The sequence below is a fragment of the Ursus americanus genome, chromosome 13, assembly GCF_024610735.1.
Source record: "Ursus americanus isolate L20-20 chromosome 13, mUrsAme1.1.p, whole genome shotgun sequence".
Taxonomy (NCBI): Eukaryota; Metazoa; Chordata; class Mammalia; order Carnivora; family Ursidae; genus Ursus; species Ursus americanus.
This window is the reverse complement of record NC_142139.1, coordinates 2816925-2889013: the sequence shown is the minus strand read 5'-3', so window position 1 is coordinate 2889013 and position 72089 is coordinate 2816925. Positions and strand designations below refer to the sequence as shown.

The 72089-nt window shown below is 36.8% G+C and overlaps 1 long non-coding RNA gene across 1 annotated transcript; it reads right to left on the bottom strand.

The window, feature by feature from the left end:
* Positions 1 to 36997: 36997 nt before the first annotated feature.
* On the bottom strand, positions 36998 to 71887 carry LOC123793129 (uncharacterized). The gene is made up of 4 exons (XR_006779856.2): positions 71716 to 71887; positions 69740 to 70055; positions 65331 to 65440; positions 36998 to 37298 (listed from the first exon to the last, which is right to left on the bottom strand). It is a non-coding gene; the product is annotated as an uncharacterized LOC123793129 (long non-coding RNA).
* Between the last annotated feature and the right edge of the window lie 202 nt (positions 71888 to 72089).

Sequence of the window (72089 nt, the reverse complement as noted above, 5' to 3'; positions counted from 1 at the left end):
CATGGGTTATTTCTCTTTTTATCTATTCATTCAACGACTACCTGTAGATTATCTCATGCAGTTGGTTCTATGCTAAGCACTGGTCTTTTAGGGGACACAGGCTTTATTCTAGGAGACATACAGACTACTCTAAGGGACACACAGTTATTCTTACAAAATGTGACTAGTATAATGCTAATACTTTAGTCTATTGGATTTATTTATGGAGTTTCTGCTATACAGATGTTGAATTCATCATTCTTTTCCATTTACGATTTTATATTTTGTATATTTAAAAAAGATTGCAAAATCATTCATCCATTAGTATAGGTTCTTATAAGACTTTTTTCTTGAAAACTATATAAAGCCCCAATGGCACATTATTAATAAATGACATAATGGTTTTACCATCTACTGTTTGCCTAGCATAGTATCTCTCATATCTGTAAACACAAGAAGGTGATGATATTCCCATTTTATAGATAATGAAATTGAGGCTCAGACAAATTAAACTACTTTTGCTATTACTTTAAGTATCTTCTCATTTCTGTGTTTCTCTAAACATCATTCCCTGGTACTCCATTCAAGGAAGTTCTATTTTTACATCTGTTTCTACTATCTTTACCACATCTATTACAACTTCCTTACTGTCTTTAATACTCGTTCTCATATTCACTTAATCTTAACTCGCTTTGTAGAACGAATCTGAGGAATAGCCTTTGCTTGGTGGTTGGATTATATATACACTATTAAGCATGGATGGATCCACAGTGCATGCAACAATGCTCACGCTTGTTTGATACTAGCACTTCTTAAAAAGGAATCTGTATTGGTTGTAAAAATTGATGTTTATTAGTAGAGACAGTTAAATTTCAAGAGCTGTCACAATCTAATGCTTTGTGGTTGTTTTGGAGTGCAGTATAAGCACATTGCACAATGAAAAACCCAGCTGCTTGTCTTTCCTGTGCAATGAAGTATAATTTTTTGGGAAGCCGGATATCTGGTTATTAGTAGATATCCACGCTCCGGTTCCACTCTCTCAAACAAAATCTTTGTCTGACAGATGTTGTGCAATCTTCTCCAGACCATAACCACATCTGGCACACAAAGAAGGTCATTGTCAATGTTCCAATAGAGCCATTATGTTTGCCCCAAATATTCTCTCCTATACTCACAATCCTACTTGAAACAAAAGTTGAGACATTTCTTAGTCCAGAAAATATTTCCAGGGTACTATTTTTCTGGTGAAAAGAGAAAAGCATCACTGGAATTTCTAGTAGTCATACCCGTTGCTTACTTGAGTAAATAAATATCAGTGACTTTGAGCAAGGTACTCAACCTTGCTGTGCCTTAGTTTCCCTATCGATAAGATGAGGATAGAAATGGTACCCACATTTGGTTGGAGTTAAGATGGTGGAGGAGTAGGGGACCCCTTTTTCAGCCGGTCCCCTGAGTCGAGCTGCATAGGTACCAGACCAGCCTGAACATCCACAGAATCAGCCTGAGATGCAGGAAGATACATCTGGATCTCTACAAATGAACATCTCCAGCGCTGAGTATTGAGGTACGGAGCGGGGAGCCGTGAAAACTCGCACAGATATCGGAAGATAAACGGAAGGGGGAGGGAGCCGCTACATTCGGGCACTGGGAAGCAGTAGCCAGCTGCATGGGGGAGCAGACAGACTCACGGACCGGCACCCGGGAGAGAGCAGACTGAGACCGTGAGTCGGGAACGCACGCCACCAGACTTCTCACGGAACTCCAGAACTCCGGTGTGCTCACTGGAACCAGACTGAGACCGGGAGCTCCGGGAGCGCACGGGGGTGGCTGGTGGCTGGCGGTGTTAGAAACACAAAGGACAGAGACCCGCTGGCCCTGGAAGTGAGGGCTGGGATGCCAGGTGTGGGGTGCACATCCCGGGACGCTGCAGGGTTGAGCAGCACCAACAGTAACAGAGTTAAAGTGGCCAGAACATCAGTGGAGAATGGTCCGCGATCCCTCTCTTCTGAGGCAGAGGCTGAGATTCGGCCACTGCTGCTCTGACTCTCAGAAGAGGCACAGCAAACTGCCAGGGAAAGCCGCCAGAGAACAAAAGCCTGGAAATACTGGCTCGCAGTGTGCCCATCCTGATCCCCCTTGCAGGGGACATGGAGACTCTACCCAAACAGGGTTGCCTGAGTATCGGTGGGCAGGCCCCTCCCCCAGAAGGCAGGCTGAAAAATCAAGAAGCCCAGATCCCTAAGATCCCTATAAAACAAGGGCGCACAGCCAGGGTCCTGGTCGATAATTTGGGCTCTGGACAACCCCGCAAACTCTCCTCATCGGAATGACGAGAAGGAGAAGTCCCCCCCCCAGCAAAGAAAAGACAATGAGTCTGTGGCCTCTGCCACAGAACTAATGGATATGGATATAAGCAAATTATCAGAAATGGAATTCAGAGTAACAATAGTCAAGATGATGTGTAGACTTGAAAAAAGTATTAACGAAAATGTTAATGAGAACATAGAATCTCTAAGGGCGGAAATGAGAGCGAATCTGGCAGAAATTAAAAATTCTATGAGCCAAATGCAGTCAAAACTAGAGGTTCTGACGGCCAGGGTGAATGAGGCAGAAGAACGTATCAGCGATTTGGAGGATGGGTTAGTAGAAGAGAAAGATAAAATAGAATCTGGACTCAAAAAAATCCAGTTTAAGAACGTAGGTTACGGGAGATTACTGACTCAATGAAAAGATCCAATGTCAGAATCATCGGCATCCCCGAGGGGGTGGAGAAAAAAAGAGGTTTAGAAGAGATATTTGAACAAATTGTAGCTGAAAACTTCCCTAATCTAGCAAGGGAAACAAGCATTCGTGTCCAAGAGGCAGAGAGGACCACTCCCAAGCTCAACCACGACAAACCTACGCCGCGTCACGTCATAGTGCATTTTGCAAATATTAGATCCAAGGATACAGTATTGAAAGCGGCCAGGGCAAAGAAATTTCTCACGTACCAAGGCAAAGGTATCAGAATTACGTCAGACCTGTCTACACAGACCTGGAATGAGAGAAAGGGTTGGGGGGCATTTTTAAAGCTCTTTCAGAGAAAACCATGCAGCCAAGGATCCTTTATCCAGCAAGGCTGTCATTCAGAATTGATGGAGAAATACAGACCTTCCAGAATCACCAGTCATTGACCAATTTCATAACCATGAAACCAGCTCTACAGGAGATATTAAAGGGGGTTCTATAAAAGTAAAAAGGCCCCAAGACTGATACAGAACAGAAAGTCACAATCTATAGAAACAAAGACTTTACTGGCAACATGGCATCATTAAAATCATATCTCTCAATAATCAGTCTCAATGTAAATGGCCTAAATGCTCCCATAAATGACACAGGGTTGCAGATTGGATAAAAAGACGTGACCCATCCATTGGCTGTCTACAAGAGACTCATTCTGAACCTAAAGATACATTCAGACTGAAAGTAAAGGAATGGAATACCATCTTTCATGCTAATGGGCCTCAAAAGAAAGCTGGGGTAGCAATTCTCATATCAGACAGATTGGATTTTAAAATAAAGACTATAGTTAGAGACACAGAAGGGCACTATATTATCCTTAAAGGATGTATCCAACAAGTGGATATGACAATTGTAAATATCTATGCCCCCAACAGGGGAGCAGCAAGATACACAAGCCAACTCTTAACCACAATAAAGAGACATATAGATAAAAATATGTTAATAGTAGGGGACCTCAACACTCCACTATCAGCAATAGACAGAGCACCCATGCAGAAAATCGACAAAGAAACAAGGGCTTTGAATGCCGTACTCGACGTGTTGGACCTCATAGATATATATAGAACACTACACCCCAGAACCAAAGAATACTCATTCTATTCTAGTGCCCATGGAACATTCTCAAGAATAGACCATGTTCTGGGTCACAAAACAGGTCTCAACTGATACCAAAAGACTGAAATTATTCCCTGCATATCCTCAGACCACAGACTTTGAAATTGGAACTCAACCACAACGAAAAATTTGGAAGAAACTCAAACACTTGGAGACTAAGAACCATCCTGCTCAGGAATGACTCGATAAACCAGGAAATCAAAAATCAATTTAAACAATTTATGGAGACCAACGAGAATGAAAACACAACGGTCCAAAACCTATGGGATACTGCAAAGGCAGTCCTAAGGGGGAAATACATAGCTATCCAAGCCTCACTCAAAAAAATAGAAAAATCTAAAATGCAGTTTTTATGTTCTCACCTCAAGAAGCTGGAACGGCAACAGAGGGACAGGCCTAATCCACTCACGAGGAAGCAGTTGGCCAACATTAGAGCAGAAATCAATGAATTTAAACCAGTAGTACAGTAGAGCAGATCAACAGAACTAGAAGCTGGTTCTTTGAGAGAATTAATAAAATTGACAGACCACTGACAAGACTTATCCAAAAGAATAAAGGACCCAAATTAATAAAATTATGAATGAAAAAGGAGAGGTCACCACCAACACCAATGAAATTGGAAGGATTATTAGAAACTTTTATCAACAGCTTTATGCCATTAAATTAAGCAATCTGGAAGAGATGGAGGCCTTCCTGGAAACCTATAAACTACCAAGACTGAAATAGGAAGAAATTGATTTTTTAAACAGGCCAATTAATTATGAAGAGATTGAAACAGTGATAAACAACCTTCCAAAAAACAAAACTCCAGGCCCGGATGGTTTTCCTGGGGAATTCTACCAAACATTCGATGAAGAAATAATACCTATTCTCCTAAAGCTATTTCAAAAAATAGAAACAGAAGGAAAGCTACCAAACTCATTCTATGAGGCCAATATTACCTTGATCCCCAAACCAGGCAAAGACCCCATCAAAAAGGAGAATTACAGACCGATTTCCCTAATGAATATGGACACCAATATTCTCAACAAGATCCTGGCTAATAGAATCCAACAGTACATTAAAAGCATTGTCCATCATGACCAAGTGGGATTCATCCCTGGGATGCAAGCGTGGTTCAACATTCGCAAATCGATCAGTGTCTTAGATTTTATCCAGAAGGAAAAAGCCAAAAATCATGTGATTCTCTCAATAGATGCAGAAAAAGCATTTGACAAAATACAGCATCCTTTCCTGATTAAAACCCTTCAGAGTGTAGGGATAGAGGGTACATTCCTCAATCTCATAAAAACCATCTATGAAAAGCCTACAGCAAATATCATTCTCAATGGGGAAAAGCTGGAAGCCTTTCCCTTAAGATCAGGAACATGACAAGGATGCCCACTCTCGCCATTATTATTCAACATAGTACTAGAAGTCCTTGCAACAGCAATCAGACGACAAAAAGGGATAGAAGATATCCAAATCAGCAAAGAAGAAGTCAAAATGTCTCTCTTCGCAGATGACATGATACTCTATATGGAAAACCCAAAAGAATCCACTCCCAAACTATTAGAAGTTATAGAGCAATTCAGTAATGTGGCAGGATACAAAATCAATGCTCAGAAATCAGTTGCATTTCTATACACAAATAGCGAGACTGAAGAAAGAGAAATTAGGGAATCCATCCCATTTACAATAGCACCAAAAACCATACGTTACCTTGGAATTAACTTAATTAGAGATGTAAAGGATCTATATTCTAGAAACTATAAAGACATTGAGGAAGACACAAAAAGATGGAAAAATATTCCATGGTCATGGATCGGAAGATTTAATATAGTTAAAATGTCCATGCTACCCAGATCAATCTACACATTCAATGCTATCCTGATCAAAATACCAATGACATTTTTCAAAGAACTGGAACAAATAGTCCTTAAATTTGTATGGAACCAGAAAAGGCCCCGAATCACCAAGGAACTGTTGAAAAGGAAAAACAAAGCTGGGGGCATCACAATGCCAGATTTCGAGCTGTACTACAAAGCTGTGATCACAAAGACAGCATGGTACTGGCACAAAAACAGACACATAGACCAATGGAACAGAAGAGAGAACCCAGAAATGGACCCTCGGCTCTTTGGGCAACTAATCTCTGATAAAGCAGGAAAAAACATCCAGTGGTAAAAAGACAGTCTCTTCAATAAATGGTGCTGGGAAAATTGGACAGCTACATGCAAAAGAATGAAACTTGACCACTCTCTCACACCATACACAAAGATTAACTCCAAATGGATGAAAGACCTCGATGTGAGACAGGAATCCATGAAAATCCTAGAGGAGAGCATAAGCAGCAACCTGTACGACATTGGCCAAAGCAAACTCTTTCATGACACATCTCCAAAGGCAAGAGAAACAAAAGATAAAATGAACTTGTGGGACTTCATCAAGATAAAAAGTTTCTGCACAGCCAAGGAAACAGTCAAAAAAAACTAAGCGGCAGCCCCCGGAATGGGAGAATATATTTGCAAATGATGCTACAGATAAAAGACTGGTATCCAAGATCTACAAAGAACTTCTCAAACTCAATACGTGAGAAACAAATAAACAAATCATAAAATGGGCAGAAGATATGAACAGACACTTTTCCAATGATGACATACAAATAGCTAACAGACACATGAAAAAATGTTCAAAATCATTAGCCATCAGGGAAATTCAAATCAAAACCACAGTAAGATACCACCTTACGCCAGTTAGAATGGCCACAATTGACAAGGCAAGAAACAACAATTGCTGGAGAGGACGTGGAGAAAGGGGATCCCTTCTACATTGTTGGTGGGAATGCAAGTTGGTACAGCCACTTTGGAAAACAGTGTGGAGGTTCCTTTAAAAAGTTAAAGATTGAGCTACCCTATGACCCCGCCATAGCACTACTGGGTATTTACCCCAAAGATACAGACATAGTGAAGAGAAGGGCCATATGCACCCCAAATTCATAGCAGCATTGTCCACAATAGCTAAATCATGGAAGGAGCCGAGATGCCCTTCAACAGATGACTGGATTAAGAAGTTGTGGTCCATATATACAATGGAATATTACTCAGCTATCAGAAAGAACGAGTTCTCAACATTTGCTGCAACATGGATGGCACTGGAGGAGATAGTGCTAAGTGAAATAAGTCAAGCAGAGAAAGACAATTATCATATGATTTCTCTCATCTATGGAACATAAGAACTAGGAAGATCGGTAGGGGAAGAAAGGGATAAAGAAAGGAGGGATAATCAGAAGGGGGAATGAAGCATGAGAGACTATGGACTCTGAGAAACAAACTGAGGGCTTCAGAATGGAGGGGGTGGGGGAATGGGATAGACTGGTGATGGGTGGTAGGGAGGGCACGTATTGCATGGTGCACTGGGTGTTATACGCAACTAATGAATCATCAAACTTTACATCAGAAACCAGGGATGTACTGTATGTTGACTAACATAATATAATTAAAAAACATAAAAAAATGGTACCCACATCATATGGTTGTTAGAAATATTAAGTAAGTTGTTATGACCATTAATGTATGTAGAGCATAGACCAGTGACTGAATCTGTGACATCTCCATTTTATTCTGTTTGTTGAGATCTATTGTTATGAAAAAAACTTTGCAGTAAATATATCATCTATTGTTTTCCAGAATTAGAAAGAAATGTTAAGCACTATAGAACATTTGTATTGCACCATCTGGGTGTGTTTTTACAATGTGAAGAAACAACTTGAACTTGTACAGGATGTACCTTTGTTTCCATTTTGGTTTGCTGACCTCTGGGCATGTTGGATTTGAGGGTGGTAAAATTAAAAAAATGGTCCCTGGGGTTTACAATTTACCAGGGAAAACAAGGAAGTTTTACATGAAGAGTTGGGAAAAAAATTTTGATAGTGAAAATTTTTTATTTTGTGAATTAAGACCAGTAGTTAAAATAATTGCATTCTGGATGCCTCTAGGAATTTTTTCCCATTTGATTTTTTTTCTAATTTTGCCTAGATTTGTATCCTCTAGACTTATAGAACCTTAAGTTAAGTACATAAATATGGCTATAAATGATGTTGTGTGACCAAAAACAAGATAATTTTTTAAATGTGGTTATTGGTGGTGATGAAACTATTCTGTATGATACTGTCATGGTGAATACATGGCATAATGCATTTGTGAGAACCAGCAGAACTTCAGCACAAAAAGTGAACTTAATGTATACAAATGAAAAATAAACAAATTAAGAAGTCACAGAATCCCAGGAAGGAGTGACAACTGTGAAAAGAGAATCTAATTGTATTCCAAATATATGGGGAAAAAGGAACTCATTGAAAGAGTTGGGGATTTGTACCTAAGTAACTTTGGAAATGCATGGTATCTGTAAAACTTTAGACAAAATGAATTGAACATAAGCACTATTCCCTAGTTACTAAATTGTTTTCCAAGGGATATCGGTTATCAAGTCTGATACTATTATACACATGAACTGGAAATCAAACATTGGATTGATGTTTGTGGATGATGGATGGTAGCCAGGTTTCTCACTGTTGGGAGTAGGAAATTACATATAAGCAAAGTGGAGAGTTTTGAATGATACATGTGCAATGTATTGGAATTGGAGACATCAATAGGACCTCATGTTTAGCATAATATATATGCAGATGGTTACATATAGAAATATTTATAAGTATGTATATGTAGAGGGGCTAGGATATACACATATATTTCTTTGCTTTTAGGTTCTCAGAGGGCCTAAAAGAAATGTTTCCAGGACAAAAAGCATGCATAGAATCCAAATCTTGGTTTCTAATACCATCCTTCAATAAAAGGAAGCAGGGCTCCTAGGTTAAATAGCTTATTCTAGGATTGGGACAGGAAATATACAAGATAAACCTAGAATATCTCATGGTGCCGCAGACTAAGAATGGGCTTTAAATAAGAAAAAGAAAAACTCACATTGATGGGGGTATGTTAAAGAGGAACAGGAGCCAAATAAAAGAGATCCCAGTGGCCAAAGCTGGAAGAATTTGAGCAACGCAAAGAAGTGTTGGATAACCACCCAAAATATACAATAAACATTCATAACTCATACGTACATTAATAAATGGTTGAATAAATGAGGATATGAGGGATAAGAAAAATTCACTCAAACAAAAAATTCTTAAAAATTTATGTAGATACTCCATTCTCAAGAGGGGAGTTCTAACTCCCCACTCCTTAAGTATGGGTTGTACCTAGTGACCTCCTTTCAGTGAGTATGGTATGAAAAGGGGAAGAAAATATAGGGACTTTACAGTGGAGAAACAGCCCCACACTACTTCAGCCCACTGATAAAGGTAAACATCAACAGTGATAAATCATGTTGATAGCACACACCCTTAATATGATGTAAAGAGACTAGCGTTTTACCTGTTTAGTGTTCTTCCTCAATACTCATAACTACTGTCTACTCATGAGAATAAACATCAGGCAGATTCTAACAGAGGGGCATCCTACAAGGTACTTTATTAGCCACTATGCATTAATAATTAATTAATGAATTAACAATTAATACAATGATAAACATATTAATACCATGATAAACATGATATTAAATCATAATAGTGTAAGGGAATTCTTACTGCTTTCCATCAACCTGGTTCTCTAATCTAGGTTAGACTACGAGTCTCACTGAGTCCTTCTAGTGGTTTAAAAGCTATTTTTAGAGAATGTTTCCCTTGTTTTATAGGAACAAAGGAAGAATGTTTATCCTTTAATCCATTCCAGGGCACATCATCCTGTCTTGCTAATTATAAGACAGAAAGTGGAAAGGCTGCTTTCATTAAAATCCTTCCCATTCTTCAAGTCTCACTTCATTGAGCGCTTACTCTGTGTCAGATACTGTACTAGATACTGGGAGCACAGAGCTGACCAAGGCAGCCCTGACTTCAATATCTCGTAATCTGGGGGGTGAGACAGACATGGTAGTCAACTACTACGTTAAAATGAAACAACGTAGAAACACAGTGGGACAGAGTACTCTGATGGAACAGGAAAATAACATCACTTACCTGATTGGCAGTGGCCACAGGAAGGCTTTTGGAGTTGGTGAGCCCTGAAAAGAATAAAGGAATTTTGAGTAAAATCATACGACAAACAATCTGGTGTTGCTAAGCATAAATTTTTGTGTAATGGTTGTTAAGAGTTGAGGCTGGAGAGTTAGACAAAAATAAGATTATAAAGAAACAACACAGAATGTGAAGGAATGGGACTTTATTCTGCAGATGTTAAGTCACCGTACAATTCCAAAAAGGGAAATACATAACTCTTCCTGCATTTTATTTCTTTTTTTCTTGCATTTTAACTAGATCCATCTGATGGCTGCCTGTCACATGGATCAAGAATCAAAGATATGAGGCAAGAAGTTCAATGAGAAGATTGCTGTATCCAACACAGCATTGGTAGTAAGATTAGTGAGAAGAGATTCAAGAAATGTTAGAAGATAAATCAGTTGGTTGGATGCAGGCATAAGAAGACTGAATGTCAACGATAATTTCCACATTTTCAGCTCAAGGAAATGAGTACAAGATTATGCCACCAAAAAATATTGAAGAAGGAAATAGTTTTAAATGGGAGGTTGTGGATTTAACATTGATTTGTTTTGTTTTGTTTTGTTTTTAGTTTAAAATGCTTCCGGGACATTCACATAAATTGTTGTCAGCAGTCAGATGGTGCTAAAGCTCAGCAGTATGGTTCTAAGTCTTCCCTGATTACCATAATCTGATGAAAATTCTCCACACAGCGATTTCTCATAACACGAATAAGAGATGCTAGTATATCTCGCTCAACGCAAATCTAATTCTGCCTTATTATAATTCAGTTATTTCATGCTTTTGCTATATGTGCCTATAATGGTAGCTCCCTTGATGGTAGAAATTTGTCTCATATATGTACTAAAAGGGCCAAGCAAGTATCCTATACTTAGAAGATGTAAAATGCCAGGCAAAAAATGGGTGCTCACTGTTTACTGAATAAGTAAATAAATGAGTAAAACATTTACTGAGTTGATGTTAATTATAGATAATAAATATCCAGGTTGCACAAGTTTTGCTAATTACATTTATATCTGAAAATGTACACTATTTGATATGATTATCTGACTCTTTTACTGTTAGCACATCCTAACAATGGTAATAATAGCTGACATTTTCCTTCTTTTTCCTTAAGTTCTTGTTAGCTTAGCCAGAAGGCTCGCAAGAAGAGAAAGTACAGATGATTGATAAAAAAATCTTTAATATTTCTACAGAGTATTTGCTTCTCCATGAGTTTGTATACTCCTGTCTCTTGGCACTATTGAAGGCATATCTATATCTTTGATACAATGATAACATCCCTACAGTTCATTCTCTGGGGACCATTATCTTAGGAACTAAAATAAAAAGGTCCTGACATCAAAAGCCATATAAAAAAAAGTTTAAGCCACTTTGTACATGCTATTTTCTATATACCTAGAATGGAGCTTAAAGAATGATAAAAATAAGTAAAATAAGGGGGCATTTAATCATTATTATCAAATAACCAAATGTTGTTTAATTTAAATGATTGCTGAAGTCTCTAGGAAAAAAATGTCTGTCCTGCAAGTTGGACTTTACAGACCACCCCTTAAAAGAGAAATAAACAAATATGATGGAGATTTAATTTGAGGATCTAGTTTAATTGAACACAGATGTAGGTAAACTACTAATTGGAGTCATGAGCATGATGCCATTTTAATAATTTGCTGGTTCAGCTAGTGGTTTTCTGGCCTTTTGAGCTTTTTGGTTCATTATTTAATGCCTACTACTGAACCCATGGTTTCAATGAAGTTCAATTTATTTTTAAAGGACAATCCATTTCCATGTGTGCTTCTAATAAAGATCAATTTAAGTGACCCATAATACATTTTTTTTTTTTAAGACAAGAAGAATGAAAGAACAAGTTTCAGTCAAATGCTTGTTTTGGGGCTGGGTAAAAATGGGGCAGCTTTGACTTAGCTGGTACTACTGCAGCTCCTTTCCCTTAAAATATTCCCACCAGATTTAGACCAATTGATATTGAGTCACTACATTGCCAGAAAACAATGCCCTATAAATATTTCATATTTTTGCCTATAAAGGGCTTTCTGAACAATATTACCCTACCAGCAGCCCGGATTAAAAACGAGTGAATGGCAGACAAACCTTGAGTGAGAGACCTCCAGTGAGATATAGTGACCTCTCCCTTGGAGACATTTGTTTACATTTCAGGGGTTGTAAACCTAAAGAACATCCCATCTGCTTCCTAGAGAGGATTTGTTTACAATCTAGAGCAAAGGTCTCTATCTCTGAAAGGCAGGTCAACTGTGCCAGCTGCCCTATATAAGCTTCTAGGTTTATACCATCAAGGACTTTCTTCCATTGTACAAATGCCCCTGTGGGCTCAGGTGATACCTGAAAGCATCCTTATCTCCTCATGGGGCATTGCTGCAGGAGGAACTGATGATGCAGAATTTTCCACGAGTAATTTAAAGTCTATCTCTGGTCCTGAGGTCTCGTGATTCTGTGTGTGTGTGTGTGTGTGTGTGTGTGTGTGTGTGTACACATGCACATGCGTGTAGATATAGAGATATACAAAGCTGTGCAATGTAGACCCTTCAGAGTTTCAGACTCAACATAGTAAGTCACTTTCTCCAGTCCAATATTTCCAACTGTTCCTGCTTTGAATCCTTGAAGATTTTGACACTACAATGTATAGTAAAGACAGATGTAGAAGAAGGGCTATTATAAAAGTAGAGGTGAAAAAGTAATATCTAAAACTCTACTATAGGCAGATCAATTTTAACAAGTGACAGTATACCCTTTGGAAAGTCTGTGCATTTAGCAATTTGCATACCACAGGACATTTAAACTAGAGCTAGTGAAAAAAAATCGAATTACAGAGAAATAATTGAAGATGATCCTATTTATGCAAAGTAAAAATTACAAATTAAATTCTATATTTTCAGAGTTGCATATGTCTGTGGTTAAACAAGAGAAGTAAGGAAATGATAAACAAAAATTCAGGGCAGTACCTACCTTTTGAAGAAAAAAGGGGATATAGTTATGGAAGGCTAAACAGGAGACTTCAAAGCTATTGGTAATGTTTTATTTTCTAAATATTTATTTTGTTACTTTCTGTAAACTATACAGACATTATTTTATATTCTTCTGTGTATGAAATATTTTATTATAATTTTTAACTTATCAAAAATTTAGAGTTAACTGTCGACATCACAGCTGAGTGATGATTGAGAGGATCTTAGCAATAACATGAGTGCCCATGTTACAATAGGCCCAGCAAATATGGATATTTCACTTATTCTTTCATTCATCCATACACATTTATTGAGCACTTATCATGTACCATTGTTGTAAGTGCTTGTGAAACTATTACTAAAATGAGATGGAACGAAGAACAGCTAAAAGACTCTTGCAATAATTCGGGTGGGAGATGATGGTGGCTTTGACAGGGTGGTAGCAGAGGAGGTAAGTCATCTGATACTAGTTTTATTTTAATAGAACCAACAGGATTTCCTGATAGTTTACAGGTAGCATGTAAAAAAAATAAATAGTAGAACTCCAAAGTTTTGACATGAGGAACCATAAAGATGCAATTTAAATACACTGAAGGAGGTTAGAACGTGGGCGAAGCAGTCTTGATGGAAAAGAAAATTTGATGTCTCCACCAGATACCCAAGTGACACTGGATGTAAGGTCTGGAGTTCAAGAGAGAACTATTTAAACACGAGATGTGAGGCTTCCCAGGTCTATCAACTAAAAACATCTTATTTTTTGTTTTGAAATTTTCATTTGAGTTCTTTTCTTATTAAGATAACTTAGTTAACAATATCTGAAGGTGTCTTCTGACTCAGAACTATATTTAAAGAAAGATTGTTTTTAATGGTTAGGTATATAGCTTTTAACTTCAGCACAAATATTCAAGTGTGTATGTGTGTGTGGATACATGTATGTGTTTAATAAACTACCATGCTAATATGGTTTTGGCACTGATTTTCAAACTTCCCCACTGGGAAATTTTGAAACATTATCCAGTGATAGCTAAGGAAAATGTCTCTGTCACCTTCTAGCTCCCCAGTGTCTTTTCACAAACCTCTGCTGTGAACTATAGCATTCTGAGCCAAAATAGACATTTCTATCTTTCATGATTTTTTAAAACTGATTTCAAAGCTATTTTTGTCTTTCTGTTTGTATGTGCTCAAGTGTTAGGCTTTAAATAGAGATCCTGAGTTGCCTGGATGGCTCAGTTGGTTAAGCATCCAATTCTTGATTTCAGCTCAGGTCGTGATCTTGGGGTCCTGGGATGTAGCCCCACATTGAGATTCTCTCCCTCTCCTCCTGCCCTTCCTCCCACTTTCTCTCACTAAAATAAATAATACATCTTAAATAAATAAATATCCTAATAATTTATCTGGTGTTAATTATCTCTGTTTTTAACTACAGGTCCTTTGGTTAATTGTCTCCACCACACCAAACATTCTGTACAAGCGCAGTCACGACGTGGGCTCTCACCTTTGAATGCTCTCTCATATTCTGTCTAGGTATCTGAACCCTGTCTCTGAATTGTGCACCAACAATGGGACACATTTTATAGGTATTCTAGCTGCTGTTTGTAATTAAAACAAGGTAGCTTCCACATGGCTCAAATACTAACTGGAAAAAGTCTTCCTCTTTGTGGAAAAGCCATGATCTCTATGTTATTTCATTTTTTACATTAGAAAATATGCCCTGGCTCTAGAACTTGGAATTTCACTACCTGATTACATTGTGTCCTGTTTTGTAAAGACTAAAAGAATAGTTTTCTGAGGTTACCTCAAGTATAGGGTGTGATTTTCAACTTTGCACATTCAGAAATTTGATTATCAGTTGACCCATTTTATCAGGATAGGCAAATTTAGAATACTAATGAATTGTTTTACACATAATATATGAATTTCAAAAATGTACAGCCATAGTGTCCGCTAGACTCTTTTTTTTCTCCAGTTGGTAGAAAATTTACATAGATAGCCAAATTTCTACCAGAATATTGCTTAGTAGGTAGAATAACATTATCCTCAGTAGGTAACTGATTGTCTTTAATACCTAAGGTTATCAGATTACATATATAAGAAATAAATTAGAATTAGGGAAACTTTCCCCTGCTGACAAATTATTAATCTTTGACACTCCCTTTTCTAGGACTCATTGAGACCCTAACTAATCTTGGTATACATTATTTCCTCAGATGTATAACAGTACTCTTTCTTTATTTCAATTATATTGAAGTAATATCCATTCATTCAACACATTTGTTAATATCTACTCTGTATCCTATACTATCTTAAGCACAGACATAAAAATTTTTAAAAATGAGCCCTGGCTAAAAAGTGTATATAATCTAATATAGAATGGAAATTTATTCAGTAAATAGTTTTATTTCGTTGTGGTACATGTGTTTCAAATTATTAATTAAATTATTAATGAAACTAGTAATAGGCCATTCTAAGCATGCTCTAAAAGAAATCTTAAAAATAAACCTTAAAGAGTTGTAGTTAATCTGCAAGTAAATTTATTTACAACTTAATATGCCAGAACGAAATCCAGACATTCAACAATGTAACATTCCCTATGTCCCAAACTCAATGAAAAAATAATATATGCCAATAAGCATGCCAGGAGAAAAATCAGAAAATAAAAACATTCTCACAAATGATGGAAAAAATGATAGAATTAGCTGTAAAGGACCTTGAAAGAGCCATTATAAATATGTTCCATGTGCTTAAAAATTTGAAGTAAAACGTGGACAGAAGAGACATGGGATATGGAAAATAAGAGGAACTTCTAGAGATGAAAAATAAAACATATGAAGTAAAAAATTTACTGGATGGCACTAATAAGAGCTTAAACTTTGAAGAAGAAATGATTAGTGACCTTGGGCCATAGCAACAGAAACTGTCCAACTGAATAACAAATAACAAAGAGGGAAAAAAAACTGAAAACAAAATAAAAAGATTCTCAGGGCCTTGGGACAATGACAACAGGCCTAAAATATGTGTAATTGGAGCTGCAAAATGTATACATGTGAGGGGATGCAGGACAAAAAACTATTTGAAGAATAATGCTGAAAATGCTGAAAAAATAATGCTGAAGATATAAAATTCATAGTGGGTGAATTTTATAATTTCACAAAATCAAGACACTAAATGAAACCAGTGCAGGATAAACACAAAGAAAACTATGCTAAGACATGTCATAATCAAATTATGGTGAACCAGCAATAAAGAGAAAAAAGAAAAAAATGCTAAAGAAAATAAACATCTTACCTGCATGTGATGGTTAATTTATCTGTCAACTTGACAGAGCTAAGGGATGCACTGATACCTGGTAAAAAATTATATCTGAGTGTGTCTGTAAGGGTGTTTTCAGATGAAATTTGAATTGGTAGACTGAGTAAAGATCCCCCTCACCAATGTGGGTGGACATCATACAATTGATCGAGGGTCTGAATGGAACAAGGTGGAGAGAGGAAGAATTTGTCCTTTGCTTGAGTTGGAATATCCATCCTTTCCTGCCATCAGATATAGGTGTTCTTGGTTCTTAGATCCTTGGACTCAAACTGGGACTTAAATCATTGGCTCCCCTGGTTCTCAGGCCTTTAGATATACACTGAAACTACACCAACTGCTTTCTTGGCCCTCCGGTTTGCAGACAACAAATTGTGGGACTTCTTGGCCTCCATAATCATGTGAGCCAAATCCTATAATAAATATCTTTTTCTATCTATCTAATTATCAATCTATCTTATAGGTTCTGTTTCTCTGGTGAACCTGGAATAATATGCTACAAAAAAGAGAAGAATGATCATAGATTTCTCATCACAAAATATTTAGTCCAAATGAAAATGAAATAATATCTCTGAAGTACTGAAACAGTTTTTATATACAGGAAAAAATCCTTAAAAATAAAAGCAAAAGGCAAACCAAAAAAACTCCCTTTTATGGTAAATAAAAACAAAGAATTTGTCACCTGCAATTCTGTACTATAAGAGAGATGCTACAGAAAACTTTTTAGGCAGAAGTAATGCTCTCTACAAAAGAAGGAATGGAATTTTAGCACTCTACAAAAGAAGGAATAATGCTGAAAATACTAAAACTATAAAATGTATTATAGTGTTTATGACACATACAGCATAAATACAAAAATAAATGATCTCAGAACAAATGAAAATGGAAGAAACAACATATCAAATCTTGTAGGATGCAGCAAAAGCAATTCTGAAAGGAAAGTTTATAGCAATAAATGCACATATTAAGAAATTAGAAAGATCTCAAAGAAACAATGTACTTTACCCTTCAAGGAAATAGAAAAAGAAAAACAAATTAAGTCCAAATTAGCAGAAAAAAGGAAATTAATAAAAATCAGAACAGAAACAAATGAAATAGAGACCAGAAAAACAAATAGAAAGGATCAATGAAACTAGGAGCTGATTCTTGAAAACAAACAAAACTGAAAAACACTTAGCTAGACTAAGAAAAAGAAAAAAGAAAAGACTCAAATAAATAAAATTAGAAATGAAAGAGGAGACATTACAACTGATACTATAGAAACACAGAGAATTACACCAGACAACTACAAACAATTACATGGCAACAAATTACATACCCTAGAAAAAATAGATATGTTTCCAGAACACACAACCTACCAAGACTGAATCAAGGAGAAACAGAAAATCTGAATAGAATAATAACAATAAAGAGATTGTATAAATGATTAAAAACCTCCAACACAGAAAACTTCAGGGCCAAATGGCTTCACTGGTGAATGAGAGATTAACACCCATCCTCCTCAAACTATTCCAAAATATTGAGGAGGAGGGAACAGCTTCAAACTAATTCTATGAGGTCATCATTACCTTGATACCAAAACCACATAAGGATACCACAAGAAAAGAAAACCATAGACCAACATCCCTGATGAACGTAGAGGCGAAAATTCTCAACAAAATATTAGCAAACCAAATTCAAGAATGCATTAAAAGGTATATACACTATTACCAAGTGGGATTTACCACTGGGAGGCAAAGACAGTTCAATATACACAAATCAATAAATGTAATACATCATATCAATAAAATGAAAACACAATCATCTTAAGGGGCAGAAAAACCATTTGATGAAAGAAACAACATCCTTTCTTGATAAAAACCCTTAACAGATTGGGCAGGGAAGGAATATACTTCATTCAACATAATAAAGGCCATATATAACAAACCCACAGCTAACATTATACTCAATGATGAAAAATTAAAAGCTTTTCCTCGAAGATCAGAAACACGTTAAGGATATCCGATGTCACCATTCCTGTTCAATATAGTACTGGAAGTCCTACCTATAGCAATTAGGTAAGACAAAGAAATAAAAGGAATCCAAATCAGAAAGGAAGAAGTAAAATTGTTGCTATTTGCTTGTGATATTTTTATATAGAAAATCCCAAAGAGTCAACCAAAAAACTGTTGGAATTAATCAACAGTTTCAGTAAAGTTGCAGGATACAAAATCAGAGCACAGAAATTAGTTGCATTCCTTTACACTAATGATGAAACATCTGGAAAAGAAATCCGAAAAGTGATCACATTCACAATAGCATCATAAACAATAGAATACATAGGAATAAATTTAACAAGGAAGTGAAAGATCTGAAAACTACATGAGTTCGCTAAAAGAAATCAAAGATGCAAACAAATGGAAAGACAGCCCATGTTCATGAATTGGAAGAATTAATGTTAAAATACCCATAGTATTCAAAACTATCTGCAGATTCAATGCAATCTCCATCAAAATACCAAAAGCATTCTTCACAGAAATAGAAGAAACAATTCTAAAATTTGTGTGGAACCACAAAAGACCCCAAATAGCCAAAGTAATCTTGGGAAAAAATAGCAAAGCTAGAGATATCACACTTCCTGATTTCAAACTATACTACAAAGCCATACTAACAAAATCAGTATGGTACTGGCACAAAAATACACACATAGGTCAACAGAACAGAATAGAGCATAAACAGTCAACTAATATTCAACAAAGGAGCCAAGAACACGCAAAGGTGAAAAGACAGTCTTCAACAAATGGTACTGGGTAAACTGGGGAAATACAAGCAGAACAATTAAATTGAACCCCTACCTCACACTACTCAGAAAAAAGTAACTCAAAATGGATCAAAGACTTAAACATAAGACCTTATACCATAAAATCCCTGTAGGAAAACAGGGAGTGATCTCTCAATATTGGCAATGACTTCTTTTAGACATGATGCCAAAAGCACAGACAACAAAAACAAACACACAACAAAAAAAGTGTCTTTGTCAAATTCAAAAGTTTCTGTCCAGTGAAAGGAACAATTAAAACAAAAGACAACCTACCTAATGGGAGAAAATTTTGCAAACCATGAATCAGATAAGGGGTTAATATCCAAAATATATTAAGAACTCAGTCAACTTAATAACAAATAAAGAATCAAATTTTAAAAATGGGGAGAAAACTAAATAGAGGCTTCCAAAGAGAACATCAAAATGGCCAACAGGTACATGTAAAGATGTTCAACATCACTAACCATCAGGGAGATGTAAATGAAAACCACAATGTGATATCACCTCACACATATTAGAATGGCTATCATCAAGAAGCAAGAGACAACAGGTGCTGGCAAGGATGTGGTTAAAAGGGAACCTTTATACACTGCTGGTGAGAATGTAAATTGGTCCAACCACTATCAAAAACAATATGGAGGTGCCTCAAAAATGTAAAAGTAGATCTACCACATGATCCAGCAATTCTATTTATGGGATTATACCCAAAGAAAATGAAAACAGAGAAACAGGGCAAGATGTCTATCTGTGCTCCCATGTTTATCGCAGCATTATTCACAATAGCCAACATAGGGAAACAACCTAACTGCCCGACAACAGATAAATGGATAAAAAAAGATGTGGTGTATATATATACAATGGAATATTATTCAGTCAGGAGAAAGGAGACTATCCTGCTGTTTGTTACAACATGGATGGACCTTCAGTATATTATGCTAAGGGAAATAAGTCAGACAGAGAAAGACAACTGACAGATATGACTTATTTGTGGAATCTAAATAAATTAAATCCATAAAAAACAAGGTAAAATGGTGGTTACGAGGTGATGGAGGATGGGGAGGAATAAGGATGATGTTTAAGGATACACACTTGAAATGAGTAGTAAATAAGCCATAGAGATATACTGCACAGTATAATGCCCACAAACAAGAATATTGTGCTATAATTATGCACTGTGATAAATATTGCTACAATGGCAACCATATTACCATATATAAATATATCAAAGTAACAGGTACACCTTAAACTTACACAATGTAATCTGTCAAATGTGTTCAATTAAAAAAGATTTGACACAAAGTCAAGCAAATAAACTGAAATAAGGTTATTTGAAATATGGATTTATATCCACTATCATTAGTGGTTAGTTTTGCTCTTGAGATATTAGTTTATGAGAGTGGCAAAGCATTTAAATTTGTTTTTACATTTAATTTTTTATCCTATTTTCTATATGGAAATATGTTTTATCTCACTGATAAACAGGACTGTGCAATCAGAAAAGAATGGAAGATAGTGGCATAAGCCTTACAGAACCATTCCAACTACTTCCAACAGGGCAGCAACATGGCCATATTTTCACTTGGAAAGCTGAGAGTGGAATAAAATACAGGCAAAACGTTGAGTTCAGAGGCTATTGGAGTAACTTAGCCAAGAGATGATTAGGGCCCCAAGTCAGGAAGTAGTAGTAAGAATAGAGTGGAGTAGGCTGTTTTGTGAGTGATTTGACCTACAGAATTAAGAAATGTGATAACTGATGGACATGAGGCAGGTCCACTGATGAGACTAAGGTGAAATAAAGAACAACTTGCACCAATGAAGGTTTGGTGAGTGAGTCTGGTATGCATCCCAATGTACCTTAGAAAGATGTGAAAAAGTCCCTCGGAGTCCTTCATGAAGAATTCAGAACACATTCTTTTATCAGTATTAATATTATTGAGGTATAATTGACATAGAACATTATATTAGTTTCAGGTATACAATGTAATGATTCAATATTTGTGTATATAGTAAAATAACCACAAGTCTAAATATCTGCACCATACATAGTTATGTTTTTTTCTTGTGTCGAGAACTTTTAAGACCCAGAACATACACCATACACAGCTAATCTTATCTGTTTCATATGGAGTTATTAGGTATATTATAAAGCAATAATCTCTGACTTCCAAATCAACTCAACTTAATATACATTTATTAAATATCTAGTGAATATCTCTTTCATCAGCTCAGTACTGAAATTTGAGAAACAAGTTCCACTTGAGGTTCATATTACTAAATGACAAGAAATTTATATATTTATTATATATGTATCCATATTTCCACTTTTCATTCTTTAAGACTATCATATAATAAAGTGCAAATATGAAAAAAAGTGTTTTAATCAGAAAACCCATCATCATAAAAATTTTTATACAATGCCTTCACTGTTTTCCTTGCATTTTGCAGTGCTGCCATTTTCCTTTTCTGAGTACTTTTTTCTGTCTTTTCTCATATCCTCTCTCTGAGAGTGGAAAAGGCTACAATTATTAATGATAAAATGATAAGTGAGTCTGAAGAACAGAATGAACTCTGAGCCAAAACATGTGAAAAATTACACTATTGCTGCCAGGGAAAATCACAGCCTAAAACTATGTAACTGCACGGCTGAATGAGAAAAACAGAAAGAAGAGAGCACAATAAGAAGGGAAACGGGGCAAAGGAAAAAGAGAGGAGGCATATGCCACAAAGAATAAAGACATGAACTCTGGCAGTGACCTTGGTAAAGAGAATGCAATTCTTTTTTTTTTTTTTTAAGATTTTATTTATTTATTTGACAGAGATAGAAACAGCCAGCGAGAGAGGGAACACAGCAGGGGAGTGGGAGAGGAAGAAGAAGGCTCATAGCGGAGGAGCCTGATGTGGGGCTCGATCCCATAACGCCGGGATCATGCCCTGAGCCGAAGGCAGACGCTTAACCGCTGTGCCACCCAGGCGCCCCAAGAGAATGCAATTCTTGTCTGACATTACATACTATTCTGTTATGTGGAAGTAAGTTATTATAGGTGCTTCATATTAATACAAAAAGAAAACAAAAGATTTTAACTAGTTTTGAAGAATACTTTGAACGTATCCTTTGAAAACTCACGGTGGATCATAGATACTCAGCCTGCAAGTACTTAACAAAGAAGAACACTGGAAAAGTTTTGCCTTTTTTTCCTCTTCTTCCCTTTTGGGCTCCTAATTGTTTTAGAATTCCTGACACAATTAATTAGGCAAAAATAAAATGCAAAAGAAATTCCTACTGGCATTTGGCAATATAAATATTATGTGTAAGGGGACGATATTTTGTTAACATTCTGCAATACCCTGTTTTCAATTTCCTCCATTCTTTTATATAATAAAATGTTAGTTATGCCTCCGGATACAGGGCAAATTAGGCAAAGTTTAAAGCCCTGTCGTCCTAATTACTCTTCTTGTAAAATATCCTAAATGTCCATTTAATTGGTTCCTTCAGGAGTTTAAATAGAAGGACACTAAAACATTTACATGTGACAAAATGCTTGACATGAGACTCTGAAATAGTGAACTTATATCATACCTGTCTGGTCTTGCTTAGATCACTCTCTAATCTACAGGGGCAAGTATTTAGTTTTCCAGTTCTTTCTTGATTCATATTCCTAATGACTCCCAAATGAAGGCTTTTTGTAACTCTCAGAGCGACTATTCTACCCTCTATGGGATGACAGTAGATTTACAAATTCTTGTTAAATTCTTATTTTCTGGTGTTCAATCTTCTTTAAATTTTATATCAGAATGTCACCCCAATCCACATTTATATCGTGTATTAAAGCCAACTGAAATATCACTTTAAAAAGATTTAGGTAACACATAAACAAAATGTGAGGTGTATATAGGTGTGTGTATGCATACATACCTCGACACCGTGCAGTAGTATTCAGCCTTGAAAAGGAAGTAAATTCGGACACGTGGTAGAATGTGCATGGACCTCGAGGACATAACAGAGACTCAGGACATTCTGAGTGCAATAAGCCAGTCACAAAAAGGCAAATTCCGTATGATCCCGCTTACACGAGGTACCTCGAGTAGTCAGATTCACAGGAGTGCTTAGCAGACACTCCTCGCTCAGTCTCGGAGCTCCACTGTGCAGCTTACGGCAAGGAGGCAGGCATGGGTGCCCAGGCAGTGGTCTCCCGGTGGGGTTGGGTTCCTTCTTTCCAGATTCAACCAAAACACTGCAACTACTTTTGTAAAGAAAATGATGGCTTCTGCTATGAACCCTCTCCTACATCTGAGTCAATTGTACAACTAACCTCTGCACACTCTCCACGCTCCGGCAGGGACCCCCTCCCGAAGTAGTTCCAATTTGTGCAAAGTGCAGCAAGGCAGGGGCCTCACTGCTCTCCAGTCTCCTCATGCTACGCCTGCGCTATGCTTGGGATTCCAGACCCAGCGCGTCAGCACAAAGCGCTTCAGATTGTTGCCTAGTGAAGAGGTGAGGGCAGCAGCTCATCTCGTGCAAAATGAACCCAAAGCAGGAGCAGAGACAGATGTAGTTCCTTCGGCTGTGAAATAATTGCAAAACTGTATCATTTTCTTGGGAAGTGGCGTTACCTTATAGAAAGAAAAATACAATTGAAACATATTGTTTCCTTTAAAAAAAAAAAAAAAAAAGTCCACAGGAGCAGAAAGAAGAATGGTGCTTGCCAGTGGTTGTGGAAGAGAGGAAATGGGGAGTTACCATTTAATGGGTACAGAGTTGCAGTTTTGTAAGATGAAAAGTGTTCTGGAGATGGATGGTGGTGATGGTAGCACAATATTGGGAACTACTTAGTGCCATGGTACACTTAAAAAGGCTTACGGTGTTAAATTTATGTTATTTAAATTTTACTACAATTAAAAAATACTTTTTAGAGATTTATGTTTTCTTGATCTTACCCCATTTGTTTGTTGTCCATTCATTTTTTAAATATATATAGAAGTAAAACAAGGATATTTCCTTCTAAGAAATTCAGACAAGGCAGAATTTGATAGAGCAAAACAATAAATTATTCCTTGACTTATACTCAACTTCTCCCTTCCCCAGAGTCACAGGTCATGTGTATTTTTCCAGTTTCTATTGTCTATGGGGTAGATATAAATCTAGATAGAGAGATAGAGAGATGATAGATAGATAATGTTTAACATATACACTATATACAGATTTCTTTTAACCTAAATGGGTCATGCCATATACTTAGTTCTCAGACTTGACTTTTTAGTATGTCTTAGACATGTTTCCAACTCTGTACTTATGGCTTTTCTTCATTCTTTTTAATAGCTGTGCAGCATTCCATGTATGGAAATAATATTATTTAATCATTTCTCTATTGAGACATTGAACTTGTTTCTTCTTTCATTTTCAAATGTCTGACCTTGGTAAATGTCTATTGTATGCTGACCAATGTACTAAAACCTTTGCACGGACTATGCCCGGTACCTATTACAGTCCTTAGCACGTATAAAAGTTAAATAACATCTTAGATTTAGATCCTCTGAGGTGATGGGCCTTGACTTCTTATTCTTACTATTCTGTAAGATAGTAAAGAAAATGTATATATGTGAACACATGCCAAATATGTAAATATGAATTATTATAACAAATAAAAGTAAAAATTTTAAGATACTAATAGAAATGTAGTATCCGGAGGACTTGCTTTGGCCTTGCTAAAACTGTCCAAAAATAATTTTTTTCCAAGCGAAGTATTTATTGCAAATCCATTTGTAGCAAATTTTACTATAGCAAAAATAAGAAATTTGATTATCTTCTGTCCCTCTCTCAATTCCCTGCCTTGCAACCACAGAGGATATCTCAAACACATTTTCAGCCTCTAAAAGGAGGATAAAATGGTAGTGTGATGATCTCTGGGCCACTGAAGCCCAGATAAAACTGAAAGCTTTCTTTTAGAGAAGGCAGTCCGTAACAATTATTGATCTATTGGTGTTACAAAGGAACCCGAGCTTTCAAACCAAGACAGTAAGTTGAATATTATTAGTACATTATTAATAAATGCTACAAGTCTTTGAATGCTTATCCTAGGTGTAACAAGCACATGATCTTATTGAATCATGTGCTTTGTATTCCTCAAATCTATAAGGTAGATATTGTTAGCTACGTTTCACAGATAAGAATATTGCAATTTAAAGTGGCTGTTTCCTGAGGTTATATAGTTTGGAAGAACAGAAGCAGTACTAAAGCCCAAATCTGTTGGACCCTCATGACCAGTATACTCAAAGCATAGTGTTCTAAGCTGCAACAACTTCACAATCCCTAGGGAATTCTTTTTCAAAGCTTTTGGCCATGGTATCTTCATAACCACAAGGTTTTGTTTGCTTTTCTAAATTCTTTTGAAAAAATAGATGAGAGAAAACAAAAGTTTATAGCAAAAGATATCTCCTGACCCTGATGCTCCCCTCCTCCAAAAAGGGAAAGAAAGGATCCGCTACAAAGCCTTTCCCCAGCAAGACTGAAAATTAGCGAGACCCCAGGTGTCATTTGTGATGCTTATTTCTGCTACCTTCCAACTCCCCTGAGCTCCAGCTGTTCTACCCCAAAATACACTCACTTCCCTGGCAAATATGAGGCATCCGTCATTGACTGCTATGATGGTGATCTTCCCCATCGGCTTCCTTCTCTGCTCCTCAGGAATTGAACTTCATAGAGAAAACTCAGGTTTAAGAAGGCCAATTAACTACTTAGGGAATTTATGAGCGCAAGAGCAGCAGGCTGAAGTAACCCCTGGAACATGTAAGAATTCACACCTGAAACAATGTTAACCCAATGCTGATTCTTGTGTAGTTTCGCGATATAAATTAAGACAATATCTGATGCCAGAACATTTCTAACATTTAAAAAAATTTTCCTCAGCTTAGCTAGAACAATGTATGATCCCATCAAGAAACCACTTTGGATCTCTTATCTCACAACCTATACCAGTAATGTTATGAGGAATTGGCAAATGAAAAAAAAAAAAGTTAAACAAAGAAACAAATAAAATGAATACATAGCAAATAAATAGCCAAAGAGAAAGAATAAATCTATAATTTCAATCTATAATTTCTTACGAGAACTCTGTTCATTGTTATGAAATATAATTTTAAAAAGTGAGAAAAATTAAAAGTAGTAGGTGCAAAAAATTTTTAAAAAAACATAGCAACCTGTTTTATACCTAGTCAGTATAAAACAACCCAAATAAGATAATGATTGATGATATTATTGTGTCCCATTATGGTTCGTTAATTTTCATTTATAATGATAATCCTGAGACAGTAAGAAAATGTTTAAATAATACCAAATACTTTTTCTTTTGAAAAGCTAGAGAAATGCTTAACACATTTTAAAAAGATTCCCTCAAAATTTAAATTTTAGCACTTAATGCAGATAAGCTATGTGGAAAAAACATTTACATGGATCATTTCATTCCACACATACCTAAAATATTAGGTGTTTATTCCAATTGTATGGAACATACTGTTTTTTAATGGATCACTTAGTCTTTCCTCATGACTACAAGATAATGCTTCTTGGCTTCTAACCTCTAAAGAAATTATCAGCTTTTCTCTTTTGGAAATTCATGCTGAATCAAAGACACCCATCCCTCTCTGCATCTCACTCCAGCCCGTTACCAACTAGTTCCCTATTCAGAGAGCCTACAGCAGTTTTGTTTTGTTTTTCTATATACATCATTGGCTGCCGCCTCTAGCACTTTCTCTTTTTTCCATCTAATCGCCTCTAAAATAAATTTAAAAAAATGAATATGATGAAGGCATTCCAAGATAGAAATTATAAAACAAAAATTCTTGACATTTCATTAAAGAGGTGGTCTGTTCATCATCAGTCGATACTTGGAGGAGGTAATATAATTTGCTATGGCAATTTTGTCTTCAACTTCATCAAAGTTTGATCTGAGAGGTAATGGGTCAGATGTAGAATTAAAATTCGGATAAAGAAAGGGGGGGTAATCAGAACGGGGAATGAAGCATGAGAGACTATGGACTATGAGAAACAAACTGAGAGCTTCAGAGGGGAGGGGGTGGGGGAATGGGATAGACTGGTGATGGGTAGTAAGGAGGGCATGTATTGCATGGTGCACCGGGTGTTATACGCAAGTAATGAATCATCGAACTTTACAACAAAAACCGGGGATGTACTACTGTATGGTGACTAACACAATATAATAAAAAAAATTTTTTTAAATAAAAAAATAAAAAAAAATAAAATTCAGATATAATGTCTTTATTAAGATTAAAAAGAAACTACCTCTTCTGAATCATATAAAGCTGGTTAGGGATAGATCCTAATACAAATGACCTTTTTATTTTATCACTTTGAAGCCCAGAGCCAAGACAGTGTGATATGGAAGCAAAACAGGACTGGGAAAGGAAGCAGATCGTCAGGCACAGTCCTTCTGGGGGCAAGATCTCTTTACCATAAATCTTGTAAGTTAGAACTCAGTAGTGTTAAGTCAGTAACAGGGACACAAAAAAACAAAAACCCCGACATCAAAACACAGTAATCCTGGTATTCATCTTAGTAATAAAGACTTTCTAGAAATTGTCCTGTGGGCTGTAGATGTAGCCATTCAATTGTATCCTTTTTGCAGAAGAATCTTACTGAATTTCCTTAGTTGCTCAAGCCAGGGATCTTGACTTTCCTTCATTTTCAACCAAAAAATAACAAATCTATAGCTACTGTCACAGTATTAGTCCAAGCCAAACATCTCTTGCTTAAATTTCTGCAGGAGCATCATAGCTGGTCTCTGTACACATTTCATTGACTCCACTCTGGGACATTAATGATGTTCCCACTCCTATCCACTCCCTTCCACAGATAAAGTGATTGTTAAAAATATAAATTTAATCACGTCACTCCTCTGCTTAAAATCCTTCAATAGTTCTTATGGCCCTTGGATGAAACCCAAATTCCTCAATATGAACTAGAAAGACTCTCCTCAATCAAATCTCTTTATACCCTTTCAACCTCATTTTGTGCTAGGGAGGCTTATGAAAAGGATCTACAACTATGAAAGAAAGGAGGGAAAATTAAGACTAGGCAGAGGGAAAAGTTGAACTGTGATGCAGGTCTCATGAAACTTTGGTCAACCTGAAGGGGACACATGAAGAAAATATTTCCCATTAGAGCCATCCTTCATCAAGCTAAATTGGAACAAGACTTTATGAACTCACTTCAGTCAGTCACTGGATGCAAGCTGTCCCGGGAAGAGAATGATCACAAGTAAAACAACTCAATGCAGCTGAAGCAGATCTTGAGAAGCTGGGACCTGCAGGCTGTCTGCTAACTGCACTCCCCACATTTGCCATAAAGAACTTTCCTGGATGAGGAATTGGGTGGTGCAGGCCCTTATCTACAACAGCCCAGCCCCTGCAGCACTCAGCTATAATCCTCCATGTACATTTGGGGAGCAAAATCCTCTTTCAGGATTTTAGTGGGCCTCTCTTCCAGAGGGAAATCTTAAAACAGAGAGTTTCATGAGATGAACTATAGTCTTTGCTTTATAGCTGTCTCAAGACCACAACTGATAACTCATGGCTTCTCTCCTCCATGATATATTCTAGATTTCCTTCACACTTAGCTTCTATTTCTTCTGGCCTTGGTGGTTTACCTAGTGCCATAACCCAAATCCTCATGCTTGAGCACTCTGGTTCCCTGGTCACCATGCATTCCTCAGCCTGGGGTTGTTGTATCTATCTACTTGCAGTAATATTTGGGAGAGGGACTACTGAGAAGCACTCATGTGGATCACCTGGGCTCTACATATATTCCTTCCTATCTCATTATGTAAGAGCAGGTCCACGTCCTCCTCATAATTAAGAGTCAGTCACTCCTGCCAAGATGTTGACATCTTTTCTTGCATGCTGGTCCTAAGATACAAGAAGCCCAAAGTATGTAGCTTAAAATTCAGTGCACTCTTGCTATGTTCCCTGCTAAGAGTGTGCCCTTTTGGAAGCCTAGGACTTCTAATCATTCAGAGCCCAAAGTTGCAAGAATATAAATCATGAAGGCCTCAGTGGGTTATTGGAAGTGATGGTACATCACTACTTCTTCTACCTCTTGTTTTCCTTACCTATTGGGAGCACAAGGTCTTTGAGTCAATGTATACACTATGTCCTGGAGCGTGGCATACCTGGAATATACATATGGTCTTGTGAGAATGAACTACTGGATCTTCCAGGATGGAAAGAGCCTAATAATATAATCAGCTTGCCAGCAAGGGATGATTTATCTCCTTGAGAAATGATGCCATATTGGGAGCTCAGTTCTTATCTCATTGCTGGCAGATTAGAAACATTCATCAGAGGCAATAGCTTCTGGTGACATTAGGCCCATCTGTGACCTCTATCTCTGTCACTGGCACTTATGTGCCCAACCTACCAGCACTGAGCAGGCAATGATAGAAGCTGGCTAACATCAAAACTGGTCAGGGCATATTGTCTACTTGCTTCTTTAATTCCTCTTCTGTACTTAATGTTCTCTGGTGGGCATGAACTACCGATATAAAGAACTTTCCACTTGGTGCCCCTCCTGTGTTTACTCACATGTTTCTACCCCAAAACACCTTGTCTCCAATCTTCCAATCCTTTTCTTTCCAAGCTCCTGTTAGGCCATTTTCCTCTGCCCATGATTCATATATATTTTAGCCGGGTGCACTTCTTAAGACTCTATTGGGAGATTTTTGATCACTACTATTTTTCAAGGCCATTTCTGAGTGAGGCTGCATACATTTTTGGAACATAACCACATTAACTCATTCAACCTTTATTGAAGACCTACTCTGTACCAATTACTTTGCTAGCATTTGGAAATTAAAGAATAAGACACCATCTTTGTTCACTAGGTCAGAACCTAGTGGAAGTAAGAAAAAAATACATAACATGATAAGCAATACTAGCAACATTAATAGCACGCTATTGAGAAAATAGATATAAATATTAGGTGTTTCAAAGACAGAAGTTACCAAGTAGCAGAAAGGTTATCCCACAGATTAAATAAGCATAGATTCACAAAGTTATAGTTATAAGCAAAAAATAATTATTGTATAGCCTTCAAATGTGATTATCAGTTATAAGATGAAGTCCAGTATATACTTTGGAAAAGTTGCCAAAATAGTCCTCGGTTAATTCTGTAAACGTAGCACACCAAGTTCTGAGCTGATGTAGTTCCTCTGTTTCAGACATGGCTTGGGGTAGCTCTCAGGCACCATCGTTTCCTGCCAACACTGGAGTGGACTGCCACCTTGGGAAGGTGATGGGAGATAGTGCCAAAGGAGGTAAAGAGAGAAAAGAGAAATGCATGTGCAAAAAGAAAGATGAAGTACCACAGAATGATGTGTTCCTAAATAATACAGATGTGTTTGTTACAGTTCAGATTCTATGTGGTTTCTGGCACAATCCCTCAAAACAAGTCAATTAGACATAGGCAAATGTTCTCAGCATTGCAAAGTGATTGGTCAAGAGTCCAAAAAGGAAATTATACCCCAATTGAGATTTTGAAATGAAAAAAAAAAAAAAAAACCCCAAAACTCAAGCTGCTCCAAAAGAAAGAAGGCCAACAGTGTATTCCAAAAGAAGCTATTGCTCATCTCAAATTCTGTGTATCAGTCTGGGTCCCTAGAGGGAAAGAAAGGACCTTAATTTAGGAAACACTCTCTGTCAACAGCAGTCATGGAGATAATCTAGATCCCCAACTAGACATTAAACCTTGACTCTGTGGGATATTTCTTCTCCTTTCAGTGTAGAAAGAGAAAGAGAAAATGAAAAAAGGATCAGCTAACTAAATCCCAATCTTCTAACAGAAAAAGCATTGAAACGTGGATAGCTACCCGCGTCTTGAAAAAGTCCAAAAATTCTTAAGAAATCTGGCTGTGTCTATCATGGAAAAACATGGAATTATGATATTTCCAAACCTTCTTGGATTTAATCATAAAGTACCTCAGACCTCCTGCATGACTCACCCATCCTAATGATGAGGATCAAATCGTGTTTCTTGGTGGATTAGCTTACAGTGTTTGAGTGAACTACAACACAAGCCCACAATTATTATTAAGGCATCATGTTCATCTTTGGCATGGCAACTATTCAACATCATCTGACAATGAAAGATATTTTGTTATAACAGAAGCCTTACCCAAAGAGTAAGTGAGTTCTCACCAATGACTGGCAAAGCACTGTTATTACACAGTTTACACCAAGTAACTTATAAAAAGGCATTAAGCAAGAATCATTTAAGTGCTTAAACAATCCAACTCCACATGCAGTAAGTTAGTGGCATGAAACATTCCATCCTTGAGGAATATGCCATTGGAACCTTCTCAAGTAAGTAAAATCACTGTTCAATGGCTGTGGGAATGTCAGAAGCTAACTCCTCCATAGCAAGATTCATGGCAAAATTGTCTTATACCAATACATTTAAATAGTGATCCAATATACCTTAAATATTGCTAAAATTGAGTTTTACACTATTGTTCCTGTGAAATATAGTGTGTCCATAAAATTCATTTTCATTGTAATTACCTGTTTGATCCACCTCTTTCCTCATAGTTAATCAATGTCAGACCTAAGTCCTAGATTCTAAAATTTACTCATTTTACAAGAGTTGTTCACTGATTCTATAAACAATGAAGAGTATTTTCAAACATGAAATGACTTTTTTTTTTCTTGGAGGTAAGAAGATTTTGTGGAAATACTCATGTTAGCCAAATACGTGAAGTTAATTGTCCCATAGTCTTCCACCCATCTATTGTCTGTCTATCTATCTATCTATCTATCTATCTATCTATCTATCTATCTATCGTTTAGAAGAAGAAAAAAAGTGTATTAAAACTAGTGTCAAAAGTGGGTTTGTAATAAAATTTTACCAAATAAAAACATTTCTAGGGTCAGATAATAAGATTCTTTAATAAAGTACTCATTAAACAGATTGTATTTCCTAGCCTATCTGCCTGTCATCATAAATATTACTTTGTTGCAGCATTACAGAGAACACATACTACCTGGAGATATGATAACACCCCATGGGATTTAACTTCAATTGTTTACCATGGAGATTCCCTTTTCAGAGTTACATTTTGCATTTTGAAATGCTCAGCTTTTATGAATTTTATTAGCAGAAGAATGAAAACAAGGGTTTTTAAAATGAAATTTAGAACTGTCAGGTTATGACTCTAAACATTTGCCAGTTAGTATGGTTTTGGCCACAAGTAACAGAAACCTTAAGGAAATTTAAATACCAAGAAAACTTCTTATCTCACATAATAGAAACTCAGAGAAAGTTCAGGTTTCAGGGCAAATTACTTAAGCACTCCCAACTTGTCATCAAAGCCCAGGTTCTTGCCATCTCTTCTTTCTTCCCTCCTAGGTTTTACCTCATTCACAGACTGTTTGATAGGTGACTGAAGCAGAATCAAATCCCCAATCCAGACAACAAAAAGAGATCAACCATCCTATGATGTAGATATTTCTTAGGATTGAGGTCATTTCTCAGAAAATGAACCAACAGATTTCACTTCAGTTCATTAGCTAAGATTGGGTCACATTTCTATTCTTGGACCAATCACTAACAAGGATAACTAGCTTACCCTTAGAGGAACTAGTTACACTACTGTAGCTGGGAGGGGGTCATCTTATCTTGGAGACACATGGCTGCATAGGAAAGTGCTATAAACCTAAATAAATCCAGGTTTTAGTAAGAAGAAGAGGAAAGTGGAAAACAGCTAGACAACTAAAAGAGTTGTCTTTACAGCAACTGTAACTGTATTAGAGCTGTAAAGGCTAAAATTTTGGGGTAGAGGTGAGTAGAGTGTTGAGTGGTAAGGATCAGAGATTGAGAATCTAAATTAAATTAACACAATTTTTTAAAATACCCAATAAATGAGATTAAATCAAAGGCAATACATCTTTCAAGAATATTTATATATCAGTATTAAAAAGTAAACAATTATGAAAACTCCAGTCCAATTGCTCCAGTTTATAAATGAGGAAACCAAAGCCTAAACGAGTTTAAGTTGTTCGAGATCACGTAAGAAATCAGCACCAGGAAGATATGCTAAAATTCACGATACTCTTCCTAAATACCACCATTCATTTCAATTCTGCCCCAACAGCATGTTACATTCCTCACTGGGTGTCATTTCTAGGTATAAAGAGGAGTCAGTTATGATTTTTTTAAGAAATAAATCATTCCACATTATACAAAATGATCTATGCCAGCACTAGCAAGGCAAATGAAGTAGCTCTTTTCTACTTTAATATCTTGTGTATTATAGGAAACTAGGTTATTATTAATAATATTGATATCAATAATTGATAATGTACTCTGTGCCAAGCATCATGTCAGGTCCTTAAGGGTCATTATTGCTAATTTTCTCAACACCCCAAAAAAGAACTCTTAATATTCCCTTTCTGAAGGTGAACTGAGGCCCACAGGCTTAAAGTCACTTGCCTGAATCAAATTGGTTCTGGCGTAAGAATTTAAACCTAGGTTTGTTTCACTTTAAAGGTTTTCAACCTGCTAACACTCTCCAAATGGTGTTTTGCTAACTTCTTGTCCTGCTAGATGCTCCATTTAAAAGAAGATCAAACAAATTTGGGAAATACTGTGTTTTATATGCCTCTCATGGAAATTGAATATGCACACTGTAATATTTAAAAATATGAAAAATCCTACAAAAACCAGAAATTTATCCAACTTCATTTTATCCAGTATTTCCTATTATTTGAAGATTAAATCCTTTCTCACATAATATACATTAATATTCAAGGAAGTAATGTTCAGTGACATGCACTTTGGGAAATTCTGTACTACATTATTTGATATTTAAAATACATGAGTGCATGCTAACAATCTAATTATATTTGAATGATAGTATTAATATGTAATTATATTATATATATGTAACCAGTTTAGGAGTCTTACTATGAGATGATTTAATTTTTTCCAATTACTGTTCTCAAATGTCAAATCTGACCTTCCCATTGAGTAGCAGGTCCCTTCATAACATCTTGCCCAAACTACATTTGTCTGTAAGTTATGGTTATTTTTCACAGTTAAAACTTAGAATTAAAAACAATAGAGAAAATCAGTGAAACAAGCTGGTTTGTTGAGATCAATAAAACTGATATACTTCTAGCCCAGACTAATTAGCAAAAAAAGGGTACAGAAGCCACAAATCGCAACTCTCAAAAATGGGAGAGGTAACAATTAGAATGTCCCCATATATTAAGAGAATAACAGGGAAGTATTATGAACAACTTTATGCCAATGAACTTAGCATCACAAATGGAATGGACAAGTTCCTTGAAAGATACTGCAACAGCTCATCCAAAAAGAAACAGATAATCGGAACAGTATCTGTATTAAAGTAATTGAATTTGTGATTGATAACTTTCCCACAAAGAAAAACCCAGTCCAGATGGCTTCAATGGTGAATTCTTACAAATATTTAAGGAACAGATAATACCAATTCTACACAAACACTTCCAAGAATTGAATAGGAGAAACATTTTCTAAATCATTCAGTGAGGCCAGCATTGTTCTGATATCAAAACTAGACAAGGACATCATAATAAAGCTATAGAATAATATTTCTCATGATCTAATATGCAAAAATTCTAAACAAAACTTTAGAAAATCAAATCTAAAAATATATACAAATTGTAACACATCACAATCAAATGGTATTTATCTCAGGAAATGTAAGGAAAAATGTAATTTTTCTCAAATATCAATCAGTACAATTCACCATATTAAGAGGTTAAAAAATTAAAATCACTTCATCATCACTTGTGATGCAATTACTGCATCACTTGTGCAGAAAAATCCTTTGACAGAATCCCACGTCTATTCTTAATTTAGAAAAAAAAAAAAAAACCATCGGCAAATCAGAAATAGAAGGGAATTTCCTCAACTTTATAAAGATCGCCTATGAAAAACCTTCAGCTGACATCACATGTATGGTGAAAGACTGAAGTTTTCCCTTGAAGATAAAGAACAAAGCAAGGATATCATCTCTCATCACTTTTATTCATCATTGTACTGGAGGTTCTGGCTTCTCCAATAAGCATGAAAAAGAAATATAGGACATCCAGATTGAAAAATAAAAGTAAAATTGTATTTACTCACGGATGAAGTAATTGTCTACGAAAAAAAATCTGATGGAAAATGTAAAACAGCTACTGGAACTAGTAAGTGAGTGTAGCAGGCTGTGGGATAAAAGATCAATATACAAAAATCAGTTTTACTTCCATATAATGGAAACTATCATAAATTTAAAATTTTTAAATCATCCATGATACCATCATAAGTATAAAACATTTAGGGATAGATTTTTAAAAGATGTGAAGGACCTGTACACTGGAAAATACAAAATACTTCTGGGGAAAATTAAAGCAAGGCCAAAAACATGGAGAAATATATGTGTACATAGATTGGAAGACTCAGTGATGTCAAAATGTCAATTCTCCCTAATTTGATGTATAGATTTAATGCAATCCCAAGCAAAATCCCAGCAGGCTTATCTGTAGGAAGTTATATGTTGCAAAGGAAATGCAGAGGCTCTAGAAGAGTCAAAACAACTTTAAAAAAGAAGAATGTTAGAGAATTTACACTACCTGAGGCTTCAAGTTGTATTATAAAGCTACATAATTAAAGCAATGTGATATTGGTTTAAATAAATCAATGATTGTATATACATATAGACAACTAATATGAGCAAAAGATTCAAAGGTAATTTTGAAGAGAAGATATAGCCTTTTTAACAAATTATATTGAAACTATTAGAAAACCACATGCAAGAAAAAAAAAACAAAAACAACTTTGGTGTATACTTTCTGCCATGTACAAAAATTAACATAGATGAATTAGAAATTTAAATTGAAAAACTAAATTTAGAAAAAAAATGGGGAAAATTTTTAAAATCTTGGATTAGGTGAAGATTTCTTAATTAAAACACAGAAAGCATATCCATGACAGGAAAAATTGGACTTCATTAAAATTTAAAATTTCTATTTTTAAAAGACTCTGTTAGGAGAATAAAAAGACAAATCACAGACTGGGGGAAAACATTTGTAAATCATATACTTGACAAAAAGCTTATATCCAGAATATATAAAGAATTTCAAAAACTCAAGAATAAGTAATTAACAAATATTGGAACACTTCATCAGAGATATACAAATGACTAACAAATACTTGAAAAGATGCCGAACCTCATTAGTCGTTAAGAAGATATAAATTAAAATCACAAAGAGCATAACCATGCATTCTTAGAAGGAATGTAATTAAAGATGACAAGGGCATGAAGGAACTAGAACTCTCATGCAATGCTGATAAGAATATTTAATGATACAACCATGTTGGAGAATACTTCGGCCATTTCTGAGTCAGCTAATCACACACCTACCATACCATCTATTTCACTCTTCAGGATCCCACATGAGAAATGGAAACATATATCTATAAAAAGATTTGTACACAAATGTTTATAGCAGTTTTATTTTTAATAGCCAAAAACTGAAAACAATACAATTGTCTATCAACAGGTGAATGGATAAGCAAATCATGGAATATCCAAACAGTGGAATACCACTCAGCAATAAAGAGGAATGAACTATTGACACAACAAAATGGATGAATCTATGCTAAATGAAAAACAAACAAACAAAAAAAAAAAACAGAAGAAAAAGCTTTACAAAGGGACATGAGAAAAATTGTGCAGGTGATTGATTGTAGTGATTTCTTAGATAAACAGATAGATAGATAGATCTCACAATGTATATGTTAAATACATACAGCTTATTGTGTATTAATTATATATCAATAAAGCTGTTAACAACAACAAATAATTAATCTTACTTATTTTGAAACTTTAAACTTGAACTTGATCCAGAATTAATTTTCTCTCCTCCTCCTGTGTAAACTAAACCGGAAGCCTCAGCTGCATGGAGTAGATGAGGTTTGGGAAAAATTTCTAATTCCTCTAGTGTGGGAAAAAGATAAGGAAGAAAGAAGCCATGGTCTTTTTGTAGGACTTACCTCTTGTTGATAGTTGATCGTTATTCCTGCCTCCGTTCTGCTTGATTCTGGCTTCATCTGCCACTGGAGACTTTGCTATTAGTATCCCCATGTGGGTGGTGTGCATGGCTTCTTTGGGGTGCTTTCATTTGCATCTTTTTCCATTGCTCAAGAGACCTTGTTGGAGGAGAAGCCATGTCTGTTTTGGCATCCACTGGTAATAATACATATGTCCCAACAACTCTAGGTTGGGCATTTTTCACTTTTCTCAGTCACTACCTATGCAATATACATTCACTGCCCTCTATATTCTTCCATGTGAAGCCACCTCTCAAAAGCCTTGCAGACCTGAGATTAAGAAGCAATTGTCTTGGGGGCGCCTGGGTGGCACAGCGGTTAAGCGTCTGCTTTTGGCTCAGGGCGTGATCCCAGCCTCATGGGATCGAGCCCCACATCAGGCTCCTCCGCTATGAGCCTGCTTCTTCCTCTCCAGCTCCCCCTGCTTGTGTTCCCTCTCTCGCTGGCTGTCTCTATCTCTGTCAAATAAATAAATAAAATCTTAAAAAAAAAAAAAAGAAGCAATTGTCTTGATTTTCTTCTCCAAACAATTATATGATACGTATCCCTCAATCCCTTATATTCCTGAGAGCCTCCAGTCTTTATTTTATTAAATATTTTATTTATTCATTTGAGAGAGAGAGAATTAATTCATTTGAGAGAGAGAGAGAACAAGCACAAGTGGGGGGAGGGGTGGGGGAATGAAGGGGTGGGGGAATGAAGGACAGAGGGAGAGGGTAAACCAGACTCCCCACTGAGCAGAGAACCCAAGGAAGGACTTGATCCCAGGACCCTGAGATCATGACCTGAGCCAAAGGCAGACGCTTAAATGACTGAGCCACCCCGGTGCCCTGAGCCCTCCAGTCTTTCATTATCTAGGTCGTTAAACTCTCCCCTTCCCAGAGTGGAAGTAGAGCAATTTAAGACTACATGTTATATTCCTGGGCCCCCTAAATTTCTCCCCAGAGCCCTCACCATGCTCTATGCTCTGGAGAATTCTAAGCTCAGAAAGCACCTATGAAGGTAAGAGAACTCCATTCCCCCTTCTTAAAGATACCACCAATTTTCATAAGTTATCTTCTTGGGTTCCTCTTCACTTAGCTTCAGTAAGGAAGTGAAGAAAGATCTTTTGCCCACAAGTATTTTATTCTACAGTAGCACCGACAACAGGCTGATTAACAGATCTGTTCTCAATTTTTCTTGGGCACAAAGCTATTTTTTATTTTCCAGACTTGTTAGCATTTATGTGTGGCCATGAGACTGAGTTCTTTGCAATGAGCAGAAGTGAAGTGAACTACTTTTAGCTATAGCCCACGAAAATGTCTAAGAAATAATTTTCGATATCTTTTCCCCACCTTTAAGCTGGATATCAATGCCCAGGAAGAGCACAGAAGACAGCAGAGTCTCCAGGGACCTGGGTCTCTAACTGAACACATACAGCCAACTCCCCTTTCCCCAAACTTAATCCACATAACTGTTAAGTCAGCAGAAATAAACTTTTATTCTTTTAAAACGCTGAAGTTTTATATCTGTCTGTTACAGTAGTTAACCTATGATAACTAATACAAAATTGGTATTAGAGTGTACTATTGCCTTAAACAAAGACATCATCTAATCAGGCAGAGAGTGGTAAGAAACAGTATTGAAGCTAGAAAGCTGGAGACTCACGGTAGGTATGCAGTGGCAAAATAATCTGGAAGAACCATGGCACCTGACCCAGTCATTCTAGATTCTAGAAGTGGTTTGGAAGAGTGAGAATAGTACCATATCTTGGTTTTTACTTACTGTCTTTAACAAGGTATTGCGAGAGAGAAATGAGATCAGGAAAGGCTTGCATAGTCTGCATACAGAAATGAAAGGGAATAGAAAGAATCCAGAATTCCTGGCTCTCAAAAATTCAGAAAATCTAATTCTTTCTAGACTCTAAATATAAAAAAATAAAAATAATTGATAGGGCCTTCGAGTAACAGAGGCCCAATAAAATTTAATTGAACAAGGAACTCAGCTCTGTCTTTGAGATTGAATTAAAGAGATAGTTCATTTCTACTCCAAATAGTTGTTTCCTGTGGCCTCAATACAGTTTCTCTTAAACTCCAAGCTGAGAGAATCATGGAGGGGAGGCAGCAAAGGCACAAATCAGATTTGAGAGTTATATTTGGGAAAGGATTTAGGGTGGTGCTTATTGGCATAGGGAACTGCTTAGAAGCAAGTGGATCAAAATCTTCTTAAGGTGTTGAGGGCCTTGTACTACCAAAGAAACCATATATGCCTTTGGCTTCTCAAGTCTTCAGACAACCCAGGGGTGCTCAGATTTATCTGAACAGGAAGTGGGTTGCAAAATCTGCACAACTCCCAATGAACATATACCCAAAGACCACTTGAGACATGGCCATGAAGGATGGGAAACAAGAAGTGCCCACCCAAAGAGGAGAGAAAGGGGCCTTATCGAACAGTGGTCAGTAGTGGTCCCCCCAGAGGGCAGAATAAGGGGCTACTCAAGAATTGCCACAGCAGAGGACCCTTATAATGCCTGCCCTGCAGGAGTTCATTATTACTACTTGGTAGACACAGCTGTGTATCTCTCATTCTTCCTTATTTGGACAAGTTATTGCTGTTATTCTGTCCCTACCTCATTATTATATATTAAATATGGAGGCAGGGATGAGCAGATCTGGAAGAGATTGTTACCTGATCAAATCCATTATTTTTCCTTCTTCTTCCTGAGTATGCAGGTAGGTTACAGTTCCTATATCCCTTTGCAATTAGGCAGACTCGTAAGTCAGAGTTCTAGCCAAAGTTCCATTGACTGGAAGTGATATATATCATCACTTCAGTGTTTGGCCCATGTTACTGAATTACATCCTCCCCAAATTCATATGTTGGAGCTCTAGCTCCCAGTACCTTGGAATATGACTATATTTGGAGATAGGACCTTTAAAGAGATGATTAAGTTAAAATGAGACCAGTAGGGTGGGCCGTAATTCAATCTGGTGTCCATATCAGAGGCAGAGATTTGGATATACAAAGAGACATCAGGGATGCATACACACAGAGGAAAGACTCTGTGAGGACACAGCCAGAAGGCAGCCATTTATAAGTAAAAGAGAGGCCTCAGATGAAACTAAACCTGCTGACATCTTGATCATGGACTTGTAGCCACCAGAACTGTGACAAAATAAATTTCTGTTGTTTAAGCCACCCAGTCTGTGGTGGAATTTTTTGTGGCTGCCCTAACAAACTAACACAACCCATGAAATCCTCCCATGTGCGATCTTCCATGTTCTCCCTTTCTGGCTGGCTGGAAGCGAGATGATCCCCCCTCCCCCCAGGAACTAGTATGGAAGACATGTGCTAAAAATGGCAAAGTTACAAGCTGGAGAGAGTGTTTTAAGAAAAACTATCCAACCAGGAACACCCACATTGTTCAATTACATAAGTGAAAAATAAAATTTCATTTTATTCTGAGGTATAAAGGTTTGTCAGTTATAGCAGTTAGCATCACTCTCAACTAGTACACCCTACAAGGCTGATGATTCCCTTTTCTCTCCCCAGTTCTCTTCTTAGTCACTGTTGGCAAAGGGTGGTGTGTACTTTTCACCTCTTAACAAGCCCTGTGGGAATATGGCTGGCTTCTATTACATACTGGCTTTCGAAGTAGGATACTTAGCGCCTCTTGTCCACAATTTGAGGCCTTAACCACAACTCTGGGACACAGTGAATTTTCCACTCAATATCCTCTAACATATTTTAAAAATAAATCACTTAAGGTAAAAGAAATAGAAAATTCACAAATACATTAATAATAAAAATATATCCCAATTACCTGTCGATCAAATGAAAGAATTTTTATTTTTTAGGAGGAAATGAGGAGACTATGTAATATCTTTTAAAAAACACTACTTCTGCCATAAAGAACCCCATATAACTGTCTTATCTTTCAAGACTGGAATATAGAGATCACAGTCTAGCTACAGGCATTGTTAAGGACCTTGAGCTCGTTAAATGAGATTTTTCCTCCCTCATCTTCTACCCATGCTCCTTAGAAATAATGAAGAAATAGGAATAGCAAGGCTACAAATTACTCTTTACATAAATCATTCATTTATATAGTGAATATCATGCTTCTTTCCTGATCATTGCCTCTAAAAATGGCCTAAGTATCTTTGAACTAATATATCAGATATCTTTAAAGAAATTATAGTGAAATTCAGAGAACTTGTCTTATAGTTGGAGATTAGAATAAATTAAAGATTCTGTAAAAATTAATACAGCATTGAAGGAAAATTGGCTCTGTATGTGCTTAGGTGGTGATGAAGGAAAGTAGTGAACATGGAGTAACAGCTGAACATATGAATACCTGCAGAAAAATGAAGATTGATAGTAACCCATGGACAATGACCCAATATTACCAACCAAAGCCATCACTGGGCACTTAACATGGGATAGTCCTCTTTTGTTAGCCTTGGGAATGAGCAGAGAGGGATCTCAACATCTGCTAGATGGTCCCAGATTATAGTTGTAAAAACTGAAGTGCTTTAGGTAATAAGTTTTATGAACATATATTCATCAGAAAGATCAATTATACATATTGTGAGAAAGGATAGAAGAAAGAGGTCCTTAAAAACTTACAGGAAGATTTTCATTATAATTACATTTCTCATTCCTAGAAGATTTGTATCTTCTTTTGCACATGGTTTTTTCCTAAGAGTAGTTTTATTAGTTTACTCATGCTGCCATATCAAAGTACTGTAGACTGGGTGGATTAAGCAATAGTAATTAATTTTCTCACAATTCCAGAGACTAGAAGTCTCAGACCAAGGTCCAGCAAGGTCAGTTTCTGGAGCGATCTCTCTTCCTGATTTGTAGACAGCTACTTTCTTGCTGTGTCCTCACATGGCCTTTTCATGGTGTATGGGCATGGAAAGAGAGAAAAGACCTCACTCTCTTCCTCTTCTAGTAAGACCACCAATCTTATTGGATTAGGACTCTATCCTTATGACCTCATTTAACCCTAACTGCCTCCAAAAACCCATCCCAACGTCACATTCGGTTTTAGGGCTTCAACACGTGAATTTGGGGGAACACAATTCGGTCCACAGCAGCAGTTATGGTTTTCAAGGTACCCTTGTGAATTACTCTTCTATTACAGTACCACAGCTTAGGTGGAAAAGCCAGAGTTGTACTTAGATTTTTTAAAAATTTGCTTCTTGCAGCTGCCACAGCATTTGACCAATCAAAATCAGAGAAAGTCAGGATTGTAAGCAAGAGTCTTTACTTATGTTAGTGATGTTTTGTTATACACCAACAAGTCTAATCAGCAGAATCCAGAGATGAAAGATGGAGGACCCCCTATTTTAAAGAGTGGTTAGATGAATGAGTTTCTTTGTGTTTTTGACCCAATTTCATCAACAAAACAAGAATGGACTTATTGGTGTATGTACTGGTTCATTAGAAGGCAGTAAAATGACTTAAGAGAGTGTGACATATGCTTATTTTTCACCTTAAGGCAGGTTATAATTGATAATTGGATTAAGTCTGTGTGGTTTAGAAAATTACTGCTTACTTATATTGAACAATTTCTTATGAGCCATGAGATGAGAGAGTGAGCACTGTCTTATGTGTTTTCTCTCTCCATAAAGCAAATCTTTGTCCTTATTATCTTGTTTCTGAGATTACTTCTCGATTTTACCATAATTGGCTTGAGACAGTAATCTTCAACTGACTCCAATAAAGGAAGTCTGATCACTGTAATAAACCAAAATTACAGCTCGAAAACCATAGAAGTGCTAAATTTCAAAAGCAAATGAAGAAGATTGGAAGTCTCTCTCTACTGGAAGAAAAAAAGAAATCTCTTGTACAGATAGGAAATAAAATTTTAATATCATTAAATGTACAGGAGTTCCAGGTAATAGCAAATCGTACACTTTGTATTTTGAGATTAGATAAGTAGACCTTAAACTAATAAAAAGTCTTGTCTTTAAAATGATGAGGAAGCAAACTAGACAAATGTCAAAAACTCTTGGAAAATCCAGGTTATCTTACAAACCGGCTTGCATAATATCACTGACAAGTCTGTCCAGATTTATTGATTTGGGGACAAGAGGTAAAAGAGGAAAGCAATAATGTGATTTCAGCCTGAACTGAAAGTAGATCAAAGCCTTATAGTCATGGCTATTTGTATGGACAGACAACAGGAAAAAAGAAATTCAATACAGGGAAAGATAACAGAGTTTCATCTAAATATTATGTTTTGACATCTTCATTCCCAACAGAAGTTAGAGAAGAAAATGTTGAATGCACAGGGAGGTAAAGGGTGAAAGGATTTTAGAACAAAAATTATAGATAATTCCAGAGAGAAAGCAAAAGCAAGAAGTGTTTAAACATTATCTGACAATAGAAGTTAGGGATGAACTTGTGAGTCACTGGGTCATACCAAATTTCCTCTTTGCCAATTTCTCTTCTGACTTGCCTCTCTCACTACAGAAAATGGGAAGCTCACGATTGCTGATGAAGATCATAAATGAAATAATAAAATGTTGTGAAAGAAGCTGTTCCCTTGATAGGATACTGCCATTGATGCCTACTGAAAGGGCCTTGCTTTTGAAAAGTGAGTATAATGAAATCTTGGCAAAACCAGAGAGGAAAACCAATAGCCTTGGATTACACCTACCATCTCTTTCCTAAAACAGGAAGAAGCATCCCTAACCTTGATATAGAGATATTTACCTGAACCAGGGAGAGAAGGGAATCCCCGGCTGATGGGGCCAGAGAAAGACCTGCAACATCTCAGGTAAGAGAAAGCTGGGAACCTGCACAGTCATGTAACTTTACCCAGTCTCAATTTGCTTTTCAAACTCCTCTTTGTTTTTTTTACTTTCAATTTGCTTAGCATTTTAGACAAGCTGGCACCATTAGGTAAAGCCAAGATAGGAACAGTGCAAAATATTATTAGTTCAAGAATATGAAGTTTATGCCTAGGAAATAGGATCAGGGAATGATAGTCTACCCTTAGAGCCACCATCCATGGTAACTGGGCAAGGGCTATAAAAGTAATAGCTCCCACAGCTATCTGCATGCTTCCCTTGCCATTTATATTAGAGCAATTCACATCTATCTTGTAAGCTTTTATCCATGCTTTCAAGTCCTCACTGATCTCTGTTGATTGCCTTACTTACAATCTGAGTCTTTTTTGATGGGGGATTCGTGATTATTCAACACATATTTGTTGAATGCCTTCTATACACCAGGCTGTTGTGAAGAACCTTCACATTTGCTTATAAGCCCTTGGAAGTAGTATCTTTTTCATCTTTCCATCCCTTTCAATCACACTGCCACTGTCTTGCTGTGTGCACAGTGTACATATTAGTAATTCCGTAATACTCTAAAACATTATTATTGAGAATAGAATAAATTTATGTGTGTGACTTATGTGTGAGCCTGGCTACAGCAACTTTCCCTGAGCTTCTTTTGTGAGATTTCTCATTCGTTCTCTAAGGACTCATTTATATGTTTCCCTATGGAGGTGTCCAAGAGCGTCTGGAAAGGTGTGCAGTTAGGGTCCTGAAGGATTTTATACCTCTCTGCTCTTCATCATATGATCTGGGCAAGTTAATTAACTTATCCAAGCATCTGTTCTTTCTTCTGTAAAATGAAGGTAATAATCTGCTCCACATGATTTTTTTAGAATAAATGAGATAATGTACATGAAGTTCTTGGCTCTATGGCCAGTAAGAACTCAATAGATATTTACCATTAGTATTTTATTTTTGTTTATTTTTTTTAAGATTTTATTTATTTATTTGGCAGAGATAGAGAGATAGAGACAGCCAGCGAGAGAGGGAACACAAGCAGGGGGCGTGGGAGAGGAAGAAGCAGGCTTCCAGCGGAGGAGCCTGATGTGGGGCTAGATCCCAGAACGCCAGGATCACACCCTGAGCTGAAGGCAGACGCTTAATGACTGAGCCACCCAGGCGCCCCTACCATTAGTATTTTAGTATCTCATTTAGTAGTCTCCATAATATCCATGTTGATCCTTCTTCTGTTCTCAAATTTTCCTAGATCTTTTACAGCCACTTGTAGAGTTCCTACTCAACCTCCAATCCCACATTCCTAAGAATTCTCGTGCGTTCCTCCTTCCCTCATTTCCCACATCCAATCGAGCAACTCCACACCTATCCTGAATCTGTCTACTTTGTCCTGGCTACACCACTAAGACTCATGTCCAAGCTACCATCTTATCTCACTTCCATTATCAAAGTAGCCTCCAGAATGCTCTCCCTGCTTCTACTCATTCCAATTTTCGTATATGTGCTGCCAAAGCGAGCACTCCCTGCTTCTATTCTTAACCCTCTAAAACCTCTAGTCCACTCAACCGGTGATCTTATAAACCTAAATTATATCACCTGATTCAGGTTATTAAATTTTTCTGGTGGCTTCTGATCACAACTGTAATAAAATCCAAGGCAGCACTTCTTTGTTTTCTCCAAATGTACCTCTCACATTGTCACCAGGCCTTCACACTAGCTGCTGTCCCTGTAGAGAATGTTCTTTCACATAATATATTTACCAATGTCTTTCTCTCTCTCTCTTTTTTTTTTTTTAGATTTCAGACTGAACACCATTTATTCATAAATGCCTCCCATGGCCATGCAATATAGAGTAGCCCCTCAAATACTTTTTGTTTGAAGAAGTTGCTGGTCATTGTTATTCATTGATAAGCACCCACTATACTCTATTGTACAGTGACTTATAATCTAAAGGACAAACTCAAGCCTGAATATCCATGATTCCTTCTGAGATGCATTTCTCATTTGGGGTTATTTTCCTATCATCAGCATGCAGTTAACTCTGATGGTCACAGAAATGCTATAATCCCTATTTATTTTATTTGCCTGACAGATGCTTATTGACTTTCTGCATACAAAGCACTGTGCAGATATTCTAGGAGGTTCTGGAAAGAAATGATCTTGCTCCTACCATGGTTCCCAGGACACTTGGGATACTGGGCTGAGTGAATTTGAAAGCTTTGCTCTTACAGAATTATATTCTAATAGAGGAAAATAGATTATAATTAAATAAAGAATGAATAAATAAAAAATTCAGGAAGAGCTACATAAGGCAATGTAATAAACAGTGACTTCAACAAAATCTATTAATATTCTATTAATAAAACCTTCAAATAGATTGAATACAAATAAGAAGAGAGAATTCCAGTGATCGACATTTCCTCTAGTGCCTACCTCTACAGACATACTCTTAAATGTTCAGCTACAGCATTTCCTTCCTTTAGCTTTTTTCTGATTTACCCTGGGGTGTTTCAAGTGATAGATATGCCTTTTCATGAGATGGCTTCTACTAATGAAGTTCTCAGATGTGGATATCACTAATACAAATCCATGTTGTGTGTATGTTTGTAACATGTCTCATAGTGTTTCCATAGATTTTGATAATGCTCTCCCCAAATGTTCATATTCCTTACATTTTTATGAAGTAGTCACTTTTTACCATTAATTTTCCTCCCATTTAATGCACAGATGGATCACAGCAATAGCACCAACTGAAATAAATTTTCAGCTTGGAACAAATTTACAGAATGATCTCTCAACCTCATTCAAGTTCAGAAGAAATTCAATTCGGGTTACCTTTCATCATCTTTGATGTTTATTCTAGGAATTCTATCATCAAGAGTAGCCCAGGGCAGACTTAGACACATTGACACAGCAGAACTCAATTTTTCAAGGGCCTAGGGAAAGAAAACTCCCCAAGTGTTAAAATGGTTTCTGATCCCTAGGTGAATTTTTTAAATTATAAACAGAGAAACATCTAATGCAAGCTTTATTGGCAGAACTTTCAGGGGCATATTTTTCAAATTGTATAAACAATATGTGATATTTCCTTCCATTATGTATTTTTAAACTCTATATCAGGAGTATATAATCTTAAAAGGATGAGGAATTTCATAGTTAAGCTGCCAGAAGCGAAACCATCACCCTTGGAATACTGATTCTGCACAATGAGTGTTTCAGAATAATCACTTCCTGCATATCAGAATTATGAATAATAATCCATCTAATTAGAGTCATATTTTAAGTTTTATGGTTTTATTTAAATAAAAATGAGCTAGGCCTCTTTTGACCTGTCTACAGACCCTTTCCATCATAATTATTATGTGCCTTTCGTCCAATCTACACCACCTGACCCCACTCTGAGGTTTATCTACAGGAAAGACCTATCAAAAAGGTCATGTCCTTTTATGAATGGATTTCAGTGAAAAGAGACCCAATTGGTATTTTTTATGTATTTGTAAATGGGTTTGTTAGCACCTTATAAACATATCTTATTAATACCAATGACTTCTTCTTTACAGGAATTTTTCCCAGTCTGCTTCTCATAAAGCATAAGGATACAATATGACGGAGCTTCTGGGGAAACATTCTTTGCATTGTACTGACACCCGTGCCTTAATCAATTATAAGGAGATCTCCATCCTTTAATCAAGAACCAGAAGTGTAGTAGTTGCAGGCTAGAGAGCTTTGGCGCTTACATTCTAGAGTCACATTTGCCAATTTTGTGAACTTGAGCAAGATATTTAACCTCCCTAGGCCTGAATGTCCATATCTGGAAAATGAGGTTAATAAAAATGTCTACCTCATAGGGTCACTATGAAGATTAAACAAGAAAATATTTATTATGTGCTTACAACAATGCTTGGCACATTGTTGGTGCTTAACAAATGTTGGCCAATATTATAACAGTGCAGGCAATTAGAGTGTGTAGGAAGTAGTGTGCCAACAATAGTGTTGGAAGAGTGGTAGGAAAGAAAAGGATAAGCTTTATGTACTCAAAGACTGTTTTTGCTCAGTGCTGTTTTGATATGTAGCTATGTATAAATAGGTATAAAATTATAAAAATACAAAATTATTATAAGAATTCCTCAAAGAAAAATAATAGGCAACTACAAGACTAAAACTCCAGTTCTAATTCCCCTTTTTGCACTGAAATAATTGTTTATAATACAGTTTGTCAACTCAATTCAAGAGTTCTTAGGAATGCAAGTAGCATTTTATAACTTAATAGTAAGTATGTAGTCTTCTCATATCCATAGTGCAGATAAAAAAGATGAAAAACAAAAGAAGAGGATACCGAGAATGATTTAAGATTTCACGGAAAAGTGTTTTGTACTAAATGGACACCTCAAAGCAGAAAATTCCATCCATTAATGCTATCAATACTCTTGAAAACACCCTCCCACCCTCAAAAAAAGATTTGGTTCAACCAGTGTGATTTAACACATGGATCCATGGATTAACTCTCAAAGTTTAAACAGTGCAAAATTTCCAGTCCAATTAGAATTCTTATGATCAGGAAGGCAAAAAAAGAGCAGATCAAAGGCAAATAACGTGAGTGAACCCAGCTGGAATGCCATTACAATCCATTTCATAGAAACAGTCTACTAAGTAAGTGATGAAAAAAATCACATATTTACCCCTACCGTAGAACAGAAGATTTACCCTCCTTTGGTTCCAAGGTTACAGGTTAATAACCTGTACTTATACCTGAGTAGTTATAGGAAAATCCAGTTGACCTTCTAATGCAAAAATTGAATTGGCACCTAGCCTTAGCACTTGGTGCTTAGCTTAAATGACCCCTTCCCAGGAAAATATTCCTTCAATACCTTATGTGAGTAGGTCTATGCTGGTTAATGTATATCACTGCAACCTGTTCATTGCTTCAGAGCACTTATCACTATATGAACATATTTGCTTATTTATTCATGTATGGTTTCGTTTAATGTCTTCCACCCAACTCTATGAGCATGGGTACCATATGTGTTTAATTCACCTCCATACATCAAGTATATACTACAGCACCAAGCACACAGCAAGCAATCTTTGTAGATCACCTTAACATGGATAAAAGTTCTGCAAGAGGTAGACCTAGCCAAATTTGCAAACATCACAATCTTTACAGACATCATGTCTTATTGTTGGCCAAAGGAATAGCAGCACAAACATTAAATACAGTTTTCGTTCTATTTCCCTTTTGTATTCTACTATTTTTTTACTTTTTTTTGCTCCTAATTGCTTCTTTTACCTTCTTTTATTATTGCAGATTAAAAAAAAAAAAAAACAACTGGAATGGTAGTGTCTCATGCAATAGTTTTTGTTATACTTATTGCTAACTGACTTCCAAAAAAGCATTTTCTCACTACCTATGGGAGAGTGGACGTCTAAACTCCTAATAAAAGGATAGACTTCAACCTCTTTCTTTCCTGCGCATATGATGAAAAATGAGTTCTCCAGCAAATCAGCAAGGTGTAGAGTTGAAGTATTTGCTGAAACAAGCATTGGTTTAATCTTAAGCACAGCCAAATCTCTTTCACCAGAATAAACTAGGCCTTCACTTGAATTCGTATTTCAAGTTAGAAAGATCGTTTGTACCTTTTTAATTTCTAGCATTATAAAAGGGTTCATGAACTAAATTAAATAACTCCAGCTGCTTGTACCCAATTACTGAAATTGAACAAGAAGAAATATAATTTGTGGAGAAACAAAATGAACATATAACAACCCCAAATCTGAAAAGTATGTCAGAACAATTCTCAGTAGTTTACAAAACATCACCAAAGGTTTTTCTTAGAACCACTGATTATACAGCCATGGGACAAGGCCGTCCTGAGGAAGACAGATGCATCATGAAGACTAACATATTGGTACTGTTTGAACTCAGACTGAGTTTTAAGAAGCCATCTTAGACTCAGTGAATTACTTCCTGAATAACAACATCCAACCCATTTGGCAATACGTTTTGTGAAAATCTTGCAATTGTAACTGATAAGTAAAATATTAGCAGTTACAGCAAGTTGATTTTTTTCCAATAATTTTATATGCCTATAGAAAAGATCCCCGAGGACATTTTTGGTAGGAACTGTACAATGCTATACTGCTTGGGAGTTGAAGAAATTGATGCCTGGTGAATTGATGCTTTAGTTATGTTTTCCCACTTCAATTTCCTCCAATTCCCTAGGGAAATCAGAAACTGTAGTATGTTATTCCTTTCACAAGTAAATACTTTTTTGACAAGTTAGATGAGTAATGACAAATAAGTCTGTTATTTCTTTTGACCACTTTATCATACCAAGATGAATATTATGTAATATAAATAAAACTCAAAGCAGAATTTGATTTAGAAAATAAATCATACCACTATTGACAGTATCAAGAGCTAGAACTGATATTCACAGAGATACTTAGGACTCGTAAATCAAACAAAATCTATTGTCCTGTTTAATTTCCCTCATATCATTTTTCATTCTCTGAAATGCACTTGTTTATTTATGAGCTACTTGTCCTGCCTGCTGTATCTTTCAATCTACCTCCCTCTTAATCACAGCACTAGCCCCAAGAGCACAGGGAGTTTGTCCTGTTACCTGCTGTAACCTAGACATAGCTGAAGTTTTCAATCAATATTTGTTGAATTAATGAATTCAGTAGAATGCAATGAGCATTGATCGACAGCATGAGAAAAACATCTTGACCATTAAACTATTTCATTCAATAGAGCTAAATTGGGTTGGACAGAGTCCCCTCAAAAGCCATCCAAGTCCTAATCTCTAGTACCTGTGAATGCCACCTTATTGGGAAATAGGGTCTTTGCAGACTAAGTTAAAAATAATTCTGGATGTAAGGTGGGCTCTAAATTTGATGACTGGTGCTCTTATAAAAGAAAGAATTGGCAGTTTTGAGACACAAGGATCACTTGAGAGAATTTCATATGAAGATGGATGTGGAGATTGAAGTGATGCATCTGCAAGTCAAGGAACACCGAAGTTTCCTGATAACCTCCAGAAGCTAAGGGAGAGACAGGGAATGGATGCCTTACCCCGCCCAAAGGCTCCAGAAAGAACTAACCCAGACAACACCTTGATTTTGTAATTCCGCTTTCCAGAACTGGGAGAGAATGAATTTCTGTTGTTTTAAGCCACCAAGTGTATGGTAATTTAATTTGTTGCATCAGCCCTAGAAAACTAAAGCAGGAACAAATGGAAATCATCATTATTTAACTTACTCTTTCTTATAATGGCAAAGAGGAAGGAAAGACATGATCTCACTGGCCATTCATCAGTGTATGATGAAAAGAGACTAAAACAGAAGCTTTCACTATAACATCTCTCAATTAACAGTAATGAAAATCATGAGGCAATGGAAGTAGCAGTTTGGCTAGGTAATGGATGGCTCAGGCAGTGTGAGGCAGAGACGCCAAGCATCGGCATTCAGATCTACCACGTACTAACTAGGTGCCCTTGGGCAAGTTATTTGACCTCTCCGACTCTCCTCTGGAAAATGAAGGTAATAATGGTATTCACTTCCTAAGCTGGTGGTAGGAATTAATGCGAGTAGAATACTTCAGCAGTGCCTGAAACTCAGGAAGTGCTAGTGATTATTCATGAACCTCTTAATCATAGCTTAAGAGAACACAGTTATGCAAATAGAGCATGGGATTAATATTAGTTGAAGACAGCATGAAGAGGTACACCAAGAAATATGTTCCTGATTTTTAAAACTTTCCAAATTGAAACCACAGGTTTTAAAATCCTATGGCTTAGGATTTCTTCCTCCCTTTTTTTAATTCTCTTCCCTAGCAGTTCTTTCTGTCTGAAAAGAAATGCTTCCTCTGACCTTTCATTCAAGTTTCTCCTTCAGCCTCCTCATGACCTTGGAAAAAGGAAGGAATCAGAGCAAGTGTAGAAACCATAGTTCCCATCTCCTTTCTATATCAATGGGAGGGATTAGGAACATCCATTTTAGAGCTTTAGAAATTCATTCAAAACCATCTAATTCAATTCCTTTGTTTACAGATGTCCAAAGAGTTTAGGAAACTCATTCAATACTAGGCTCTGTGAGGGCAAAGAATTTAGGCATCTTATTGACCCTGATATACTTATATGCTGGCATGGGTCTTGCATATAAAAACAGATAAATGAATGATACAGCCATGTTATCCCATGGCTGACCTGAGAAGACAGATGCATCATGGAGACTAATGTACTGGTACTGTTTGAACTCAAACTGAGTTTTAAGTCTGACAAGTTAGTCAATGCCATCTCCACTAGTATTGTATTAGTTCACATCTCATTGAAAGATAGAATAAAATGTATTATAATACAGTAGAAGACAAATATATTGACTTATGTCCACAATAATTTAAAGTATATAATATTATTATTATTATTGATAATTTTTTTGGAGAGATGAGCCCTGATATTGCTGAAGATGGATCCACCTCATGAGAATCTACGCAAATCCCTGTTTGCATAGCAGCTCAGCCGGTTAAGTGTGGGACTCTCAGTTTCGACTCAGGTCATGATTTCATGGGTCATGAGATAGAGCCCCGCTTCAGGCTCTGCACTCAGAGGGAGTCTGCTTGAAATTTTTTCCCTCTGCCCCCCCCCCACACTCACGTGCATGCACTCTCTCTAAATAAATAAATCTTTTAAAAAAAGAATCTATGCAAATAATAAAGATGATTTTACAGGCCTAGAGCCACTTAGAATAACACATGTGTTATAATATATGTTCTCCACCTTTTTCTTAGTTTGTTAGATTTCATTCAAGGAGGTATTAGTACAATGTCATTGATTTCCAGAAATGCCAGATTCCCTTTTTATTTCATTTGCAAGACATGTATAACCATGTCTTCTTTCTTTCAGAGAGAGTCAGTTGTGTCCATATTCCAGAAAGTGAGTTTGGGAGGTTGGAGGGAATGGGAGGTGGTAGGAAAGTCAGCCAGAATGAGCCATTTCAACTTATTTGCTTTTTAGTTGCATAAGTGTGGTGGCCAAGACCCAAACAGCTCTGGCTCTCCCACCAGTGTGCAGTTTTTCCATCACTCCTCTTTGGCTAGAAGCTTTGATCCCTGAGCATCACTTGCAAAGTCGTTTATCATCAGGTGTTTAACATCCCTTGTAGGAGATCTGTTTCTGGGCTCTCCTAAAGGATATCAAGGGAAATTAGACAACATTACCATATTAATTTTAAACTGCACGAGTCGGCTTTTTGCCATTTTATCTGATATTTGCATCACTGGAAAATCACTTTAGACAATCACCAGTTTATAATAGTATCCTATAAATGGAGTTCTTTTACCCAAGGATTCAGTTGGGTAAATGGGGACAAGATTAGGCATCTATACAGAAAATGATTTTTGTTAAGATACATGAAAACTAAAGGATTGTCTCAAATTTTTATTCGTCTTAATTTACTGCAGAGAGAAAAAATGACATCTTTTTGAACCAACAGGAGTTCTGGATCCAGATCTCAGAGATATCAGGACACTGACAGAAGAATATTCATAAAGAAGCATTCAAACATCAGAATAAATGACCTGTAGAGTAGGATCATTTTCGTTGTACTAAAAGCCAGTTCACGGCCGCCAGTATTCCTTCACACTTATATAAAGGAAACTCCTTTTATTTGCTAAAATACTGCCTTCCTTCTATAGTGTAAGACCCATTATTTATGTACATAAATTTTCTGGAAATTTAGGGGAAAAAGATAACTGGATTCCAAGAAATGAGCAGGTCACAAGCTCAGACATGTTTTCCAAAGAGAGCTTTCACCATAGCTAAGTTTCCTGGCCTGAAGAGACAGAAAGAAAGACTTTAAAACTAGGTTTAAGCTTTTTCAGAACATTGACACCACCAGTCTGCTATAAAGCTTGTGAAAAAAACTAAAAATTCTCCCTATTTTTGTTCCCCATCCATCTCTCAGTCTTGGGTTTCCTTCCTTGGTGAGTAGAAGAACATAATCGGTAGAATGTGTGCTTTTAAAACTTTTTTGCCAGTTTTGCCAATGACAGGCTTCACGTTGTCACTAATGTTCCCTCATTAGGTTCTATTTTAAACTAAGGGTAAATATCTGTGAGTTTCTGCTTAGAATAGGTTTTCATGTTGTGGCCACTGGACAGTATCTCTGTAAAGCTCACGTGTATCTTGGTCTCTTTAGCACTATGAGTTCATAAAGAAATCATCTCCAATTTTAACATCTTCTTTAACTGTTCCTTTTGAAATTATTCACCCATTATGACTCTTTTTCAGAATTAATTTGCTTTCTTTCCACAATATTTAATTTTTCCTCTTTTCCTTATTGTTTACATCTTGAACAGTTTTTTGGAATAACAAGTCTACAGAAAAGACTAACAGGGAACAAATGTCCTTTTAAAGCAGACTAAGCCCTATGCCTAGAAAGAACAATAACATTTACTACAGATTAGCTTTGTACTGCTCTGATCAAAGAACTGGGTTGGGGCATTTTTTCATTGCAGGTTAACTTCATATATACCTCTGCTTCTTATAATGGTATAGCTGTGTTGTTTAATCTTACTGTTTTTTTTTTTTTAATGTGAACTTTGAAAGTGCTAAGGTTCTAATTTCCAAAATTGTTTCTTCTATTCAGGCTGACTTTAATAGAGAACTTAAGTATCCAGTTATTATGAAAAACTATATGCAATATTGGATCTTTTTCAAAGTCCATTTAAAAGATTAACCATATCTCAAAACATCTGTGAGAAGTAATGCTTGCACAAGTCACTTAACTTCTCAGACCCTCAGTTCTCACATCTGTAAAATGACAGGGTTGGACGAACTTATCTCTAAGGGCCCTAAAAGTCTATTAGATCTTTCCAGCTCAGGATTCCTGGATTCTAGAGAAGCATCCAAGCACAGGAGTTGGATATGAGAATCCTAAACTAGTTTTTTTTTTTTTAATGTTTTAACTCCCTCAACTGTGCTTTAATATCCAAATCAAAATACATTCTCTGGCATATTTGTGATGCCAAGCAAACTTGAAATATAAGCTGCTGACAGTCACGAAGATAAGCATTCTTCACGTACTTTCACTTGCTTTGCTTCACTGAAGCTTCTGAACCCTAAAATAACACCACAGCAGTCTAGTCTGGAGATAAAAACAGGAAAGACATATAGATGGGGCGCCTGGGTAGCGCAGTCGTTAAGCGTCTGCCTACGGCTCAGGGCGTGATCCCGGTGTTCCGGGATTGAGCCCCACATCGGGCTCCTCGGCTGGGAGCCTGCTTCTTCCTCTCCCATTCCCCTGCTGTGTTCCCTCCCTCGCTGGCTGTCTCTCATAAATAAATAAAATCTTAAAAAAAAAAAAAAGACATATAGAGGTCTTCCAGATACAAAATACTTCAAAATCAAATTAACTGTGGATCAAAACACATAGTGTTACAGAAGATAAATCATAAAGACAAAGGAAAAAAGCTACTGCATAATTTGCTTCCAAATAATTCATCTCTGAAATTAAACTAAGACCCATATTTTAGAAACAGAAGAAAAAAAAATCCTCTTCAGAAGTGAAAATACCTTTCTTCCTTACTTTCAACATTACAAGGACAACAAAATGATACTGCACGAATGCAACACTCTTGCCTGTGTCTCTGTAACTTCATAATTTTATTGCAAGTGACAAGAGAAACCCTAAAAGTGGTCCTGCTGGCTAACAAGCACGACTTGAGGCGGAACTCTGCCTAAGGTCCACGGTATTTGTCAGGAAGTTGCACTGCTTCCTCATCGTTGCTGTATATTACCTAGCAATGTACTTAGCCTGTGCCCTACAGCTGGCTGCACAGCTTCCCCCACTATTTTCTTAGCTCATAAAATGCTTAGGAAGTCTTTATAAAAATTGCTCAAAGAAACTGGACCACAAAGAACTTGAGCTTCATGGATCTCAGTGGTCCAGCTTTCATTTCATTTTCAAGCAAGGAATATTTTCATTGCAAAGGCACTGGTCACATCTGTACTTCAGGTTCTCTTGGAAAAGCAAGTAAGAAGTGGTTTTGCCCAATGTGTATTATTTGGCCCTCACTCTGTAATATGTGATGCTCCAATTACTCTGCTCCTGAAACCATGCACACAATGAACCCTCCCTCTTCACCTAACATCACCCTCCTTTTGTCGGTCACTTTCAGTTATCTGACTATACTGGAAAGACATTATGTCATAAACAGCATAATAACATCTGCAAAGAATCCCTTTGGAATCCATTGCATGAGCTTTCCGAATCAAAGTGTACTCTTGGATCTGGAGTCCACTACTTACAAGAACTGACCTTTAGCCCTCTAACATTTGAATTTTTTTTTCATTCGGGCTGCTAGGGAACACATGGTCAGAGAAGCATTACGAGCAAGATCTCAGTTTATAGCTATCTAGAGAATCAATGAATCAGGCAACAGCAAAGCATCGTGGGTATCAACCTGCCTTTTTTGTTTGATTTTGCTATTTTATAGGATAAAGGGTGGTACTGGATAATTTTCTTCTAATTGAATATATAGCCTTTGCTCTAAAATACTGGTTTGGAGTTCTACACTTGGGTCCTATGCTGAACTTTACGGAATATAACTGTCAGCGGTGCAGGCTAATACACAAACAACATATTAAGTGTATGCATATGAATCCATTAATATAAACTGTGGAGCAAACTGTCAGACTAACTCTAACACAGCTGTCTTATCCTTGAAGGCCACACGCCTAACAAAGGTTCCACAGAGAACATAATACCCGGTTTTCCCTTTTCAATTACTTATTTGATCAACTTATTACCATGTATGCATTTTCCTTTAACCACGCTAAGTTAGTAATTTGGGAAGAGAATGAGAAGAAATACGAAATCTGAAAAGATCCTCACTGTGCAGAGCAATGCTACAATTTTCATTTGACAATTGAAAAGTTATAGTATGTGGGTAACGTGGATTTTTGTGACCCTCCTTTTCACATATTTAACTGGAAGGAGAATTCCAATGGAGACCACTATCCCAGTTATTTGCCTTGAAGGAAGAAATAAACCCTGTCAACACATAGGAGGTGTCATCCTTTTAAACTGATACACTTAAAGAACAAAACACAAAACAATTAGCAGTGGGAGGAGTGTTGGAGACAAGGGTTGTAAGTTCCTACTTGGTGCTGTGTATATAAAGTTAACTATGGATTATGTTGTCTGTATTTGGTCATGGCTCATTACCACATGTCTGTTGGAACTTGCCTTATGGGAAAAAAAATTTCAAAATCTTGTCAAGTACATGGTGCATTTCCAGTCTCCTGAGGATAGATGAATCTAGCCTGCCCCTCAGTCCCAAGTCCTCGGAACCCTGACAACTGTAACACTATAAATTACCATTTACACTTGAAAAAAAAAAAGTAGGTGTTGTAGCTAGAGGGGTTAGATGGGAAATGTGTAACTAAGGAGGCTTATCCATAAAACTTAACAGAAAAAGGAAAAATGAACTCAGTCTGTGACATAGGAAACATTATTTGATTTATGGAATATATTTTCTTTTTTTTTTTTTTTTTTTAAAGATTTTTTATTTATTTATGTGACAGAGAGACAGCCAGGGAGAGAGGGAACACAGCAGGAGAGTGAGAGAGGAAGAAGCAGGCTCCCAGCGGAGGAGCCCGATGTGGGACTCGATCCCGGAACGCCGGGATCACGCCCTGAGCCGAAGGCAGACGCTTTAACGACTGCGCTACCCAGGCGCCCCTATGGAATATATTTTCAATTAATTGTTCCAGTATTCAGCTTTACCATAACTTAAGTAATAAGAGATTTCATGTACCTCTTAGGCTGTAAACAAGTAAAATGGGCCAAAAGTCAGCGAGCATTTTCCAAATCCCTCATTTTGAAATAAAAAAAGTTTGGAAAATCACATGCAAATCCAAACTCACCCTTTAAGAAGTTTTCCCCAGTCTGGGACTTGGTTATCACCGCCTGAATCAAGACAGAGCCAACAAAGCTGGCCCATTTCCAGAAAGAGCCATCAGCAGGAGTCACACTCAGCTCATTGCCCTGGCCATTTCTTTGGCCTGCAGAAACAGGCCCAGCAGATTGGTCTGATGCTAAGATGGGACCTACCGGGAATACTCCCCTTCCAAAGTCAGAAGATCATCTTACCAAATAGGAAGAAGCTGAATATTTCTCTTGTTTTTTGAGTAAAGAAAAAGGCTCTGGAATGACCTGTAGTGACCCCCATTAGCTTGCAAAGCATTCTGAGCCTTCACAAATTGTGCTAATGGTGATAAAGAGGAAAATTTTTAAAAAGATTGGATATAGGCCAGTTCCCTAAGGTCCCCATCGTTCTAGGAAGAAGCAGGAAGACACAGGAACTTCCAGAGGGGAACGCCCCAGCTCCCCCCCAAGCCAATCAGAGCAGACTCCATCTTGTTTGTTGCAATGAAGTACACCTGCTTATCATCAGCCCTGCTACTAGGCAGAGAGAACGAGCAGCTATAGAGATGGTTCTGGGAACACAGCTGGGAGAGCCAATTACTCCAATATTATTCTAAACATCTTTGTTGCCGTAAAGTTATTCTCATGAGCTAGACTCAAGAATATTACAGAAACCACTTCAGCTGTTTTGAGTTCAATAGGATCTGTCTTTATGTAGCAGGATGGTCACAAAGACAATGAAGAGCATGAGAGGAATAAGAAACAGGGATCAAGATCCAGACTCGGGAAGAAAACTGGAAAAATATAGCCTCTATTATTCTATTTTAGTTTTAGGGCTGGACACCAATTCCACAGGGAAATATGGCAAAAGACAAGGTAACTAGGTAGACTACAGATAGAAAATCAAGATATAAACAAGCCCATGTGGAGAGCCAATGAATAAATGTGAAGGGGTTGCTGGAAAGTGGTGGTTATATTTTCTCATACATAAAATATGATGCAAATATGATTTGCCTAATTTAAGAACTATAACTCAAGACATGTTCCTTATCCTAGATTTATGATTATTATTCTTCTCTTTGCTACTTTCTTTCCTTCAGAAATACTGATTACTCTTTCTCCCCTCCATTTCTATTGCTTTTTCATCTCACTGTTTTATCTTTTTAACCATTCTTAATTCTATGAGAGCTTGATTATAGGTGATGAGGATGATGATGATGATGATGTTGGGATTCTTAGAATTAGCCAGCATTATATATCTGACATTTCCAGTGCGTTATCTCCAGTTACTGAAGGAGATCAGTAAGGCACAGTATGTAAGCTTTTTTTTTTTTTCTTTCACAAATGCATTGTCTTTTTTTGGCCTAAAGAAGTATAAAGCAATGTGAGTGTATGGACGGTGATAGTTTTAACGTTTTATCTGCTCAACATGATTTCCCATTCCCCTTCTGTGGCTTCTAAGAAACATTTCTCCTACTCCATGTGTTCCTGGAGGAGCTGTCAATCATGTGCCTCAACCTTCCTTTCCTTACCAAAGGGGTGGGCACATGATTAAATTTGATCCAATCATAATACAGCATCTCCCCAACACAATGATAGAGAGTTATAGACCTGGCCTAAGCTTGACCTCTTACGGATACTTTAGCTATAGCTGCTGCAAAAGTTGGTTCGCAAGTCTTAATGATGTAACCCTGGGATTACTTTTCTGCCTCAGGGTGTGAGACTATCCATGTAGAAGATGCCAACGTTGCATGTAGAAGCTGTGAAAAGCAGAACCAAGAGAAGGAGAGAACTGAAGCCATGAAAATATCATTTGAGACCAGATTCCAGCCTTGACCTGCCGGTTACATCAGCCAACAAATATTGTTCTTTGCTTAAGCTAGTTTAAATTGGGTTCCAGTCACTTACAGCTGAAAGAACCCTGGGGTATATAAATGTCAAACATTATTAACAGGACACAGGCAATAGTAATACAAAGCCTCCCCAGCTTAATGATAAATGAGTAATGTATGTTGTTCACATTTCCCAGAAATTCTTGATGCCCCATGCCAGTATTATTGCACATGCTCAGCAAGGTTGGTGAACGTATCAGCTACCATGGTTTATAGAAAGATTTCCAAGTCACTGATTTCTTGATTTTCTACTATTTTAAACAGTATTCTGGATCATGGGTGCTGGATTTAGGGTGATGCGTATCTTCTTGTCTCCTGGATATTATTCAATTGTGGACATAACATGGTTAAATAGTAAAAAAATCACATTCTGCTAAAGTCAGAGGTAAAATCATATAATCACACATAAGAGGTATCTGTTTCTATATCTTTTACCAAGTGAGTAAAGGAATCTCCTTGAGTTCAGTTTTAATCTAGAAACTGTTTTCATCTCAAAAATAAATATAGTGATATAAAGCACTGTCCTATTCTCACTGTATTTCCAATACCAAGTGCATTTATCCCCTGAAAATAATATTTACTGATGGCCTACTGTGGACTAGGAAGTATAAGATGTTATAGATTGCAGTTGGGAGGATAAAGTTCAGATCAGCAGTGAAGGCAGGCAGGAAATTCATAAACACTAATTAATCTGGGGTAGTAATAGATGTTGTTTAAAAAAAAATGTCAGGTAAGGGAATGGGGAGATGAAGCCCTGAAAAACTGGCATTTAAGATGATATTTGAAGGATTTAAGAATAATATGGGGGAGAGCAGGAAATCAGAAATTTTAAAGTCTTGGGGAAGGAATGAGTTTGACATATTTAAGAAATGACAAGAAGTCCACACCTGAAGATGCAGAGTGACCAGCACTTTGTAGACCTTTGTAAGAAATGTGGCTTTGATTCCAACCATGATGCTAAGTCACTGGAGAGTTTTGAGCGGAAGAGTAGCATGATTTGATTTAAGTTTTTAACAGGTTACTCTGGGGGGTGGCAGGATGGCAGCAATTGTAGAAGCGGGGAATTAATAAAAACCAGTGAAGGGGTTATTACTGTAAGCCAGGTAAGCCATGTGTTGGCCTAAATTAACAGTGGTAGTGATGGAGTGTTGAGAAGTGGCTTAGGGATATAATTTAAGGTAGATTTAAGAGGACTTCCTAACAAATTGGATGGGGGTAAGAAAAAAAGAAGAATCAAGGATAAATCTAAGTTTTTGTCTGGATAATTGTGCAAATGATGATGGCATTTACTGAGATGGGGAATACCAAGAAGTATATGTCACTGTAAATATTCAGAGGGGATTTCTGCCTTCCACTTTTGAGTAGGACCAGGGGAGGCGGCCAGACCAGGATTCCCTGTGCCCAGCGTGGCAGGGTGGTAGAGTAGACGTGGTTTTCACTTGTTGGCAAAGAGGCCTAAGAAAGCCCCACAGAGTTGTCCAAAGCCAAATGTGGTGTTGGAGCAGTTAAGTATATTCCCTAAGCCCAAGGACAACATTAGCTTGGCACAGAAAATTGAAGATCTCAATCTTGGTGATGGTAATAAGGGAAAACATAGCCACAGTCTGTGGGAAGATAGCTAAACCCTTTCTGAAAAAGGTATCTCAGTAAAAGCCAGAACAAATCAATGATTCTGGCTTAGACAAGACATGATATTTACTTCACCTCATTTACCCATTTATCAACACCTGAAATGAGGCATTCCCCAATACTCCACCCCGCTCCCACTGGAAAACCTGGAAAAAATTTTGAGATCATGTAAAAAGACCCAAGAAAAGATTAATTTCATTTTGCAACTGAATAGAGGCTTGTTACAACAGTTAAATGAAAAATAAAGATTAGCCCCATTGTATTTCTAAGCTTGTGGACTTGAATTTATATCTTCTATGTAGGGCAGTAATGATTCTAGGTCTAATTGGCATGGATTTCGGGTACCTCGGTGGCTCAGTCGGTTAAGCGTTTGCCTTCAGCTCAGGTCATGTTCCCATGGGATGGAGCCCGGCACTGGGCTCCCTGCTCAGCAGGGAGTCTGCTTCTCTCTCTACCCCTCCCCTCTGCTCATGATCTCTTTCTCTCTCCCTCTGCCTTCCTAAATAAATAAAGCCTTTATTAAAAAAAATAATTGGTATGGACTTTGGAGAGCCAGAACAAAAAAGAAGAATCACTGAAGTACCTGAAGTCCATGAGAGCTAAGCGAAGACATGTTGCTTCATCATGTTTGACCAGCAATTTCTATAGAGATTAAAAGCCATTGCAAATCGCTAGAGTAAATGAACTGAATTAATATCAGGACTACATAAAATATTTCAAGATAAATTTTTAAATATTCAATTTAAAGTGAACAATATAGCAAACAATGTAACAGTAAAGATTGATTGATTGATTGATTGATTGATTTGAGAGACAGAGCAGACATGTGAGAGGGTAAGGGGGAGGGGAGGGCAGAGGGAAAGAAAGAATCCTGAAGCACAGAGCCTGACAGGGGGCTTGATCCCAGCACCCTGAGATCATGACCTGAGCCGAAACCAGGAGTTGGCTGCTTAACCAACTGAGCCACTTAGGTGCCCTGGTTTGGTTATTTCTAATTAATTCATTTGCTTTATGCGATCACAGGTTAAAAAAAATCTCCAGCTATGTCATGTCACGCCTTGAGCATTGGGCACACCCCAAGTGACAATTGCCGTCACAATGTTGAGGCCTAGAAAATGTAGCTCAGGCAAGGAGTATCACTTACTAAATGTTATCTCAACCAGGTTCACTCCTGTTTGTGTTGATAACGTGGCACAATAACAAAGATTTCTTTGTAAATGTATATAATCATATGCTATATGTCACACTGTTCTTAAGTAGTCCAGTGGGTCACAGAGTATTTTTGGCCAGTTTACTCAAAACCACATTTCCATTTATCTGTTCATTATAAAAAAATGAACATAAATTCAGATGTTAATTATATCCTAGGGGGAGATACTCCCATTTTGATGTACAATAATATAGAATTATGCTTTGTAATTCTTTAGTATAAAAATATGGTAGAATTAAATTTGCATATAGAAATGCTTAAGACTTTTACTCAAGAATTATAAATTTGATGAATTGTTCAAAAAATGACCTAAAAGCATAGGATGACATCAGAAGTTGTGTCTCCTCATGGCTCTTTCTTCAATTATTTTTTTGTATCAGATGATATGTGATTCCTAGGATTTTTTTATGAGTTTGTAATTGTTTTATGAGTTTGTGTTTTGTTGAGTTCATGATCCATTTTCATATCAAAATGTAGAATCAAACATGAAATCATAAAACACAATATCTCCAAAAGGACATGAAAAATTCCAGGGACCTTACAGCTTCCAAACTAAAGGTGGTTAACATGGAAAGTATTTAAAGGACAGATTAGTATTTGACCCTCTGCAGTGATACCATTGACAATCAGCTGTGGACAAACCTGAACAACATCAAATTTTTCAAAGGCCTTCATAATAAAGGAGAGTAAGAAATATGCTTTATTTATGCAGGAAAATGGGCACAACTCTAGTGCTCTTGTTCAGAGTACTTTTGTAGTCTGCACAAAGTGTCTTATTACATTGGACTACAATACTGGGCCAGTTATCATGAAATCCACACCAAACTGAAAATTCCTTGTTGTTTATTTGTTTAAACTATTTTTAATTTGAATTTTTTATATGAATGGAAAACACCAAGCTTTCAAGTAAACCTAGTGCACTACCTGGATCCAGGTGGAATGACACAGAATTTCCTGAAAAAGTTCCCATTCCCTCTGAACATGCCTTTGGAAAATCCAGTACTGACTGTATCATTTTTGAAACAAATAGCACATAGTGGCTTAAATAACTGTGATGTAGGTCTCAAAAAATTTTTAAAGTCATCCTTATTAATCGTGACAAGTATATCTAATACCTTTTGTTTTTGCCTGTCCAGCAACCGTTCATTTCTGGAGGAAATAGCAGTCTAATTTATCTTTTAGAAGCCATCTTCCCCCAATTCAAATGACTTTAGTAAAATAATAAGTGTATCTCTACTGTCCTTTCTCTTTTCTGTCCCATCTGAGAGGGAGTGACCCGGATCCTATCTGCCCCAAGGCCTCACTGTTCCTCTTCCTTAGATTCCAAGGACTACCCCATATGCTTCCCGGAATTTTTTTTTTAACTTACTTAGCCAAAGAACTCCAACTGACACAATATGCAATAATTTAAATCAACATGGATTTCATTCCTGGACATTTATGAGGACTGTCATAAACATGACAGTCTTTTGAACTGCATTGCCCACGTACATTTGAATGGAATCATATCCGTGAGTTTGAAGGACTATTAACTGCCTGAGCCGGTGTTGAAATACATGAATCAACCTGTAGTTCATCTGGAACTATTCTGCTCTCCTTCTACACTACAAACAACTTTATATTAGAAAATGCCCTCCTTGCTTTTCTTACATGTGGTGATATAGTTTCACTTGCAAGAGAATTGTTTTGGCCATTATAAATATTAAATTTTGTTGAGTCAAGAGACATTGTAATAATAATGCCTTCCATTTTACAACACTTCATATTGTATAAGAAAATTGTGAATATATCAATTACTCTGTTGTTGATATCACATAGGTGAGGAAACTGCAGCTGACGGAGGTTAAATGGATTTCCCTGACATACAGCTGGCAAATGCAAGAACTGGGAGCAGACGCAAGTTTTTCTAATTCACAGTCCAAAGTTCATTTCTTTATATCGTTAACAGGCTCTGTCTACAGGATCTCCTAGTAAATGTTACAAAAATGGTGTTCTTAATGTGTCATTCAGGAAAGACCCCATACTGAAGAGTTAATAGATATACCTCAGATACATAGGACTTAGGCAGCCAAAATTCAATCAAGACACAAGATGCAATTGTGTCTGTAATGCATAATAAATTTCTGTTTAAAAACCTAAATCTCAGAAGGATGATTAAAGATACGGGATAGATGTTTGAGTCTAATAATCCTACAAAATCTCACAGGAATATTGCATATTTTTTCTATTTTGTTTTTCTGAGACGGCATTAAGACCTCTCAGCCTGCACCTATAAGGTACACTGATTCTCACCAGTCTCACCAATGTGCCTTGGAAAGGAATCTTGTTAATCTCAGAGCAGAAGCATTATTATGTGAGTGTGGATATAGCAGTGAATCAAATAAAACCCAGGCCAATTCCCTGGATTTACAGAGTTTATATAGCAATGAATAGAAACAAATTTGTATTAAATTAGGAATGCTGTAGATACTACCTGATTTCCAACTTGTTTTTTTAATAGAATCTCATACATTTTTCTCAAAGATGTAATATTAAGTGGTAGTAAATAACAAAGGATTAACAAGCTTCTACATACTGTCTATTCACTGGAGATGAAACTAGTCTGAGTTGGTCTCATCTAAGTTCGGGAAAAATATACATGTTAAAAAATTGTTTTTAATGCAAGAGTAGTAATATCAGAACTCACCAGAAGCCCTTGACACTCCTTCAGATATTTCTTCTGCTTTAAAGTGATCAGGTTGAAATGTAGTTGAGACTCAGAACACACAGCTGGAAGACACACTGAAAACTCCAGGCCTGAAATATATTTGCAACATTTTAATGACTACTTTCTTACTGATAAAATTTATTTTTTGCCCTTAAAGTATTCATATAACTGCTTTTAAAATTATACAATTAGTTTACTTTATTGTATCAGCTATCTGTTGCTGAATAACAAAGTACCCCTGAACTTAATGGCTTAAAGCAACAACCAATTGTTTATCTGAAGTTTCTGTGGGTCGGTAGTTTGGGCTGGGCTTACCTGGATGGTTCTAGTACTGGTCTCAGCTGGGGTCACTACTGAATTTATGGATAACTGAGAAGTTGCCTAACGTTGGCTGTTTTTGTTTTGTTTTGTTTCGTTTTCTGGAACAACTAGGGCAACTGGAAAATGTGTCTATTTCAATCAGCTGGCTAGCTTAGCTTCTTCACATGGTGGCAGTCACAAGATTCTGAAGAGAAGCAAAAGGGTACAAGTCCCAGTGTGCAATCTCTTTTCAAACCCCTGACTGCATGAAGCTTGTTAATGTCCAGTTAGACAAAGCAAGTCGTAAGGCCAGCCTGGAGTCTACAGGAGGTGCTGCCAGTAAGTATGGATAACAGGAGAAAGATTATTTATAGCCACTTTTTCCATCTACCACAGCTCATTTATTTGTTGGTTAGTTGGTGCATTTTCAATGCTAGACCAGGTTAGGTATGTCCTATGTGACATATGACATAGGCATGTTAATGTAATTTCCATTATAATTGAAAATCAGAAAAGTTGAATTATATCTTTTTAAATTATCAATTTAAATTCATATTCAATTAAAACTTAGATGGATGCATTCTAAGTCTTTCAAAAGTCCCTGAATTCATGAATATAACTATATAATTTTTTCCATAAAATAAAATATGCTTCACTGTTCATAGTCCAGATTAGGGTTACTACCAAACTTAACATTCCATTTTTTTAAATTTCTGCTTTCTGGTTAAGAAAAAAAAAACAAAGAACATTTTCTTAGACCGCCTCCCCTTTATTCTTGTCCACTATAAGGACTAATAACTGGCTTTCTTTTCAAGACCATTTTTTATACACAGGGACTTATTACACACACATTACTCCACAAACTTATGACAGTGTTCTCACTTCAACTTTGGTTATTTCACATAGGGTGCTGAGTAGAGACAACATAATACCACAAAGCAATAAAGAAGGTAGGCGGTCAACCAGATTCACTCAGAAGTCCAATGTCTCTTTCCTACATCTGAAGCATCTCTAAGCATACAATTTCAATGAAGGCCTCAGCAAAATCACTGATGATAACATAACATAACTTTTAGGATCAACATAAAAAATTGAAACCAAGAATGTTAAGTCTATAACCACCAAGATTATATACTATCATTCTTCATAATCAAGAAAAATTGAAATATTTGAGTACATATAAATATATGGGTATATATAAATACTGGCTTATGTTTTAATACAAGAAGTTGTACTATATGATGCGTAACTTGGTTTTAATTATGCCAACATTATCTGAAACCTCTCAAAATGTTATACCTGCAAGGAATTTAGTTTTAAAAGCTATTGCCAAAGAAATACTCCATCAGACTACTTAAGTGTTTCTTTTATAATCCCCAGCACTTTCCAGTGGGATTGGCATATATCTAACAAATGCTTCCATATGGCCTATCGTTCAAGGACTGAAGCTCCATACAAGTATTTTGATAGTGTCTTTCATATACTGTCCTGTCAGTGTCCTTTGGTAAATGCCTGTTACAACTCTATCCAACATTAGCTACACAGTTAAAAAATAAAAAGAGCTATTAAACTTTTATTCAGCATAAAATGTGATGAAACTTTTCTCTGCCACATTAAAAGAAAAAATGTAAGTTTCAACCACCAAACAAAAATGAGACAGTGGTAGCTAAAGAGTAGCTTTGTTGGCCAATAGAAAAGTCACAAAGGAAATGTCTGGGAAGGGACTTTGATCTCTGCTGGATGTGCCCACCATGGTTAGCATGAGATGCTTCTCCCTTTACATAGAGCGAGGACTCAGGAAACTTCTCCACACTGTTGGTAGAGTCAGACAACTGGGGGGCGGGGGGTTTGCTCGGAAATGATTGCTAAGAGTACTGGATTTTCTCTGTCTGCCACACCATGCAGTCTGCTGCTTTCCAGTGTCCTTGATGTACTGCCCTTTTCCCCATCCAGTTCCTAGCACCCTCCGGCAAGCTTTTGAGTTATAGTCACACATCTACACCCTGTTGTTCTATAAAGATAATAAAGAAACACTGTAACGTGCTGCATTTGGACAGCCTTCTCAGTGAGGCAAAACAGATGTCAAGAGAGGAGGACTATCAATCTAAAGCTAAAGTGAGAGGAGAAAATTAAAATAAAAACTTCAAAATAAATCATTCATGAGGGAGTCAGTGGATGACAGAATAGGACAAAGTGGAGTGGCTGCTCCAGGGAGGAAGCTCAAGACAGGCTCAAGATCCTGTCTCAGAACCAGAGTGCATTCAAAGTGTCAAAAGCGCCTCATTTTAACCAGGATCAGCTGTGGACCCACAAAGGAATTGCAGGAGGTAGACATTCTTAGGAAACTAAGCATGTCACTCCACTGGGCTCCTTAGAAAGGCATGTCCGAAAGTTGGGAATCAGTAATCAGCACGGATTCAAATGCATCCTTCCCATGCTCCAACCCACCGACACGCTCTTTGTGCTCTCTACATTATCTGTGCAAATGTTCTGTTGTATTTCTCTCTGCGCATCTCCTTTCCTCCCATCCTCTCTTCCCTCCTCCTCTGTCTCACTTGTTTTTGTTCCATAGATAGATAGATAGACAGATGGATAGATAGATAGATAGATAGATAGATAGATAGATAGATGATAGATAGATAATAGATAATAGATAAAAAAGAAAGAGGTTGGATGATGGATGATGGTTCTCTTTCTGCTTTTTCTTTCTTTCTTTTTTTTTAATACCACCCCTTTAAACTGTAAGGCTCTGGAAAGCAGGAACCGTGTATGCTTTTCTTTTCTTTTTTTTTTTTTTTTTTTTGAGAGAGAGAGAGAGTGGGGGTGGAGTGGTGGGAAGGGCAGAGGGAGAGGGAGAGAAAGCAGCTTAAGCAGGCTCCACACCCAGTGCACAGCCTGACACGGGGCTCGATTTTACAACCCTGAGATCATGACCTGAGTTGAAATCAAGAGTTGGAGGCTTAACCTGCTGAGCCACCCAGGCGACCCTCTGTATGCTTTTCAATGCCACGCACCCATCTGTTTAATTCATATGGTGGCTGCTGAGAATAATTTTGCACTTTCTGATTAAATGATTCAAGAGTGTTAGACGGCTTTTATAAAACATAATGGAAAATATGCATGTAACAGAATATATACAATGAGAACCAAGTGCTTTTGAATGTTTTCAGAAGAAAAATGCCAAATCCTGCTTGGCAAACACATGTGACTTTATTTTATTTCAATGGCACTTCAAGAGGCACAACAGAGGCCAAAATTTAATATTTAAAAATTTAAGATAGAAAAATACTCCGAATCAGCAGTCTATTTCTGTTTTTGTAAGTTCTATATTTTGGCACCGGAGAAATTACATTGCTGGGGCAAGACGATCACCCTGTTCTTGATTCTGTGGCATATAATTTGAAGATTTCATAGTGCTGAATAATAGCAAGCATCTGATTCAGTTAATGTTCAAAAAGCTCTGGTTAAGCAAAGAATCTGTCTGGCCTAAATCAAACTGGGTGAGAGCTTACCAGAAAACCAGCGGGGAGAACAGCTATGTTGGGACATCTGAAACGGTGTCCAGTTCTCTAAGGAGGTGAAATTCCAGGGAAAGAGGTAGTTCATCTAATTTGTGTCACATTTACCAAGCCCCAAGGGTAGAGAACTAGTAAAGAACTAACTCAAAACCCCATTTCTTTGGTTTCATGCAAGCCTATACCTCAATTATCTTACATGACAAGTGCCTGTCCTTCTCCACATCAGTCCTATAGCATCAACACCATGAATATTACCCTCATCTTTTACCAAAATACGAAGCTCTGTGTATCTCAAGATCAGCCGCCCTCACATCTCGCAGAGCCTACGCCAGGAAGCCCTTGGTATCCGTAGCCTGTTCATCTGTCAGTCCATTCACTTCTCTAGTCTACAACACAATGCCTAACTTCTCTGAAAATAATAAATGTGATTTAAGGAAGACCTAGAGTACGACCACTTAAAATTTAGAATGATTGAACAAAAGAATAAGGAAATACCTCAAGGGCACAAGTTGAGGAACACAATTACTTTTTTTGCGGGTCTAGCTAAGGTAGTAATTTACTTAAGCATACCTGCTTTAATACTGATGGAGTCGCCAGACACGAGAGAATGCTTTTCTGGATTTAAGTCTCATCAGCAGCAAAGAGACCACAGACCCTTCATTTCCATATTCCAGATAATGCAGAAGAGTTACTTCATCTCAAGGCCTGTGGAGAGGCCAATAGAGTCACTGCATCACATTAAAGTGCACCTCCGGCCTCTAGATGGTGGTTGTAAAATTGTAAGTGTTTGGATGAACACTTCACGGCATTTGATGATGAGTGCTTTTCACAATAGAAAATGTGAGTCACACCACTTTTACAAGGGGATCTGCCTCAGGAAGAAAGCCTGAAAAATGGGAAAGAAATGTTAGCTCTGCCAGAAGAGCTTCGGAGGAGACCAAAAGACAACATGTGAAACCAAGTAAGTTACACTGTATAAATCAAAGTTCCATTTTGCTATTTAGAAAATGGGCTTTGGCACCAAGTTCTTCATTGTCCTGAACAACAATAGAAGGAAACGGAATGGTTGCTACAAAAGTTTATAGAGTTCCCCAGCACATGTTCCCTCTCTAGGTATTATGCTTTGTCACGGCTGAAAATAATAGAAACACTTTCATCCAACGTTATTCACACAGACATATTTAATTACATTTAAATACCCTGTAATACCTCATGCCCTGTGGAGCCCTATATCCATGTGGGGGAAAGGGTGGGTGTGGCATTATTTATCTATCTGCCATGCAGCAACCCAGCAACTAAAAACGTTTCTATTTTATAATCATGGATAAAATACAATCTATTTTATAAGCATGGGTGTATTTCACATAAGGTATAAAATGATGGTAATTGGAGAAGATTGGTAAGACAAATATAAAAATCCCAGAAATGAAAATTTACTTCTGCAACTAAATTATTACTGTTTGAGGAGTTGACTCAAATTTGACAAAGATATTTCCAAAAATGCTTTTTTAAAAATGCATTTTTAGTTTTTATAGCTGCTGGTTTTTCTGAATAAGCTTCCCTAACTGATAACATTTTTAACCTTATTAGGAAATTTTACCTTTATAAATATTATGTTTTTAAATAATCAAATGGGGTCTGAAAATAGGCTAAATATATAGAAGTTTTTTTTTAATACTAAGTACTTTCATTGTCTTTCACTTTGAATTTTTGCATTTTTCCCTTAAATATAAATGTTTTCTGTTATTCAGCTATATATAATTTTTTTTTAAAGAGGAAATGTATGTAGAGGTAGGTCTCTAAATTAAATTCAAAAGGAAGGACAATTTTAACATATTTCAAAGGTGTTATACTTCCTCTGTTTTGGTTTCACATGAATATAAATATTTTTGTTTATAACCAACATAGCAAACAAAGGATGATGAAAAGAAAGTGGAAATCAACCATTTTTTATTGAGGACTATAATTTAAATGTAAATCACAGAAGCATAATAGAGTTTTGTCCATTAAAAGTTCAGCTGCAATTCTGGAAGTCACATTCCCAGAGATCTAACATCTATCTTAGAATAGCAGGTCCAGACCTGTTTTCTGAAACGGCACACATTATGGATAATCTTCACATTAGTCACTTATTCACAGACTCCAATAGAAGTAAAAATATAAAAATAAAAAATGTGGAGCGGTAAAGTGAGCAATGCTATAAACACAATTATCAGCACTAAATTTTATAAGCCAAATTTTAACAGTGATTTGTTCAGTCACTGTCGCTTGCTAAGAATGGAAAAAGTGTACATAGCTGTAACAAATATACCAGCTAGTACCTGAATTATGTGCTCTTTTCCATGAGCCATGCTTTCACACTCAGGAAGTTAATATTAAACAATTCTAGTAAGTAAAAATGACTGCATTGTAGACATAACCCTTAATCTTCTCTGATTTTTTAAAAATTAATTACTTAAAAAAAATTCTTTGGTCTAATATTTTTATATCACATTACTGGAAATACATTTCCCCTCAAATGATAATATATATGGCTTTGAGAATACCATGGCTGACAGAGGCGCCTGGGTAGCGTAGTCGCTGAGCGTCTGCCTTCAGCTCAGGGCGTGATCCTGGTGTTCTGGGATCGAGCCCCACATCAGGCTCCTCCGCTGGGAGCCTGCTTCTTCCAATCCCACTCCCCCTGCTTGTGTTCCCTTTCTCGCTGGCTGTCTCTCTCTCTGTCAAATAAGTAAATAAAAAATCTTAAAAAAAAAAAAAAAAGAATACTATGGCTGACAAAGTGAGACTTTTTTTTTTCTTAAAAAGAGTGTTTTTAATTTAATATTCAATACTGGTTTACTGTCAACATGTAACAAGTAAATGCACATTCCAAAAAGCAAAAGTAAATTCGTTACCCAAAACCATGTGCTAGAGACCA